The sequence below is a fragment of the Pecten maximus genome, chromosome 17 (genome assembly GCF_902652985.1).
Source record: "Pecten maximus chromosome 17, xPecMax1.1, whole genome shotgun sequence".
NCBI classification, from domain to species: Eukaryota; Metazoa; Mollusca; class Bivalvia; order Pectinida; family Pectinidae; genus Pecten; species Pecten maximus.
This window is the reverse complement of record NC_047031.1, coordinates 376,746-435,407: the sequence shown is the minus strand read 5'-3', so window position 1 is coordinate 435,407 and position 58,662 is coordinate 376,746. Positions and strand designations below refer to the sequence as shown.

The 58,662-nt window shown below is 37.3% G+C and overlaps 2 protein-coding genes across 2 annotated transcripts; both read right to left on the bottom strand.

Annotated features, from left to right (window-relative positions):
- Window positions 1-6,664: 6,664 nt before the first annotated feature.
- Window positions 6,665-9,280, bottom strand: LOC117315433. The gene is made up of 3 exons (XM_033869619.1): window positions 9,144-9,280; window positions 8,607-8,744; window positions 6,665-7,541 (listed from the first exon to the last, which is right to left on the bottom strand). Exons 1-3 carry the CDS (start codon window positions 9,223-9,225, stop codon window positions 7,177-7,179), a joined length of 585 nt encoding a protein of 194 aa, XP_033725510.1. The 5' UTR covers window positions 9,226-9,280; the 3' UTR covers window positions 6,665-7,176.
- Window positions 9,281-29,829: 20,549 nt separating this feature from the next.
- Window positions 29,830-32,202, bottom strand: LOC117315816 (cell wall protein DAN4-like). The gene is made up of 4 exons (XM_033870215.1): window positions 32,195-32,202; window positions 31,205-31,690; window positions 30,362-30,987; window positions 29,830-30,039 (listed from the first exon to the last, which is right to left on the bottom strand). The coding sequence occupies exons 1-4, from the start codon at window positions 32,200-32,202 to the stop codon at window positions 29,903-29,905; spliced, it is 1,257 nt and encodes a 418-aa protein (XP_033726106.1). The 3' UTR covers window positions 29,830-29,902.
- Between the last annotated feature and the right edge of the window lie 26,460 nt (window positions 32,203-58,662).

Here is a 58,662-nt window from a genome sequence, read left to right as displayed (position 1 = left end):
TCTATACAACTCTTAGATAAGGAAACATGGGTCTATACAACTCTTAGATAAGGAAACATGGGTCTATACAACTCTTAGATAAAGAAACATGGGTATATAAAACTCTTAGCTAAATAAACAAGTGTCTATAAAACTCTAAGATAAAGAAACATAGGTCTATACAACTCTTAGATAAGGAAACATAGGGCTATAAAACTCTTAGATAAGGAAACATGGGTCTATACAACTCTTAGATAAAGAAACATGGGTCTATAAAACTCTTAGATAAAGAAACATAGGTCTATAAAACTCTTAGATAAGAAACATAGATCTATAAAACTCTTAGATAAAGAAACATAGGTCTATAAAACTCTTAGATAAAGAAACATGGGTCTATAAAACGCTAAGATAAAGAAAAATGGGTCTATAAAACTCTTAGATAAAGAAACATAGGTCTATACAACTCTTAGATAAGGAAACATGGGTTATACAACTCTTAGATAAGGAAACATGGGTCTATAAAACTCTTAGATAAGGAAACATAGATCTTTAAAACACTTAGATAAAGAAACATGTGTCTATAAAACTCTAAGATAAAGAAACATGGGTCTATAAAACTCTTAGATAAAGAAACATAGGTCTATAAAACTGTTAGATAAAGAAACATGGGTCTATACAACTCTTAGATAAAGAAACATGGGTTTATAAAACTCTTAGATAAAGAAACATAGGTCTATAAAACTCTTAGATAAAGAAACATTGGTCTATAAAACTCTTAGATAAAGAAACATGGGTCTATAAAACTCTTAGATAAAGAAACAAAGGTCTATAAAACTCTTAGATAAAGAAACACGGGTCTATAAAACTCTTAGATAAAGAAAAACGGGTCTATAAAACTCTTAGATAAAGAAACATGGGTCTATAAAACTGTTAGATAAAGAAACAAAGGTCTATAAAACTGTTAGATAAAGAAACAAAGGTCTATAAAACTGTTAGATAAAGAAACATGGGTCTATAAAACTCTTAGATAAAGAAACATAGGTCTATAAAACTCTTAGATAAAGAAACATGGGTCTATACAACTCTTAGATAAGGAAACATGGGTCTATACAACTCTTAGATAAGGAAACATGGGTCTATACAACTCTTAGATAAGGAAACATGGGTCTATACAACTCTTAGATAAGGAAACATGCGTCTATAAAACTCTAAGATAAAGAAACATAGGTCTATACAACTCTTAGATAAGGAAACATAGGGCTATAAAACTCTTAGATAAGGAAACATGGGTCTATACAACTCTGAGATAAAGAAACATGGGTCTATAAAACTCTTAGATAAAGAAACATAGGTCTATAAAACTCTTAGATTAAGAAACATAGGTCTATAAAACTCTTAGATAAAGAAACATAGGTCTATACAACTCTTAGATAAAGAAACATAGGGCTATAAAACTCTTAGATAAAGAAACATAGGTCTATAAAACTCTTAGATAAGGAAACATGGGTCTATAAAACTCTTAGATAAAGAAACATAGGTCTATAAAACTCTTAGATAAAGAAACACGGGTCTGTAAAACACTTAGATAAAGAAACATGGGTCTATAAAACTCTTAGATAAGGAAACAAAGGTCTATAAAACTCTTAGATAAAGAAACATAGGTCTATAAAACTCTTAGATAAGGAAACATGGGTATATAAAACTCTTAGATAAAGAAACATAGGTCTATAAAACTCTTAGATAAAGAAACACGGGTCTGTAAAACACTTAGATAAAGAAACATGGGTCTATAAAACTCTTAGATAAAGAAACATGGGTCTATACAACTCTTAGATAAAGAAACATAGGTCTATACAACTCTTAGATAAGGAAACATGTGTCTATACAACTCTTAGATAAGGAAACATGGGTCTATACAACTCTTAGATAAGGAAACATGGGTATATAAAACTCTTAGCTAAATAAACAAGTGTCTATAAAACTCTAAGATAAAGAAACATAGGTCTATACAACTCTTAGATAAGGAAACATAGGGCTATAAAACTCTTAGATAAGGAAACATGGGTCTATACAACTCTTAGATAAAGAAACATGGGTCTATAAAACTCTTAGATAAAGAAACATAGGTCTATAAAACTCTTAGATAAGAAACATAGATCTATAAAACTCTTAGATAAAGAAACATAGGTCTATAAAACTCTTAGATCAAGAAACATGGGTCTATAAAACGCTAAGATAAAGAAAAATGGGTCTATAAAACTCTTAGATAAAGAAACATAGGTCTATACAACTCTTAGATAAGGAAACATGGGTTATACAACTCTTAGATAAGGAAACATGGGTCTATAAAACTCTTAGATAAGGAAACATAGATCTTTAAAACACTTAGATAAAGAAACATGTGTCTATAAACTCTAAGATAAAGAAACATGGGTCTATAAAACTCTTAGATAAGAAACATAGGTCTATAAAACTGTCAGATAAAGAAACATGGGTCTATAAAACTCTTAGATAAAGAAACATGGGTTTATAAAACTCTTAGATAAAGAAACATAGGTCTATAAAACTCTTAGATAAAGAAACATGGGTCTATAAAACTCTTAGATAAAGAAACATGGGTCTATAAAACTCTTAGATAAAGAAACATGGGTCTATAAAACTCTTAGATAAAGAAACACGGGTCTATAAACCTCTTAGATAAAGAAAAACGGGTCTATAAAACTCTTAGATAAAGAAACATGGGTCTATAAAACTGTTAGATAAAGAAACAAAGGTCTATAAAACTGTTAGATAAAGAAACAAAGGTCTATAAAACTGTTAGATAAAGAAACATGGGTCTATAAAACTCTTAGATAAAGAAACATAGGTCTATAAAACTCTTAGATAAAGAAACACGGGTCTATAAAACTGTTAGATAAAGAAACATGGGTCTATAAAACTCTTAGATAAAGAAACATGGGTCTATAAAACTCTTAGATAAAGAAACATGGGTCTATAAAACTCTTAGATAAAGAAACAAAGGTCTATAAAACTGTTAGATAAAGAAACACGGGTCTATAAAACTCTTAGATAAAGAAACACGGGTCTATAAAACTGTTAGATAAAGAAACATGGGTCTATACAACTGTTAGATAAAGAAACAAAGGCCTATAAAACTCTTAGATAAAGAAACACGGGTCTATAAAACTGTTAGATAAAGAAACATGGGTCTATAAAACTGTTAGATAAAGAAACAAAGGTCTATAAAACTCTTAGATAAAGAAACATTGGTCTATAAAACTCTTAGATAAAGAAACATGGGTCTATAAAACTCTTAGTTAAAGAAACATGGGTCTATAAAACTCTTAGATAAAGAAACAAAGGTCATCAAACTCTTAGATAAAGAAACAAAGGTCTATAAAACTCTTAGATAAAGAAACATTGGTCTATAAAACTCTTAGATAAAGAAACAAAGGTCTATAAAACTCTTAGATAAAGAAACATTGGTCTATAAAACTCTTAGATAAAGAAACATGGGTCTATACAACTCTTAGGTAAAGAAACATGGGTATATAAAACTCTTAGATAAAGAAACATAGGTCTATACAACTCTTAGATAAAGAAACAAAGGTCTATAAAACTCTTAGATAAAGAAACAAAGGTCTATAAAACTGTTAGATAAAGAAACAAGGGTCTATAAAACTCTTAGATAAAGAAACATGGGTCTATAAAACTCTTAGATAAAGAAACATAGGTCTATAAAACTGTTAGATAAAGAAACAAAGTCTATAAAACTGTTAGATAAAGAAACATGGGTCTATAAAACTGTTAGATAAAGAAACATGGGTCTATAAAACTCTTAGATAAAGAAACATGGGTCTATAAAACTCTTAGATAAAGAAACATAGGTCTATAAAACTGTTAGATAAAGAAACATGGGTATATAAAACTCTTAGATTAAGAAACAAAGGTCTATAAAACTCTTAGATAAAGAAACATGGGTCTATAAAACTGTTAGATAAAGAAACAAAGGTCTATAAAACTCTTAGATAAAGAAACATGGGTCTATAAAACTCTTAGATAAAGAAACATGGGTCTATAAAACTCTTAGATAAAGAAACATGGGTCTATAAAACTCTTAGATAAAGAAACATGGGTCTATAAAACTCTTAGATAAAGAAACATAGGTCTATAAAACTGTTAGCTAAGGAAACAAAGGTCTATAAAACTCTTAGATAAAGAAACAAAGGTCTATAAAACTCTTAGATAAAGAAACATGGGTATATAAAACTCTTAGGTAAAGAAACATAGGTCTATAAAACTCTTAGATAAAGAAACAAAGGTCTATAAAACTGTTAGATAAAGAAACATGGGTCTATAAAACTCTTAGATAAAGAAACATGGGTATATAAAACTCTTAGATAAGGAAACATAGGGCTATAAAACTCTTAGATAAAGAAACATGGGTATATAAAACTCTTAGTTAAAGAAACATGGGTCTATAAAACTCTTAGATAAAGAAACATGGGTATATAAAACTCTTAGATAAAGAAACATTGGTCTATAAAACTCTTAGATAAAGAAACAAAGGTCTATAAAACTGTTAGATAAAGAAACATGGGTGTATAAAACTCTTAGATAAAGAAACATGGGTATATAAAACTCTTAGATAAGGAAACATAGGGCTATAAAACTCTTAGATAAAGAAACATGGGTATATAAAACTCTTAGATAAGGAAACATAGGTCTATACAACTCTTAGATAAAGAAACAAAGGTCTATAAAACTGTTAGATAAAGAAACAAAGGTCTATAAAACTCTTAGATAAAGAAACATGGGTCTATAAAACTCTTAGATAAAGAAACATGGGTCTATAAAACTCTTAGATAAAGAAACATGGGTATATAAAACTCTTAGATAAGGAAACATAGGGCTATAAAACTCTTAGATAAAGAAACATGGGTATATAAAACTCTTAGATAAGGAAACATAGGTCTATACAACTCTTAGATAAAGAAACAAAGGTCTATAAAACTGTTAAATAAAGAAACAAAGGTCTATAAAACTCTTAGATAAAGAAACATGGGTCTATAAAACTCTTAGATAAAGAAACATGGGTCTATAAAACTCTTAGATAAAGAAACATGGGTCTATAAAACTCTTAGATAAAGAAACAAAGGTCTATAAAACTCTTAGATAAAGAAACAAAGGTCTATAAAACTCTTAGATAAAGAAACATAGGTCTATAAAACTGTTAGATAAAGAAACAAAGGTCTATAAAACTCTTAGATAAAGAAACATGGGTCTATAAAACTCTTAGATAAAGAAACATGGGTCTATAAAACTCTTAGATAAAGAAAGATAGGTCTATAAAACTCTTAGATAAAGAAACATGGGTCTATAAAACTCTTAGATAAAGAAACATGGGTCTATAAAACTCTTAGATAAAGAAACATGGGTATATAAAACTCTTAGATAAGGAAACATAGGGCCATAAAACTCTTAGATAAAGAAACATAGGTCTATAAAACTCTTAGATAAAGAAACATGGGTCTATAAAACTCTTAGATAAAGAAACATGGGTCTATAAAACTCTAAGATAAAGAAACATGGGTCTATAAAACTCTTAGATAAAGAAACAAAGGTCTATAAAACTCTTAGATAAAGAAACATAGGTCTATAAAACTCTTAGATAAAGAAACATAGGGTCTATAAAACTCTTAGATAAGGAAACATAGGTCTATAAAACTCTTACATAAAGAAACATACGTCTATAAAACTCTTAGATAAAGAAACATGGGTCTATAAAACTCTTAGATAAAGAAACATAGGTCTATAAAACTCTTAGATAAAGAAACATGGGTCTATAAAACTCTTAGATAAAGAAACATGGGTCTATAAAACTCTTAGATAAAGAAACATGGGTCTATAAAACTCTTAGATAAAGAAACATGGGTCTATAAAACTCTTAGATAAAGAAACATAGGTCTATAAAACTCTTAGATAAAGAAACATAGGTCTATAAAACTCTTAGATAAAGAAACATGGGTCTATAAAACTCTTAGATAAAGAAACATGGGTCTATAAAACTCTTAGATAAAGAAACATAGGTCTATAAAACTCTTAGATAAGGAAACATAGATCTTTAAAACTATTAGATAAAGAAACATGCGTCTTTAAAACTCTTACATGTAGATAAAGAAACATGTGTCTATAAAACTCTAAGATAAAGAAACATGGGTCTATACAACTCTTAGATAAAGAAACATAGGTCTATAAAACTCTTAGGTAAAGAAACAAAGGTCTATAAAACTCTTAGATAAAGAAACAAAGGTCTATACAACTCTTAGATAAGGAAACATGGGTCTATAAAACTCTTAGATAAAGAAACATAGGTCTATAAAACTCTTAGATAAAGAAACATGGGTCTATAAAATTCTTAGATAAAGAAACATGCGTCTATAAAACTCTTAGATAAAGAAACAAAGGTCTATAAAACTCTTAGATAAAGAAACAAAGGTCTATATAACTCTTAGATAAGGAAACATGGGTCTATAAAACTCTTAGATAAAGAAACATAGGTCTATAAAACTCTTAGATAAAGAAACATGGGTCTATAAAATTCTTAGATAAAGAAACAAAGGTCTATAAAACTCTTAGATAAAGAAACAAAGGTCTATAAAACTCTTAGATAAAGAAACATAGGTCTATACAACTCCTTTATAGATAGAGTTATTGGTTAAAGCATTTTACATAAATGAAATATGGGTGACATTTAACATTCATAAAACACCTTTTAAGAAATTTAATGTTGTGTAAAATCAAATGTAAAATTAAAAATTTCATCAGGTTTGTGTGTTTTCTTATTGCAATTTAACGTAAACGAATGATCCTAATTTGTGTTGGTGTTAAGGGAGGATTATATATTATAGCAGATCAGGGGAGACAGTGGTAATCAACAGTTTACTGGGAACCAAACATCTGTCAGATTATTGTTAGTGTCGAGGTCACTATCCACTTCTACACTTATAGTCCGATAGCCGTATGATAAATAACAGGTATAGTATATCGCTCGGCTGGAGAAATCGATCCCAAGTCGAGGCATTGACATAAATATATAACCATTTGACATTCTCAAACTGTTTCTCTGCAGCAACGTAGACAATGCAGAAATAGTTCGTGTTCATTATAAAACTTATCCAAAATGTAAGTCATAACTTAATCTTTAGCAGCGACTGAACCTTGAAAATCTGGTTGGAGATATGACATCATCATCGGTGCGAGTTTCCCTTGGTTGCCCGTGCCTATTGACCCTTGACCTATATTCCATTGTTGACTCATCCCCGTCATAGCATTAACGCCACCTATCCACTGTGACCGATTAACTGATGCACTTCCGGTACTCATCCAGTTTCTTCCTCCCATCATACCACCCATGCTGAATGGCCCCGCCTGATTTCCGGAAGCCGCCGATTTCCCATCATTCATTTGTCCATTGGTAAACTGACTTCCGGTTTGGTATATAAACTGGTAATCATGTTTTAGTCGATCAGGTGCTGATTTCAAAAATGACCTAAACGGTTCTGAAAAAAGGATATAATATTTTTCATTAAATCATTGGTTTTTAAAATTACAAAATTAACAGGGCACTTGACCAATAACAGAGCATGCATACGGACTGCACGAGACAAAATTACAATATCTATTAAAACATGAATGAGTAAACATACCTACATGGCATTCGAACAAGAAACAGTAATGATTTTATATCATACAAATATAGCATGGGTGTATATGCAATTGTCCAGAATATTTATCTCGGGGTACTGGAAATCGACCGATGTTCTATTGCACGAGGCTGAAGGCCGAGTACTAGTGTATATACACCGATGATATATTTGTTTTATTACATAATCACTAAAACATACTTAGAATCACTGAAATATCGACTATCCTGTATGCTTAGAAGTCACCATGACTTCTGGCCGTGTTAACATCTGAGTAACCTAGACGCTTGAAACGGTAGGGCTAATTACAAGTTCTGAAACGTCACAGGTGTTCAATAGTTCGCACGTGATCGTGCAATAGTCATTTTAGCCGTGCAATAGTATACAAATATATCATGGGTTTCTGTGCAATAGTCCAGAATATTGGACACGAGGAACGGTAATCGACCGATATTCTATTGCTCGAGGCCGAAGGCGGTGAAGATTGGTGAAGATTCAAGGATAATTTGAGGTGGTGAAGACCGGATGGTTATTTGAGTTGGTAAACATCAGCGAGTTATTTAATTGGGGTACATCCGAGTGTCGTTTAAGTTGATTAACACCAGAGGGTCATTTGAATTGGTAGATACCAGTAGGTCGTTTCCTAGGTGAATACCGAGGATTATTCCAGCTGGTGAATATCAAGAGTAATTTGAGTTTGTTAACACACAAAGGGTTTTTTGAGATGATGAAGATCAAAGGGTTATTTAAGTGATTGTAGACCAGAGGGTTATTTCAGTTCGATAAGACCATGTATATATAGCGAAGTGTGGTATATGTATGATGTCACAATAGCGTTCCCCCAGTAACAAGGCAAGGCTAAGGTTTTAATTGAACTGCCATATTGTATAAATATTTTCAGCATTAATAGATTAACCTTACCTCCACAATGACATACGAAACATTTCCCTTTACTCTTCAGACAGAAGGTCGGACACGTGTAAACTAGCGAACAGTCTGTTGTCCGGACTGACATCGACCCTCCAGATCCTGTCATATCAAACATCGACCCTCCAGATCCTGTCATATCACACAATGAAACACAGAACAAAGGAACGGTTTACACCTTTACCATAAAATAACAACACATATTGGTGAACACAAACTTTTAAATTCAAAGAAAGATTCAATAACATGGTAGAGATTCTTAAAAACGCTTGACTTTGAAAGTTTCTGAAATCAAGAATTAGCGACCGGAAGACCAAAGCAGGAATCAGTTGGAATACCGAGCCATGCAATGATTTATTTCCCAAAGTTTCCGTAGTGTTAAGTTATGTTCCATTGGAGTGATCATCAACACTATGAATATATTTTGTCCCACCGTGGAAACTAACAAGATTACACTTTAATAACGGCAATTCATTTCCTTTTATTATCTTTTTAACAAGATCTAGTCAGAAAAAAAACATGCTTACTTACCTTTCGCCTGGCTAAAAAAACTGAACACTGCTAAATACACGTACACTTGATCCATATTATCTTTGGATAAAAATCTAGACATAGAAATAAAGCCGAAAAATATCCATACGCATGCTAAAGTTAAAATCTTTCACTTGTCTGAGTTTCCCAACACTTTTACTTGCCTATTCTAAATTTAGTCATCAAGTGTCAATTGACACGCAGTCCAATCAAACCCGAGATAAGCCAATCTTGTTTACTGATGGATGTTTAAACTGACCAATGGGATTACAGATAAGGAATGTTGATGGTGATACATCCTTCACTGTAATCAAGTTTTGACACCTGCTGAGGATAAAATGGCGTCTTACGTGACTTATATTGAAAACGGTTTATCTGACTTCCTGCACGTGACTTGTATTGAAGACAGTTTATCTGACTTCCTGCACGTGACTTGTATTGAAGACGGTTTATCTGACTTCCTGCACGTTACTATTTTTTTTTTTACTTCACTGGTTATACCTTTATTATTTTAAACATGAAACTGACAGTAATTGTAAAAAAAACAAAAAAAAAAAACAAAACAAAACAAAAAAACATGTTAGTGAAAAATAAATACAATTACTATTTTCACACTTAACTCATTTTTCATTAACATTTCTATATATGAAAAAATGTCCGTCGAAAACCAGATTGTGGGACTTATGTAATATTATAACATCATGGGTCCGTGAAACTGTTGATACCATATAATTATTGGTAAAGTGTCATACAACAATCGTTATTCTGTGACAATATCGTCTGTTTACATGGACGAGAGATTCCCAAGTCGTCTGATCAGGTTTTATAGACATACCCAATGAATAGTATAAATGTTCACAAGACGTAACGTTACAAACAATAGCTTTGTATTTGATTTACCCCTTAAGCATGATTAAAGATGTTCAGCCTTAGGCGTTAAATGAATAAATCTATATAACAACATCGTTATAACCAACGTCTTATCAACATTTCCTACCAAACAAAGACTTTAAACAAACACCTTTAGGCGGCTTAAATACGTACATGTATTACCTCGATATTACCAAATGTCGTATGTTGTAATTTAACCTAATAGTCCTGTACCGCCAGGAAATCATCGGTTGTCTTCACAGATCCAATCACAAATTTTACTTCTCACTGATCCGTGACTTGTTTACTATTGTTGTAAATAAAAACAACAAAGAACGGCGACATTAAAACTAAAGCGTGATTCTAACTCAGAATCCTTAAAGTGTTATAAGATAGATATGTATGGAAACCATTAAGATGGTTCTGAGTTAATAAGACAGAGCGTTCCGGGAGGAGGGGCGTCTTCGGCTTCGACAGTCGCCATTTAATCAACCCTAGCTAGGGGTGGGGGGTTCCACTCCACAGCAAATATCGCCCACAAAACAGTCCTATTTACGGTTCAACAATCAACTGACTTTGACTTTGTCTCAGTGGACTGTAGGTATATAGTTCGCATATACCTTCAAAGGGAAATAACTCTGTTTTATTATCAAATATTATATTCTTCCTGAATCAAACACTCAAGTAGTTTTGTCTGCTCCAGAGAGATAAAAGTCGTCCATGACAGAACCGATCGACAGAAGTACTAATGTTATACAGTTAAACCTGCTAACTACCAATATAAGTACTAATGTTATACAGTTAAACCTGCTAACTACCAATATAAGTACTAATGTTATACAGTTAAACCTGCTAACTACCAATATAAGTACTAATGTTCTACAGTTATACATGTTAACTATCGACAGAAGTACTAATGTTATACAGTTAAACCTGCTAACTATCAATATAAGTACTAATGTTCTACAGTAACACATGTTAACTATCAATATAAGTACTAATGTTATACAGTTAAACCTGCTAACTACCAATATAAGTACTAATGTTATACAGTTAAACCTGCTAACTACCAATATAAGTACTAATGTTATACAGTTAAACCTGCTAACTACCAATATAAGTACTAATGTTATACAGTTAAACCTGCTAACTACCAATATAAGTACTAATATTATACAGTTAAACCTGCTAACTATCAATATAAGTACTAATGTTATACAGTAACACATGTTAACTATCAATATAAGTACTAATGTTCTACAGTTAAACCTGCTAACTATCAATATAAGTACTAATGTTATACAGTTAAACCTGCTAACTATCAATATAAGTACTAATGTTCTACAGTTATACATGTTAACTATCGACAGAAGTACTAATGTTATACAGTTAAACCTGCTAACTACCAATATAAGTACTAATGTTATACAGTTAAACCTGCTAACTATCAATATAAGTACTAATATTATACAGTTAAACCTGCTAACTATCAATATAAGTACTAATGTTCTACAGTAACACATGTTAACTATCAATATAAGTACTAATGTTCTACAGTTAAACCTGCTAACTATCGACAGAAGTACTAATGTTATACAGTTAAACCTGCTAACTACCAATATAAGTACTAATGTTATACAGTTAAACCTGCTAACTATCAATATAAGTACTAATATTATACAGTTAAACCTGCTAACTATCAATATAAGTACTAATGTTCTACAGTAACACATGTTAACTATCAATATAAGTACTAATGTTCTACAGTTAAACCTGCTAACTATCGACACAAGTACTAATGTTCTACAGTTATACATATGAACCAAGTTTACTGATTATTGTTTTAACTCGTTCAATTCGAAATATCATTTTGTTTGAAAACAACCAATCGTGTATCGCAATATTAAATCGATATCATGTAGTCGGTAGAGAATCTCTAATAATTATGTCGACGTGCAATACACAGTTGATAATGACATTATGTATACGATGTCACGTGGTACAGGTCTATATTAAGTGTCCCTTTGTTTACATAACGGAACCAAGATTCATGATATATATGTGATTACAAAACCATTTTCTCTCTGTTTACATATTAAATATTCAATGTCAGGACTACATCAGTGTCCATTTTTCAATTCGTCTGAAAATATACACAGAATTGAACGTAAAGATGATAAAATGTGCTATTATTACATGCTTCTAAAAGAGTTTGTTAGCCAAGTGATTGAAAGGTCGAAATAGCGGAGTTGGTTAGACGAGGATTGGAAGGTCGAAGTAGCGAAATTGGTTTGACGAGGATTGGAAGGTCGAAGTAGCGAAATTGGTTTGACGAGGATTGGAAGGTCGAAGTAGCGAAATTGGTTTGACGAGGATTGGTAATTCGAAAATTCAAATTAACGGAGTGTTAGTTGGACGAATTAATCGAATGTCGAAATAACTGGATCTGTTAGATCAGGATTGGAAGTTAGAAATAACTGAATTTGTTACACGAAGATTGGAAGTTTGAAATAACTGAATTTGTTACACGAAGATTGGAAGTTTGAAATAACTGAATTTGTTACACGAGGATTGGAAGTTTGAAATAACTGAATTTGTTACACGAAGATTGGAAGTTAGAAATAATTGAATTTGTTACACGAGGATTGGAAGTTTGAAATAACTGAATTTGTTACACGAAGATTGGAAGTTTGAAATAATTGAATTTGTTACACGAGGATTGGAAGTTTGAAATAATTGAATTTGTTACACGAGGATTGGAAGTTTGAAATAATTGAATTTGTTACACGAGGATTGGAAGTTTGAAATAAGTGAATTTTTACACGAGGATTGGAAGTTTGAAATAATTGAATTTGTTACACGAGGATTGGAAGTTTGAAATAAGTGAATTTTTACACGAGGATTGGATGTTTGAAATAACTGAATTTGTTACACGAGGATTGGAAGTTTGAAATAACTGAATCTATTAGACGAGGTTTAGAAGTCTGAAATAGCGGAGTTTTTTAAGACGAGGATCAGAATTTCGAAATAGCGGAGTGTTTGTTCGACAAAGGATTCGAAAGTCGAAGTAACGGAGTTGGTTAGACGAAGACGAGGGATTGGAGGGTGGAAATGACGCTCCTAAAGTACCTTTTTATCTTGTATCTCACAGAAGTGGGTAAGATTTTTATCTTTGTTATGTTTTTTTTCCGGTGTTATTTACATTTTAAGGTGGGTTTGCCTGGTGGTGGGGGTAGTTTAAAGAACAGATGTTTTTTAAATGTTAGTTGACACTGTTATTTGTGATGGGGTGTTGGTAAGTTTATTTTCGTTTAGGGAGTGGTTATGGTACCGGATATATTTCCACTTATATTTTTAAAAATTATTACGTTTGTCTAATGTAGTTCTGGGAAATGAATGATATGAATTTTATTAATTTTGTTTTAGAATTTGATATTATCGACATCATATTGCACTAGTTCGCAACAGCGGATTGTTTTCAAATTATAGATTTCAAATTCAACCTGAATAAGTTTCAATTTAATATAAATATTGGAATTTTATCTATTTCCAGCGATTCCATCTTGTAACTCCACTCCCGGTACCAATGACGTCACTATTATACCACGTGATGATAACTCCACTCCCGGTACCAATGACGTCACTATTATACCACGTGATGATAACTCCACTCCCGGTACCAATGACGTCACTATTATAACACGTGATGATAACTCCGGTACCAATGACGTCACTATTATAACACGTGATGATAACTCCGGTACCAATGACGTCACTTTATACACGTGATGATAACTCCACTCCCGGTACCAATGACGTCACTATTATACCACGTGATGATAACTCCCACTTCCCCGGATACCAATGACGTCACTATTATAACACGTGATGACTAACATCCACTCCCCTTTACCCCATGACCGTCACTATTATAACACGTGATGATAACTCCACCCCCGTACCAATGACGTCACTATATACCAACGTGATGAAACTCCACTCCCGGTACAATGACGTCACTATTATACCACGTGATGATAACTCCACCCCCGGTACCAATGACGTCACTATTATACCACGTGATGATAACTCCACTCCCGGTACCAATGACGTCACTATTATACCACGTGATGATAACTCCACTCCCGGTACCAATGACGTCACTATTATACCACGTGATGATAACTCCACCCCCGGTACCAATGACGTCACTATTATAACACGTGATGATAACTCCACTCCCGGTACCAATGACGTCACTATTATAACACGTGATGATAACTCCACTCCCGGTACCAATGACGTCACTATTATACCACGTGATGATAACTCCACTCCCGGTACCAATGACGTCACTATTATAACACGTGATGATAACTCCACTCCCGGTACCAATGACGTCACTATTATAACACGTGATGATAACTCCACTCCCGGTACCAATGACGTCACTATTATAACACGTGATGATAACTCCACTCCCGGTACCAATGACGTCACTATTATACCACGTGATGATAACTCCACTCCCGGTACCAATGACGTCACTATTATAACACGTGATGATAACTCCACTCCCGGTACCAATGACGTCACTATTATAACACGTGATGATAACTCCACTCCCGGTACCAATGACGTCACTATTATACCACGTGATGATAACTCCACCCCCGGTACCAATGACGTCACTATTATAACACGTGATGATAACTCCACTCCCGGTACCAATGACGTCACTATTATAACACGTGATGATAACTCCACCCCCGGTACCAATGACGTCACTATTATAACACGTGATGATAACTCCACTCCCGGTACCAATGACGTCACTATTATACCACGTGATGATAACTCCACTCCCGGTACCAATGACGTCACTATTATAACACGTGATGATAACTCCACTCCCGGTACCAATGACGTCACTATTATAACACGTGATGATAACTCCACTCCCGGTACCAATGACGTCACTATTATACCACGTGATGATAACTCCACTCCCGGTACCAATGACGTCACTATTATAACACGTGATGATAACTCCACTCCCGGTACCAATGACGTCACTATTATAACACGTGATGATAACTCCACTCCCGGTACCAATGACGTCACTATTATACCACGTGATGATAACTCCACTCCCGGTACCAATGACGTCACTATTATACCACGTGATGATAACTCCACTCCCGGTACCAATGACGTCACTATTATAACACGTGATGATAACTCCACTCCCGGTACCAATGACGTCACTATTATAACCACGTGATGATAACTCCACTCCCGGTACCAATGACGTCACTATTATAACACGTGATGATAACTCCACTCCCGGTACCAATGACGTCACTATTATACCACGTGATGATAACTCCACTCCCGTACCAATGACGTCACTATTATACCACGTGATGATAACTCCACTCCCGGTACCAATGACGTCACTATTATAACACGTGATGATAACTCCACCCCCGGTACCAATGACGTCACTATTATACCACGTGATGATAACTCCACCCCGGTACCAATGACGTCACTATTATAACACGTGATGATAACTCCACTCCCGGTACCAATGACGTCACTATTATACCACGTGATGATAACTCCACTCCCGGTACCAATGACGTCACTATTATACCACGTGATGATAACTCCACTCCCGGTACCAATGACGTCACTATTATACCACGTGATGATAACTCCGGTACCAATGACGTCACTATTATACCACGTGATGATAACTCCACTCCCGGTACCAATGACGTCACTATTATACCACGTGATGATAACTCCACTCCCGGTACCAATGACGTCACTATTATAACACGTGATGATAACTCCACTCCCGGTACCAATGACGTCACTATTATAACACGTGATGATAACTCCACTCCCGGTACCAATGACGTCACTATTATAACACGTGATGATAACTCCACCCCGGTACCAATGACGTCACTATTATAACACGTGATGATAACTCCACTCCCGGTACCAATGACGTCACTATTATAACACGTGATGATAACTCCACTCCCGGTACCAATGACGTCACTATTATAACACGTGATGATAACTCCACTCCCGGTACCAATGACGTCACTATTATAACACGTGATGATAACTCCACTCCCGGTACCAATGACGTCACTATTATAACACGTGATGATAACTCCACTCCCGGTACCAATGACGTCACTATTATAACCACGTGATGATAACTCCACTCCCGGTACCAATGACGTCACTATTATAACACGTGATGATAACTCCACCCCCGGTACCAATGACGTCACTATTATACCACGTGATGATAACTCCACTCCCGGTACCAATGACGTCACTATTATAACACGTGATGATAACTCCACTCCCGGTACCAATGACGTCACTATTATAACACGTGATGATAACTCCACTCCCGGTACCAATGACGTCACTATTATAACACGTGATGATAACTCCACTCCCGGTACCAATGACGTCACTATTATAACACGTGATGATAACTCCACTCCCGGTACCAATGACGTCACTATTATACCACGTGATGATAACTCCACTCCCGGTACCAATGACGTCACTATTATACCACGTGATGATAACTCCACTCCCGGTACCAATGACGTCACTATTATAACACGTGATGATAACTCCACTCCCGGTACCAATGACGTCACTATTATAACACGTGATGATAACTCCACCCCCGGTACCAATGACGTCACTATTATAACACGTGATGATAACTCCACTCCCGGTACCAATGACGTCACTATTATACCACGTGATGATAACTCCACTCCCGGTACCAATGACGTCACTATTATACCACGTGATGATAACTCCACTCCCGGTACCAATGACGTCACTATTATACCACGTGATGATAACTCCACTCCCGGTACCAATGACGTCACTATTATAACACGTGATGATAACTCCACCCCCGGTACCAATGACGTCACTATTATACCACGTGATGATAACTCCACTCCCGGTACCAATGACGTCACTATTATACACGTGATGATAACTCCACTCCCGGTACCAATGACGTCACTATTATACCACGTGATGATAACTCCACTCCCGGTACCAATGACGTCACTATTATAACACGTGATGATAACTCCACCCCCGGTACCAATGACGTCACTATTATAACCACGTGATGATAACTCCACTCCCGGTACCAATGACGTCACTATTATAACACGTGATGATAACTCCACTCCCGGTACCAATGACGTCACTATTATACCACGTGATGATAACTCCACTCCCGGTACCAATGACGTCACTATTATAACACGTGATGATAACTCCACTCCCGGTACCAATGACGTCACTATTATAACACGTGATGATAACTCCACTCCCGGTACCAATGACGTCACTATTATAACACGTGATGATAACTCCACTCCCGGTACCAATGACGATACTATTATAACACGTGATGATAACTCCACTCCCGGTACCAATGACGTCACTATTATACCACGTGATGATAACTCCACTCCCGGTACCAATGACGTCACTATTATAACACGTGATGATAACTCCACTCCCGGTACCAATGACGTCACTATTATAACACGTGATGATAACTCCACTCCCGGTACCAATGACGTCACTATTATAACACGTGATGATAACTCCACTCCCGGTACCAATGACGTCACTATTATAACACGTGATGATAACTCCACTCCCGGTACCAATGACGTCACTATTATACACGTGATGATAACTCCACTCCCGGTACCAATGACGTCACTATTATAACACGTGATGATAACTCCACTCCCGGTACCAATGACGTCACTATTATACCACGTGATGATAACTCCACTCCCGGTACCAATGACGTCACTATTATAACACGTGATGATAACTCCACCCCCGGTACCAATGACGTCACTATTATAACACGTGATGATAACTCCACTCCCGGTACCAATGACGTCACTATTATAACACGTGATGATAACTCCACTCCCGGTACCAATGACGTCACTATTATAACACGTGATGATAACTCCACTCCCGGTACCAATGACGTCACTATTATAACACGTGATGATAACTCCACTCCCGGTACCAATGACGTCACTATTATAACACGTGATGATAACTCCACTCCCGGTACCAATGACGTCACTATTATAACACGTGATGATAACACCACTCCCGGTACCAATGACGATACTATTATAACACGTGATGATAACTCCACTCCCGGTACCAATGACGTCATTATTATAACACGTGATGATAACTCCACTCCCGGTACCAATGACGTCACTATTATAACACGTGATGATAACTCCACTCCCGGTACCAATGACGTCACTATTATAACACGTGATGATAACTCCACTCCCGGTACCAATGACGTCACTATTATACCACGTGATGATAACTCCACTCCCGGTACCAATGACGTCACTATTATAACACGTGATGATAACTCCACCCCCGGTACCAATGACGATCACTATTATAACACGTGATGATAACTCCACTCCCGGTACCAATGACGTCACTATTATAACACGTGATGATAACTCCACTCCCGGTACCAATGACGTCACTATTATAACACGTGATGATAACTCCACTCCCGGTACCAATGACGTCACTATTATAACACGTGATGATAACTCCACTCCCGGTACCAATGACGTCACTATTATAACACGTGATGATAACTCCACTCCCGGTACCAATGACGTCACTATTATAACACGTGATGATAACTCCACTCCCGGTACCAATGACGTCACTATTATAACACGTGATGATAACTCCACTCCCGGTACCAATGACGATACTATTATAACACGTGATGATAACTCCACTCCCGGTACCAATGACGTCACTATTATAACACGTGATGATAACTCCACTCCCGGTACCAATGACGTCACTATTATAACACGTGATGATAACTCCACTCCCGGTACCAATGACGTCATTATTATAACACGTGATGATAACTCCGGTACCAATGACGTCACTATTATAGCACGTGATGATAACTCCACTCCCGGTACCAATGACGTCACTATTATAACACGTGATGATAACTCCACTCCCGGTACCAATGACGTCACTATTATAACACGTGATGATAACTCCACTCCCGGTACCAATGACGTCACTATTATAACACGTGATGATAACTCCACCCCCGGTACCAATGACGATACTATTATAACACGTGATGATAACTCCACTCCCGGTACCAATGACGTCATTATTATAACACGTGATGATAACTCCGGTACCAATGACGTCACTATTATAACACGTGATGATAACTCCACTCCCGGTACCAATGACGATACTATTATAACACGTGATGATAACTCCACTCCCGGTACCAATGACGTCACTATTATAACACGTGATGATAACTCCACTCCCGGTACCAATGACGTCACTATTATAACACGTGATGATAACTCCACTCCCGGTACCAATGACGTCACTATTATAACACGTGATGATAACTCCACTCCCGGTACCAATGACGTCACTATTATAACACGTGATGATAACTCCACTCCCGGTACCAATGACGTCACTATTATAACACGTGATGATAACTCCACTCCCGGTACCAATGACGATCACTATTATAACACGTGATGATAACTCCACCCCGGTACCAATGACGTCACTATTATAACACGTGATGATAACTCCACTCCCGGTACCAATGACGTCACTATTATAACACGTGATGATAACTCCACTCCCGGTACCAATGACGTCACTATTATAACACGTGATGATAACTCCACTCCCGGTACCAATGACGATACTATTATAACACGTGATGATAACTCCACCCCCGGTACCAATGACGTCACTATTATAACACGTGATGATAACTCCACTCCCGGTACCAATGACGTCACTATTATAACACGTGATGATAACTCCGGTACCAATGACGTCACTATTATAACACGTGATGATAACTCCACTCCCGGTACCAATGACGTCACTATTATAACACTTGATGATAACTCCACTCCCGGTACCAATGACGTCACTATTATAACACGTGATGATAACTCCACTCCCGGTACCAATGACGATACTATTATAACACGTGATGATAACTCCACTCCCGGTACCAATGACGTCACTATTATAACACGTGATGATAACTCCACTCCCGGTACCAATGACGTCACTATTATAACACGTGATGATAACTCCACTCCCGGTACCAATGACGTCACTATTATAACACGTGATGATAACTCCATCCCCGGTACCAATGACGTCACTATTATAACACGTGATGATAACTCCACTCCCGGTACCAATGACGTCACTATTATAACACGTGATGATAACTCCACTCCCGGTACCAATGACGATACTATTATAACACGTGATGATAACTCCACTCCCGGTACCAATGACGTCACTATTATAACACGTGATGATAACTCCACCCCCCGGTACCAATGACGATCACTATTATAACACGTGATGATAACTCCACCCCCGGTACCAATGACGTCACTATTATAACACGTGATGATAACTCCACTCCCGGTACCAATGACGTCACTATTATAACACGTGATGATAACTCCACTCCCGGTACCAATGACGATACTATTATACACGTGATGATAACTCCACTCCCGGTACCAATGACGTCACTATTATAACACGTGATGATAACTCCACTCCCCGGTACCAATGACGTCACTATTATAACACGTGATGATAACTCCACTCCCGGTACCAATGACGTACTATTATAACACGTGATGATAACTCCACTCCCGGTACCAATGACGTCACTATTATAACCACGTGATGATAACTCCACTCCCGGTACCAATGACGATCACTATTATAACACGTGATGATAACTCCACTCCGGTACCAATGACGATACTATTATAACACGTGATGATAACTCCACTCCCGGTACCAATGACGTAACTATTATAACCACGTGATGATAACTCCACTCCCGGTACCAATGACGATACTATTATAACACGTGATGATAACTCCACTCCCGGTACCAATGACGTCACTATTATACCACGTGATGATAACTCCACTCCCGGTACCAATGACGTCACTATTATACCACGTGATGATAACTCCACTCCCGGTACCAATGACGTCACTATTATAACACGTGATGATAACTCCACTCCCGGTACCAATGACGTCACTATTATAACACGTGATGATAACTCCACTCCCGGTACCAATGACGATACTATTATAACACGTGATGATAACTCCACTCCCGGTACCAATGACGATACTATTATAACACGTGATGATAACTCCACTCCCGGTACCAATGACGATACTATTATAACACGTGATGATAACTCCACTCCCGGTACCAATGACGTCACTATTATAACACGTGATGATAACTCCACTCCCGGTACCAATGACGTCACTATTATAACACGTGATGATAACTCCACTCCCGGTACCAATGACGATACTATTATAACACGTGATGATAACTCCACTCCCGGTACCAATGACGATACTATTATAACACGTGATGATAACTCCACTCCCGGTACCAATGACGTCACTATTATAACACGTGATGATAACTCCACTCCCGGTACCAATGACGTCACTATTATAACACGTGATGATAACTCCACTCCCGGTACCAATGACGTCACTATTATAACACGTGATGATAACTCCACTCCCGGTACCAATGACGTCACTATTATAACACGTGATGATAACTCCGGTACCAATGACGTCACTATTATAACACGTGATGATAACTCCACTCCCGGTACCAATGACGTCACTATTATAACACGTGATGATAACTCCACCCCCGGTACCAATGACGATACTATTATAACACGTGATGATAACTCCACTCCCGGTACCAATGACGTCACTATTATAACACGTGATGATAACTCCACTCCCGGTACCAATGACGTCACTATTATAACACGTGATGATAACTCCACTCCCCGGTACCAATGACGTCACTATTATAACACGTGATGATAACTCCACTCCCGGTACCAATGACGATACTATTATAACACGTGATGATAACTCCACTCCCGGTACCAATGACGTCACTATTATAACACGTGATGATAACTCCACTCCCGGTACCAATGACGTCACTATTATAACACGTGATGATAACTCCACTCCCGGTACCAATGACGATACTATTATAACACGTGATGATAACTCCACTCCCGGTACCAATGACGTCACTATTATAACACGTGATGATAACTCCACTCCCGGTACCAATGACGTCACTATTATAACACGTGATGATAACTCCACTCCCGGTACCAATGACGTCACTATTATAACACGTGATGATAACTCCACTCCCGGTACCAATGACGTCACTATTATAACACGTGATGATAACTCCACTCCCCGGTACCAATGACGTACTATTATAACACGTGATGATAACTCCACTCCCGGTACCAATGACGATCACTATTATAACACGTGATGATAACTCCACTCCCGGTACCAATGACGTCACTATTATAACACGTGATGATAACTCCACCCCCGGTACCAATGACGTCACTATTATAACACGTGATGATAACTCCACCCCCGGTACCAATGACGTCACTATTATAACACGTGATGATAACTCCACTCCCCGGTACCAATGACGTCACTATTATACACGTGATGATAACTCCACTCCCGGTACCAATGACGTCACTATTATAACACGTGATGATAACTCCACTCCCGGTACCAATGACGTCACTATTATAACACGTGATGATAACTCCACTCCCGGTACCAATGACGTCACTATTATAACACGTGATGATAACTCCACTCCCGGTACCAATGACGATACTATTATAACACGTGATGATAACTCCACTCCCGGTACCAATGACGTCACTATTATAACACGTGATGATAACTCCACTCCCGGTACCAATGACGATACTATTATAACACGTGATGATAACTCCACTCCCGGTACCAATGACGATCACTATTATAACACGTGATGATAACTCCACTCCCGGTACCAATGACGTCACTATTATAACACGTGATGATAACTCCACCCCCGGTACCAATGACGATATTATTATAACACGTGATGATAACTCCACCCCCGGTACCAATGACGTCACTATTATAACACGTGATGATAACTCCACTCCCGGTACCAATGACGATACTATTATAACACGTGATGATAACACCACTTCCGGTACCAATGACGTCACTATTATAACACGTGATGATAACTCCACCCCCGGTACCTATGACGTCACTATTATAACACGTGATGATATCTCCACCCTCGGTACCAATGACGATACTATTATAACACGTGATGATAACTCCACTCCCGGTACCAATGACGTCACTATTATAACACGTGATGATAACTCCACTCCCGGTACCAATGACGATATTATTATAACACGTGATGATAAGTCCACTCCCGGTACCAATGACGATACTATTATAACACATGATGGTAACTCCACCCCCGGTACCAATGACGATACTATTATAACACGTGACGATAACTCCACTCCCGGTACCAATGACGTCACTATTATAACACGTGATGATAACTCCACTCCCGGTACCAATGACGTCACTATTATAACACGTGATGATAACTCCACTCCCGGTACCAATGACGATACTATTATAACACGTGATGATAACTCCACTCCCGGTACCAATGACGTCACTATTATAACACGTGATGATAACTCCACTCCCGGTACCAATGACGTCACTATTATAACACGTGATGATAACTCCGGTACCAATGACGTCACTATTATAACACGTGATGATAACTCCACTCCCGGTACCAATGACGTCACTATTATAACACGTGATGATAACTCCACTCCCGGTACCAATGACGTCACTATTATAACACGTGATGATAACTCCACCCCCGGTACCAATGACGTCACTATTATAACACGTGATGATAACTCCACTCCCGGTACCAATGACGTCACTATTATAACACGTGATGATAACTCCACTCCCGGTACCAATGACGTCACTATTATAACACGTGATGATAACTCCACCCCCGGTACCAATGACGTCACTATTATAACACGTGGTGATAACTCCACTCCCGGTACCAATGACGATACTATTATAACACGTGATGATAACTCCACTCCCGGTACCAATGACGTCACTATTATAACACGTGATGATAATTCCACCCCCGGTACCAATGACGTCACTATTATAACACGTGATGATAACTCCACTCCCGGTACCAATGACGTCACTATTATAACACGTAATGATAACTCCACCCCCGGTACCAATGACGTCACTATTATAACACGTGATGATAACTCCACTCCCGGTACCAATGCCGTCACTATTATAACACGTGATGATAACTCCACTCCCGGTACCAATGACGTCACTATTATAACACGTGATGATAATTCCACCCCCGGTACCAATGACGTCACTATTATAACACGTGATGATAACTCCACTCCCGGTACCAATGACGTCACTATTATAACACGTAATGATAACTCCACCCCCGGTACCAATGACGTCACTATTATAACACGTGATGATAACTCCACTCCCGGTACCAATGCCGTCACTATTATAACACGTGATGATAACTCCACTCCCGGTACCAATGACGTCACTATTATAACACGTGATGATAACTCCACTCTCGGTACCAATGACGTCACTATTATAACACGTGATGATAACTCCACTCCCGGCACCAATGCCGTCACTATTATAACACGTGATGATAACTCCACTCTCGGTACCAATGACGTCACTATTATAACACGTGATGATAACTCCACTCCCGGTACCAATGACGTCACTATTATAACACGTGATGATAACTCCACTCCCGGTACCAATGACGTCACTATTATAACACGTGATGATAACTCCACTCCCGGTACCAATGACGTCACTATTATAACACGTGATGATAACTCCACTCCCGGTACCAATGACGTCATTATTATAACACGTGATGATAACTCCACCCCCGGTACCAATGACGTCACTATTATAACACGTGATGATAACTCCACTCCCGGTACCAATGACGTCACTATTATAACACGTGATGATAACTCCACTCCCGGTACCAATGACGTCACTATTATACCACGGGATAATAACATCACCACTACCAATTCTGTATTCACCAATCCTATCACAGCTGAAGACGAATCAATTAAACTACCCACAACTGATCACGATGATGTATTAACTCTAATGAACATAATTGATGACGTATCAAACAACTTTACCACAACTGATGACGTATCAAACAACTTTACCACAACTGATGACGTATCAACCAACTTTACCACAAGTGACGACGTATCAACCAACTTTACCACAACTGATGACGTATCAACCAAATTTACCACAACTGATGACGTATCAACCAACTTCATCACAACTGATGACGTATCAACCAACTTTACCACAGCTGATAACGTAACAGTTTCTGCCGATCACCTGTCAACGTATACTTTAACACCGATAAAAACGTATGGCGATTGTTTTTGTTCATGCAGTAATCATCTAAATAATTCTGATAATTCAACTGAAGCTGAATTCGATCTGGCGTTGAACAACATTAAATCAAATCTTGTGGTTAAGAAGAAAGATACCTTCAGGCGTGGATAAGAAGGCTGACCTGTGCTGATGACACACGACCAGTCGTCATGACTGTAGGACTAACTGGAACACTGGTTTTGTGTAGTTTTGTAATTATCATCTGTCTTTGTGATATACAATGCGAAGGTACCGCCAGGAAACAGCGTGTGGTGACAGTGTAATGATCACGTGATATAACAGTGTAATGATCACGCGATAGAAAAGTGTAATGATCACGTGATAGAACAGTGTAATGATCACGTGATATAACAGTGTAATGATCACGTGAAATAACAGTGTAATGATCACGTGATATAACAGTGCAATGATCACGTGATAGAACAGTGTAATGATCACGCGATAGAACAGTGTAATGATCACCTGATATAACAGTGTAATGATCACGTGATAGAACAGTGTAATAGTCACGTGGTGTAACAGTGTAATGATCACGTGATGTAACAGTGTAATGGTCACGTGATAGAACAGTGTAAAAATCACGTGATGGAACAGTGTAATGATCACCTGATGGAACAGTGTAAAAATCACCTGATGGAACAGTGTAATGATCATGTGATGTAAAAATGTAATGAAGTCATGATTATATAATATAAAGTCTACGTGACAGTGGTGGGATGATGGCACAATGGAACACATCAAGACCATAAGGATTGATTTAAACATATTACATTTGCTTCAAAAGCATAAAGGATTAGGCACAAGTTATTACAACATTTCTTAGGACTTATCCACAATACATTTATATATATAAACTGAGAACTATTCATTATAGAAATAATTCAAAAATATGTATGTCATATCATACCGTGTGTAATTAAACGTTTGGCTTGATCTTAAATAACTTTGCACACTTATAAAAAGTTACCACAATGATGATGAATTGATAGAATTATATGAAACTTGTTAACTGAGGTGAATAATTTCTAACAATTTAATGTTGATTTCCATGACTCTAGATATCGTGTTTTATAGTGGTTGGTGTAAATATGACTTCGCCTTCAACCCTTCTGACAAGTAAATTAATTTCTCCATCATGACGTCACAGCGTTTTTTCTCATGACGAAGTTATCTTTATCTAAATATATTTAAGCGTTAAACTGTCTTGATATGGCATCTCTGTTCGATATACATGACAGAGCTTTGCAGACAAATATGTCATAATGCAGTTTGTCTGCAAAGCTCTGTCATTTATATCGAACAGAGATGCCATATCAAGACAGTTTAATGCTTATATTTACGTTTGATGAATTGTTTTTATTTAAAAAATATGTTGGTTTCGACTTATAATTTAAATTTCCCGCCTTATCGTCAATCCCGAAATCACCGTTTCAAAACTGGAACAGCCTTTCTTCTCACGTGCAGATTGCTACACAAAATAGTGCATACAAAAACGACAAAAATAATGATATTGGTTTTCACAATGTTTTATTTATTATCATATTTTCTTTATTTGATGTGTTTTTGTCGATATCATACCATTTAGTTTAGTTGTTTCAAATTTCTTATGTTTGGTCACTCAGGAGTTCAGAGTTCGATTCACATTGGCCGCCATCTTTGTTTACATTGTACATGTATTCTTACGCACTGGAATCATGGCATGCTTTGGGTGTCAGTTATACTCTCATAGACAACACTTTGTTTTGGTTAGTTTATTTAGTGGCATTGCCAGGCAAATGTAAATATTGATACATGAACTCGTAAACGTATCTATATAACAGTTTATATCATAAAAATATCCCAGAGGATTATGTCAGAGACAAGTACAGGATAGCAGACTTGGTCCGTTAAAACTATGTGTTATATTTTCCACAGATTTAGGTTTTAGGGTTAAAATATAAGTGAAAAACACTTTTGATAATTTCACTCATTTCTACCAATCAGAGCACAGTAACCGATCATCTAGATCCCTCGTTCCAGCTACTCAGGAATCGTGCACAACCAAAACGAGGCCAAGTCTCTACAATAAAGAGTTTCTCTTCTAATAAGTTTACTAGAATTGTCCGGAAGTGGTTTTAACACATGCGCAGATAGTTGGCTGATTACCAGAGTTATTGCATGAAAACATATTTTCTATTGATAGTAACAGTAACCGTAACCTTTAACCGTTAGACCAGTAAAAAATCCATGCGAACACTTTTGGTATGGAAAAAAATGCATAAAGTTCGAGTTTGATCGGCCGAAGGAACTTGAGTTATCGGACGGAAACAAATTTTCTGTTTTTAGTAGCAGTGACCTTGAACTTTCACCTTCGGACATGAAAAGCAATTACATGCAAGCAGTTGTAGTAAGGAAGATCTGCATGAAGTTTGAGTATGAACCGCTGCAGGGGAACTTGATTAATCGCACGAAAAACCCTCCCGCCATATTGATACCTATAAATGTCAAATTATATCGAAAACTCTACCATGTTTGCTATGTAACGCCAGTTTTGATTGGTTTAAAACCATGTATTATTTTCCAATAACCCACACTCGTGCCAATAATACACGGACGTGAGTAACGGTTGTTACAATTTTAAATATCTAATATTCACCCGTTTCATAAAAGGTTACTGTAGCCGAGTGGGCTAATGGGTTAGTCTTTCAATATAGTTTTATCACGACGCGAGTTCGAATCCTACGGAGGCCACCCCCCTTTTTTTTCTTTTTTTTCTTTTTTTTTTATCCTTTTTTTTTTTTTAATTTTCAAAATCAATGCCATATGATAGATGCTCTTGATCGTAGTACTGTATTGCCTGTATATTTCATCAACAAATAATGCAATACTCAGGAAATTAATTACAAGGTTTTCTCGGGGTTTCTTTGCTGTTTTTCTATTAGAAAGAGGTCGATCTCAGAACTAAACAGTACATGGTAGAATAGAAATAATCAACTTTGACTCGTGTATTGTTGCAGGATATACAACTCGGACTCGGATATTTTGCAATTTTAATTAATAACTCAGGCCTGCGGCCTTCGTTATTAATTTAATTGCAAAATATCCTCGTCCTCGTTGTATATCCTGCAATAATACACGAATCATCTCTATTATCTCTATAATTATTTCTTAAATATAATTCGATATGCGTAGATACCAAGCCAGTTTTCAGAATTCACGTCAAATGAACACATATCCCGTTTAATGTCCGTTTCTAGTTAGAAAGCACATAAGGTCGTTTAAGCAGTGACTTAGAATTAATTAATCATGCGATCTGTTACATATATATATGCGATGAAAATGGTTCCCGTGTTTGGCTATTGGTTACACTTCCTCTACAAGACCAATACGTGGATGAAGTAATTAATGAGAGATAACCTATCCTTGGGTGGAATTTACCCATGGTTAGGTTATCTCTGTGGCGTTTTGCATATCCCCATCTTAGACTTGATGTAACAATGTATGTAAAATGTATATATACATTATTGATATCCTTACGTCGTTAATAAAACGGCCTTATTTCAATTCAATTTGGTGTTTGTTAATTTATTATGTGTTACAAGTCTAACAAGCTTGCCATGGGAATAGAGGAATCATCTATAACTGTTGTAACTGTAGTATACAAGTCAACACCACGTTACTGGTATAACTGTTGTAACTGTAGTATACAAGTCAGCACCACGTTACTGGTATAACTGTTGCCATGGGAATAGATGAATCATCTATAATAAGATTTATCTTACATGATAAAACAATTTAAAAATCCCCGATAAATACTTAGTATCGACGTTAACGTAAGCTATCAGTGGACAATTCCTGTAGAAGTGATCGTGGTGCCGGTGATTACTGCGGATATTATAACTAGAAAACTGGGAAATGAGGACAAACCATTAAATACGTTTTTATTGTGTGTTGTAGAGAGTTAGTTCGCCATGTTGTTTTACAATTAATCAGGAGGAGTCTCGAAACAAATAACAGAGAGTCATCAACCAAAGCAAAGCGCTCGGTTTGTGAATTTCCGTATGTACTGCCATACATCGAGTTTCAGGTTAACGTACATTGCGGAAGGATCTAGAGCTGTTGATCCCATGAAATTTGGGGTAAAACATATTAATGTTGATATGGAAAGATACGACAACAAACTAATATATACGGACTGAAATATCTAACACAATTTTAATGTTTTATTTTACAACTCGAAAACGCATTTACTCGATACTATACTAGGCACATTCACAGCGCTCACAGCCATTGGCGTCTTTGCGATACTTAGGAGGGTTTCCACAGGGAAGTATACAAAATATAGGAACACACGGTGTCTTAGTAGTCTGAAGAATGCTTAAAGGATCTGGCACTTTAACTGAAAATGAAAATTAAATATATATGATAATTATTTATATGAACGAACACCTGATATCTAGTCTCAGGTTTTAGTCTCCAAGGTTTACCGTAACGTGCGTGCTGCGTTTTAATTCATTTGAATATTTTCACGATGCAGAATGTACACATTGAGTTATTTTTAAATATAATATTGCAAACTGTAAACTACATTTGCTGAATAATGGATAAATCCACTTTTGTCCTTTTCACGAGGAATATTGTACATATCTAATTAGCCAGACCTCTTTAAAAGAGAACGGGGGAAAAATACTTATACCAGACGTGTGTAGACTAGTAATTACCCGTGGTGTCGACAGCCGATGTGGTGATATCCTTTGAAGTAGAGCTTGGTGACAAATCCGGTAAAGAAACAGGTGTTGTCAACTTTTCTGTCACGAATGACGTAAACGTGCTGGGTGAATTATGCATTGATGTATCGGGTGTCACAGCTGTCAAATTCGCTGGGATATTTGAAGATGGAAATGTCACAGAGGAGGCTGTTGTGGGAGTTGTTGTTTGAGTTGAAGTAGTTGTAATGGGAGTTGTAGTTGTCGGAGTTGTGGTTGTCGTAGTTGTCGGAGTTGTGGTTATCGTAGTTGTCGGAGTTGTGGTTGGAGTTGTAGTTGTCGGAGTTGTGGTTGTCGTAGTTGTCGGAGTTGTAGTTGTCGGAGTTGTAGTAGGAGTTGTAATTGTCGGAGTTCCAGTTGTCGGAGTTGTAGTTGTCGGAGTTGTAGTTGTCGGAGTTGTAGTTGTCGGAGTTGTAGTTGTCGGAGTTGTGGTTGTCGGAGTTGTAGTTGTCGGAGTTGTAATTGTCGGAGTTGTGGTTGTCGGAGTTGTGGTATTCGGAGTTGTAGTTGTCGGAGTTGTAGTTGGAGTTGTAGTTGTCGGAGTTGTAGTTGTCGGAGTTGTAGTTGTTGGAGTTGTAGTTGTCGGAGTTGTAGTTGTTGGAGTTGTAGTTGTCGGAGTTGTAGTTGTCGGAGTTGTAGTTGTCGGAGTTGTAGTTGTCGGAGTTGTAGTTGTTGGAGTTGTAGTTGTCGGAGTTGTAGTTGTCGGAGTTGTGGTTGTCGGAGTTGTGGTTGTCGGAGTTGTAATTGTCGGTGTTGTAATTGTCGGAGTTGTAGTTGTCGGAGTTGTAGTTGTCGGACTTGTAGTTGGAGTTGTAGTTGTCGGTGTTGTAGTTGTCGGAGTTGTAGTTGGAGTTGTAATTGTCGGAGTTCCAGTTGTCGGAGTTGTGGTTGTCGGAGTTGTGGTTGTCGGAGTTGTAGTTGGAGTTGTAATTGTCGGAGTTCCAGTTGTCGGAGTTGTGGTTGTCGGAGTTGTAGTTGTCGGAGTTGTGGTTGTCGGAGTTGTAGTTGTCGGAGTTGTGGTTGTCGGAGTTGTAATTGTCGGAGTTGTAGTTGTCGGAGTAGTGGTTGTCGGAGTTGTAGTTGTCGGAGTTGTAGTTGTCGGAATTGTGGTTATCGGAGTTGTGGTTGTCGGAGTTGTAGTTGTCGGAGTTGTGGTTGTCGGAGTTGTAGTTGTCGGAGTTGTGGTTGTCGGAGTTGTAATTGTCGGAGTTGTAGTTGTCGGAGTAGTGGTTGTCGGAGTTGTAGTTGTCGGAGTTGTTGTTGCCGGATTTGAAATTACCGGAGCTGTATGTGTATAAGTTGTTTTTGCAGGATCTGAAGTAGTTCTAGTTGTCCTTGTGATAGTTTGATCACTTTTGACTGGATTTGTTGTTCCCGTTGTCATTGAACCTACAATGAATTACACTGACCATATCTCATTAAATGATTTTTTTGCAAACAATCGATGTCATATGACCATCACTCATCTCCACATTTGAACCACACAAAGTCAGTTGTAAATTCTATAGCTGTTAATGTAGTATTGATGTCATATGCCATTCACCCGGTCCATATTTGCACCCCACAGGGCTAGTTATAAAATCTTTGTCAGTTTAGAAATGAGTTTGTGTTACTCTCAACCACCTCATCATTTATACCTCACACAGCCAGTTCTGAAGTATGTTACTGTGAGTTTAGTTATTGGTGAAGTATGACCATCCCCCATCTCCACATTTACACCTCACACAGCCAGTTATACAGTCTATAATGGTCGGTATAGTATTAATGGAGTATGACATCATAACTTACCTCCACATTTACACCTCACACAGCCAGTTATACAGTCTATAATGGTCGGTATAGTATTAATGGAGTATGACATCATAACTTACCTCCACATTTACACCTCACACAGCCAGTTATACAGTCTATAATGGTCGGTATAGTATTAATGGAGTATGACATCATAACTTACCTCCACATTTACACCTCACACAGCCAGTTATACAGTCTATACTGGTCGGTATAGTATTAATGGAGTATGACATCATAACTTACCTCCACATTTACACCTCACACAGCCAGTTATAAAGTCTATACTGGTCGGTATAGTATTAATGGAGTATGACATCATAACTTACCTCCACATTTACACCTCACACAGCCAGTTATACAGTCTATAATGGTCGGTATAGTATTAATGGAGTATGACATCATAACTTACCTCCACATTTACACCTCACACAGCCAGTTATACAGTCTATAATGGTCGGTATAGTATTAATGGAGTATGACATCATAACTTACCTCCACATTTACACCTCACACAGCCAGTTATACAGTCTATAATGGTCGGTATAGTATCAATGGAGTATGACATCATAACTTACCTCCACATTTACACCTCACACAGCCAGTTATACAGTCTATACTGGTCGGTATAGTATTAATGGAGTATGACATCATAACTTACCTCCACATTTACACCTCACACAGCCAGTTATACAGTCTATAATGGTCGGTATAGTATTAATGGAGTATGACATCATAACTTACCTCCACATTTACACCTCACACAGCCAGTTATACAGTCTATAATGGTCGGTATAGTATTAATGGAGTATGACATCATAACTTACCTCCACATTTACACCTCACACAGCCAGTTATACAGTCTATAATGGTCGGTATAGTATTAATGGAGTATGACATCATAACTTACCTCCACATTTACACCTCACACAGCCAGTTATACAGTCTATAATGGTCGGTATAGTATTAATGGAGTATGACATCATAACTTACCTCCACATTTACACCTCACACAGCCAGTTATAAAGTCTATAATGGTCGGTATAGTATTAATGGAGTATGACATCATAACTTACCTCCACATTTACACCTCACACAGCCAGTTATACAGTCTATAATGGTCGGTATAGTATTAATGGAGTATGACATCATAACTTACCTCCACATTTACACCTCACACAGCCAGTTATACAGTCTATAATGGTCGGTATAGTATTAATGGAGTATGACATCATAACTTACCTCCACATTTACACCTCACACAGCCAGTTATACAGTCTATAATGGTCGGGTATAGTATTAATGGAGTATGACATCATAACTTACCTCCACATTTACACCTCACACAGCCAGTTATACAGTCTATAATGGTCGGGTATAGTATTAATGGAGTATGACATCATAACTTACCTCCACATTTACACCTCACACAGCCAGTTATACAGTCTATAATGGTCGGTATAGTATTAATGGAGTATGACATCATAACTTACCTCCACATTTACACCTCACACAGCCAGTTATACAGTCTATAATGGTCGGTATAGTATTAATGGAGTATGACATCATAACTTACCTCCACATTTACACCTCACACAGCCAGTTATATAGTCTATACTGGTCGGTATAGTATTAATGGAGTATGATCATAACTTACCTCCACATTTACACCTCACACAGCCAGTTATACAGTCTATAATGGTCGGTATAGTATTAATGGAGTATGACATCATAACTTACCTCCACATTTACACCTCACACAGCCAGTTATACAGTCTATAATGGTCGGTATAGTATTAATGGAGTATGACATCATAACTTACCTCCACATTTACACCTCACACAGCCAGTTATACAGTCTATACTGGTCGGTATAGTATTAATGGAGTATGACATCATAACTTACCTCCACATTTACACCTCACACAGCCAGTTATACAGTCTATACTGGTCGGTATAGTATTAATGGAGTATGACATCATAACTTACCTCCACATTTACACCTCACACAGCCAGTTATACAGTCTATACTGGTCGGTATAGTATTAATGGAGTATGACATCATAACTTACCTCCACATTTACACCTCACACAGCCAGTTATACAGTCTATAATGGTCGGTATAGTATTAATGGAGTATGACATCATAACTTACCTCCACATTTACACCTCACACAGCCAGTTATACAGTCTATAATGGTCGGTATAGTATTAATGGAGTATGACATCATAACTTACCTCCACATTTACACCTCACACAGCCAGTTATACAGTCTATAATGGTCGGTATAGTATTAATGGAGTATGACATCATAACTTACCTCCACATTTACACCTCACACAGCCAGTTATACAGTCTATAATGGTCGGTATAGTATTAATGGAGTATGACTTCATAACTTACCTCCACATTTACACCTCACACAGCCAGTTATACAGTCTATACTGGTCGGTATAGTATTAATGGAGTATGACATCATAACTTACCTCCACATTTACACCTCACACAGCCAGTTATACAGTCTATACTGGTCGGTATAGTATTAATGGAGTATGACATCATAACTTACCTCCACATTTACACCTCACACAGCCAGTTATACAGTCTATAATGGTCGGTATAGTATTAATGGAGTATGACATCATAACTTACCTCCACATTTACACCTCACACAGCCAGTTATAAAGTCAATAAATCTACAGTTTATTGGACAGTTGGGATCGTACACCTCGCAGCCATTGGCTCCCTTGTTTGGCCCGCCTCCATTGATACCGCCTGTGTATATACCATAACATAACCGTGTAGATGTTTGTAATTCATAAACACATATAACAATGACTTGTGATTGTTGTGTTTATGTTTGTATATCAATTATCATTAGATTAACGATGTAATATTGATATATGACTAAGGAAATCACACAAATTGTCATCGATTTAACACAAATATAAAGCAAGGCATCGGGTTTATCAATATCATTTGTTGAAATACAGCAGCATAACACAATATTTGAAAACGTTCAGGTCCATATTACTACGTGATGTTATGACTAAAGTACTACCGTTTACCACTTTGTCAACAATCCATCAACAGACCAGCAAACCAAATAATTACAAGTAACATTGATTCTCTGACCTAATTCTTACCTGATCCTGGACTAAACTGACCCAGACTTCCTCCACTACAAATCGGGCAACCCTTGCTGTCACGCCTGATTTGCCACGGTAGACAATTTCCAGGAGCAGGACATCCTAATTCATAAACAACACTAAGTGATGTTAGTAATGTATTGTTACCTAATAACTAGTGTAAAGTATGATGTGTGCTCCAATATACATTATTAATTTGATTCATCTTGTCATTGATAACCAGGTCAACAAAATTTGAATACATGTTGAAAGTGGAGGTTTTTGTGAAAAGTGATTGACAATTAAGATCAGAATATCACCGTGTTATAGCTAGCATTTACTGTTTTACATATGGATTTAAATTTATAACAGGAACGAACACCTGGTCTGGACCCTCCACCGGAACCGGAAGACGATTGCTTTCCAGAGGAGAAAGAAGATGATGACGAACTGACAGAACCAGATTCGGGGATGTTATTTCCTCCGTAGTTTCCGCTTCCACCTAGTACGACAAAAATATTGCATTTACACATAAAGATATTATCACTGTCTGTAATGTCACGAAACTGGATACAATTATTGTTTAGACTGATGATGACTCTCCCTGACATTGACATCATTCCTTGTTTATACACCAGGGGAGATAACTCAACCTGACATGGACATTGATTGTATCACTTGTTTGTCTATCAGGGGAGATAACCCACACCTGACATGGACACTGATATCATCCCGTGTTTGTCTATCAGGGGAGGTAACCCACCCTGACATGGACACTGCTATCATCCCTTGTTTGTCTATCAGGGGAGGTAACCCACCCTGACATGGACACTGATATCATCCCTTGTTTGTCTATCAGGGGAGGTAACCCACCCTGACATGGACACTGATATCATCCCTTGTTTGTCTATCAGGGGAGATAACTCACTCTGATATGGACACTGACAGTATCCCTTGTTTGTCTAACAGGGTAGGTAACTCACTCTGACATGGACATTGACAGTATCCCTTGTTTGTCTATCAGGGGAGGTAACTCACCCTGACATGGATATTGGCAGTATCCCTTGTTTGTCTATCAGGGGAGGTAACTCACCCTGCCATGGACATTGGCAGTATCTCTTGTTTGTCTATCAGGGGAGGTAACTCAATCTGACATGGACATTGACAGTATCTCTTGTTTGTATATCAGGGGAGGTAACTCACCCTGACACGGACACTGGAAACATCCGTTCACGTATTGCAGACATGGACACATAAATCCAGTGAAACATCTCCTCTGACGAACAATGTAGGCTAAAACAATGTATACTAAAACAATGAAAACTAAAACAATGTAGGTTAAAACAATGAAGGCTAAAACAATGAAAACTAAACAATGAAGGCTAAAACAATGTAGGCTAAAACAATGCAGACTAAAACAATGAAAACTAAAACAATGTAGGCTAAAACAATGTAGGCTAAAACAATGTAGGCGAAAACAATGCAGACTAAAACAATGAAGGCTAAAACAATGTAGGCTAAAACAATGCAGACTAAAACAATGAAAACTAAAACAATGAAAACTAAAACAATGTAGGCTAAAACAATGTAGGCTAAAACAATGCAGACTAAAACAATGAAAACTAAAACAATGAAAACTAAAACAATGAAGGCTAAAACAATGTAGGCTAAAACAATGCAGACTAAAACAATGAAAGCTAAAACAATGAAAACTAAAACAATGTAGGCTAAAACAATGTAGGCTAAAACAATGCAGACTAAAACAATGAAAACTAAAACAATGTAGGTTAAAACAATGCAGACTAAAACAATCAAAACTAAAACAATGTAAAACTAAAACAATGTAGGCTAAAACAATGTAGGCTAAAACAATACAATGTAGGCTAAAACAATGTAGGCTAAAACAATGAAGGCTAAAACAATGTAGGCTAAAACAATGTAAGCTAAAACAATGTAGGCTAAAACAATGAAGGTTAAACAATGTAGACTAAAACAATGTAGGCTAAAACAATGTAGACTAAAACAATGTAGGCTAAAACAATGAAGGTTAAACAATGTAGGCTAAAACAATGTAGGCTAAAACAATGAAGGTTAAACAATGTAGGCTAAAACAATGTAGGCTAAAACAATGAAGGTTAAACAATGTAGACTAAAACAATGTAGGCTAAAAATTGTAGGCTAAGACAATGTAGGCTAAAACAATGTAGACTAAAACAATGTAGGCTAAAAATTGTAGGCTAAAACAATGAAGGTTAGCAATGTAGGCTAAAACAATGTAGGCTAAAACAATACAATGTAGGTTAAAACAATGTAGGCTAAAACAATGTAAGCTAAAACAATACAATGTAAGCTAAAACAATGTAGGCTAAAACAATACAATGTAAGCTAAAACAATGTAGGCTAAAACAATGTAAGCTAAAACAATGTAAGCTAAAACAATGTAGGCTAAAACAATGAAGACTAAAATAATGTAGGCTAAAACAATGAAGACTAAAACAATGAAAACTAAAACAATGAAGCTTAAACAATGTAGGCTAAAACAATGTAGGCTAAAACAATGCAGACAAAAAACAATGTAGGCTAAAACAATGTAGGCTACAACAATGAAGACAAAAACAATGAAGGTTAAACAATGAAGGCTAAAACAATGTAGGCTAAAACAATGTAGGCTAAAACTATGAAGGCTAAAACAATGTAGACTAAAACAATGTAGGCTAAAAAATGTAAGCTAAAACAATGTAGACTAAAACAATGTAGGCTAAAACAATGTAGGCTAAAACAATGACGACGAAAACAATATAGGCTAAAACAATGTAGGCTAAAATAATGTAGGCTAAAACAATGTAGGCTAAAACAATGAAGGTTAAACAATGTAGGCTAAAACAATGTAGGCTTAAACAATGTAAGCTAAAACAATGTAGACTAAAACAATGTTTGATTACTGGGTATGTTAAGGTGTACGAGTGAAATTCACATACTTTTAGTAATTTGCAAATTTTAAGCGTAAAACAATGTAGACTAAAACAATGTAGGCTAAAACAATGTAGGCTAAAACAATGACGACGAAAACAATATAGGCTAAAACAATGTAGGCTAAAATAATGTAGGCTAAAACAATGAAGGTTAAACAATGTAGGCTAAAACAATGTAGGCTTAAACAATGTAAGCTAAAACAATGAAGGCTAAAACAATGTAGACTAAAACAATGTAGGCTAAAAAATGTAAGCTAAAACAATGTAGACTAAAACAATGTAGGCTAAAACAATGTAGGCTAAAACAATGACGACGAAAACAATATAGGCTAAAACAATGTAGGCTAAAATAATGTAGGCTAAAACAATGAAGGTTAAACAATGTAGGCTACAACAATGTAGGCTACAACAATGAAGACAAAAACAATGTAGGCTTAAACAATGTAAGCTAAAACAATGTAGGCAAAAACAATGTAGACTAAAACAATGTTTGATTACTGGGTATGTTAAGGTGTACGAGTGAAATTCACATACTTTTAGTAATTTGCAAATTTTAAGCGTAAAACCTCTCTTTATATTAGAATATATAGCGTACAGAGATAAAATGTTATAAAATTAACAATAAGGATGATACGATGTGACAACATATACCGTACATATGATATAATGTGATAATATATACCGTACATATGATACAATGTGATAATATATACCCTACATATGATATAATGTGATAATATATACTGTACATATGATATAATGTGATAATATATACCCTACATACGATACAATGTGATAATATATACCGTACATATGATATAATATATACCCTACAGATGATATAATGTGATAATATATACCCTACATATGATAAAATGTGATAATATATACTGTACATATGATATAATGTGATAATATATACCCTACATATGATATAATGTGATAATATATACTGTACATATGATATAATGTGATAATATATACCGTACATATGATATAATGTGATAATATATACCGTACATATGATACAATGTGATAATATATACCGTACATATGATATAATCTGAAAATCAATATCATACTTTTTTACTCTAAATAAAAGATCTTTAAAACGTTTAAATCATTTAGACCGTTTGCACGTAGTAGTTGTTTCCGTGATGTAAAAAAAAAATGGGAATTTGAGTAAAATCGCAACAAAATCCACGACTGAGGAGTCAACGTGAGTTTGTAAGACAAAACATAAAGAGAGGTTAAACGTGGAAAAAGGTAAACAAACATATTCTGTTGATCGTCCGCGGATGTAACTCTGATCGCGCACGGTTGGTTCACTTTCTAATTTTAGATTTTTTATTATATACTCTTCAGTTTAAACAATATTTTTATTCAGTGGAAACATCAATAAAAATATACATATAATTCCAAATCAGATTCTTTATTTGCTTAAGTTTTACAACTTATCACAATAACACAAGACATGATACATTATATACAAAGGCAAACATAACAGCACAAGTATCTACCTGGCACACAACTTTCACCATACGCCTCTCGCCCATCCAATCTATTTGAAATTATATGTAATTAGTGTGTTTGATGGAAACTTAATTACACATAACTTAAATCAGATTATGCCCCTACTCAACATTCATAAAATCTCACATGTATCCCCTACCCCTCCCCAGTCACATACAAACCCAATATACACATATGAGATAGAGTGAGAGTACAAAAAATACACCTGGTCTTAAATCAAATTTGACTTTCTTCTTTCAAGGGCTAGACCGATATATTTCCCTAACTTACACAATTCTTTTGAATAGGGATTTGACAGCAAGCTTACAGCTTATGTAAGTCATCTCCCTTGGTTTGTGTTCAGTATACGTTTACATGAGTCAGTGGTATTTTAAACATTGCAACCGTGAATTATATTAATTAAACATACAATTAAACAAGTGAATGAATTGGTATGTAAACAATTGATAAACTTATTAAACTAAAAACAAAAACAAATGTTGCTCATGGATTAATTCAATATTAAGTATTGCAATAGTAATGATACAGGTATATTTCAATGATAACTTAATATTTAAAAACTGGAAGTCACTCGAAACGTTTACTATTAATAATATAGTTTTGAACTGCAATGATTTTTTTTTCATTTTGTTGGTTATTCAAAAACTAGTTTCCCCATAGGAGTGTGTCTAAATCAAAATCATAGTTCAGAGACCAAATATAACGAGTTCTTATTTCTGAGAATTTCTCGCATTGTAATAAATAGTGAAAACTGTCTTCAATATATCCACAGCTACAGGACGGGTCATCAATAATGTTTTTCTCGGAAAGATGAGATTTTAAGAAGCTACATTGTAATCGTATCCTACTGTGGTGTATTTGTGCTATACGATTTCCGACATTTCGGTACTGCGGGTGGAGATTTTGTTTTGGTTTTGTTAAGGTGATACTTTAATACAGAAAGGGATTGACTTTGTTTTACTTCATTTGGCAATTTGATCCATAAACTAACAGACGACGGAAGAAACGAATTTTTGAAAAATGTAGATCTGGTTATAATGTAGATCTGGTTATAATGTAGATCTGGTTATAATGTAGATCTGGTTATAATGTAGATCTGGTTATAATGTAGATCTGGTTATAATGTAGATCTGGTTATAATCATAGATATGTCATTTGATTGTCTAGTATTTCTAGTATGTATTTCAGAATGTTTTTGGGGGAACGATATTTGACAGGTAAGAGGGGGTTAAATGATGTATCATCTTATGAATTTGAATGATTTTATGTTTTTCACGACGATCAGAGAGAGTTTCCCAGCAAACATCTTTATACAACAAATCAATACTGACAAGTTTTGTAGCACCGGTAACAATTCTTGTGGATTCTTTCTGAATGTCTTCTATTCTGTATATCAATTACAATGGTAAATTATCCCAGATGACATCAGCATACTCTAATATTGGCCTAATAAAGGAAAAATAAAATTGCTCTAATGAATTGCGATCAAGAATAAATTTTAATTTGCGTAATACTGAGAGTCGCTTGAATGCTTTTGAAATAATAGAGTCTACATGATATATCCAACTAAGCTCTGAGTTCAGTGCACAGGGGCTTGGCACGATTTTCCAAATGATAGTCCATATATATATGTATATGGCTTGGCACGATTTTCCAAATGATAGTCCATATATATATGTATATACTATATACATATATATATGGACTATCATTTGGAAAATCGTGCCAAGCCCCTGTGGTTCAGTGTGACACAGAGATGCTTATGAGAGTTAAAAGTTTTAATGGCTATGTTATTCATCGACAAAGCAGGTATTTGACACTTGTTATGTTTTCTACTTACCAGTAGGGATTCGGTTTTACCGCATTAAAATTAACTAACCATTTTGTTGCACATTCCTGTATTTTAAGGAGATCGGAATTTATTATATTTGCCGATGTTATAGGGTTATCAACGACAAGATACAAAGTGTTATCATCGGCAAACAATTTTATAAGGCAATGTATATTAGATACAATGTCATTATATACACTAAAAATAGCAGCGGTCCGAGGAGAGAATCTTGAGGAACGCCTGTTTTAATATTTACATACTATGAAAATTCTCCATTTAAAACTACAAGTTGCTGTCTGTTTGATAGATATTTTTTTAAACCATCCCTGTAATGTTCATGAAATTCCTGCCAATTTTAATTTATGAATTCGCCCTTTGTGCCAGACGCGGTCAAAGGCCTTACTTATACATGTATCACAAAATATTACTTGCACCTCTTTCCCGTTATAAACTCTTCCTCATGACGTGACAGAGCAGCTTTTTCTTACTTTAATGAAGATAAACTAATAAAGGCTAATTATCAAATTTAACTTTATACAGTTTTATATTTATAAACATAAGCATGAGGAGGCTTTCATAGCACGCGAAATGATTTCATAACTTTAAATGATTATAATATTCAAATAATACGAAATTAAATTATACCATGTTTGCTATATAACGCCAGTTTTGATTGGTTTAAAACCATGTATTATTTTCTAATAACCCACGCTCGTGCCAATAATACACGGTAGTGAGTCAAGGCTGTTACAATTTTATATATCTAATATTCACACATTTTATAAAAGGTTACTATAGCCGAGTGGGCTAATGGGTTAGTCTTTCAATAAAGTATCACGATGTGAGTTCGAATCCTACGGAGCCGCCCCCCCCCCACCCCCCCACCCCCCACCCCCTTTTATTTTTTTTATTTTTTTATCCTTTTTTTTTTTCAAAATCAATGCCATATGATAGATGCTCTTGATCGTAGAACTGTATTGCCTGTATATTTCATCAACAAATAGTGCAATACTCCAGAAATAAATTACAAGGTTTTCTCGGGGTTTCTTTGCTTTTTTTTCTATTAGAAAGAGGTCGATCTCAGAACTAAACAGTACATGGTAGAATAGAAATAATCAACTTTGACTCATGTATTTTGCAGGATATACAACTCGGGCTCGGATAATTTGCAATTTTAATTAATAACTCAGGCATGCGGCCTTCGTTTTTAATTTAATTGCAAAATATCCTCGTCCTAGTTGTATATCCTGCAACAATACACGAATCATCGTTAATTATTTCTTAAATAAGATTTTTAAATAAGTACAGCCTAGAATTTCCTTTAGGAGTTTACATGCTTGTGGCATTACAATTGTGTGTCAATTGATTGGTTGTATCCCTCTTTGCCATATTTTGTATGCGGTTCGAGGCTATTTTTGTACGAAAACTATTTTCCTATGGCCGGGTTATACACACGTAACTCACATTACCGAGAACTATTTCCCTATGGCCGGGTTATACACACGTAACTCACAATTACGAGAACTATTTTCCTATGGCCGGGTTATACACACGTAACTCACATTACCGAGAACTATTTTCCTATGGCCGGGTTATACACACGTAACTCACATTACCGAGAACTATTTTCCTATGGCCAGGTTATACACACGTAACTCACATTACCGAGAACTATTTTCCTATGGCCGGGTTATACACACGTAACTCACAATTACGAGAACTATTTTCCTATGGCCGGGTTATACACACGTAACTCACATTACCGAGAACTACTTTCCTATGGCCGGGTTATACACACGTAACTCACATTACCGAGAACTATTTTCCTATGGCCGGGTTATACACACGTAACTCACATTACCGAGAACTATTTTCCTATGGCCGGGTTATACACACGTAACTCACATTACCGAGAACTATTTTCCTATGGCCGGGTTATACACACGTAACTCACATTACCGAGAACTATTTTCCTATGGCCGGGTTATACACACGTAACTCACAATTACGAGAACTATTTTCCTATGGCCGGGTTATACACACGTAACTCACATTACCGAGAACTATTTTCCTATGGCCAGGTTATACACACGTAACTCACAATTACGAGAACTATTTTCCTATGGCCGGGTTATACACACGTAATTCACATTACCGAGAACTATTTTCCTATGGCCGGGTTATACACACGTAACTCACATTACCGAGAACTATTTTCCTATGGCCGGGTTATACACACGTAACTCACATTACCGAGAACTATTTTCCTATGGCCGGGTTATACACACGTAACTCACATTACCGAGAACTATTTTCCTATGGCCGGGTTATACACACGTAACTCACATTACCGAGAACTATTTTCCTATGGCCGGGTTATACACACGTAACTCACATTACCGAGAACTATTTTCCTATGGCCGGGTTATACACACGTAACTCACATTACCGAGAACTATTTTCCTATGGCCGGGTTATACACACGTAACTCACATTACCGATAACTATTTTCCTATGGCCGGGTTATACACACGTAACTCACATTACCGAGAACTATTTTCCTATGGCCGGGTTATACACACGTAACTCACATTACCGAGAACTATTTTCCTATGGCCGGGTTATACACACGTAACTCACATTACCGAGAACTATTTTCCTATGGCCGGGTTATACACACGTAACTCACATTACCGAGACGTATCTAGTTTACACTGACCATCTATCCACCTTTAACACCATTTATAGCTGATCCCAATAATAACTCGATCATATAAATTGTAAGGACACGACCACGTATACTTACCGTCTATATAGCCGACATTGAAAGCAGCCACCAGGACGAAAATAGCTAAATTCTTCATAGTAAATGTCCTTTAACTAAATACCGGGGCATTTATTAGATAGGTATCAAGATTGTCCTACAGGTGAGACATCCATTCATGGTCAAGGCATGTGTGTCTTTAATTATCAACAGGTGAGTTCAGAACAGCATGCTGTCACGAGGTCACGAGATTCCACCTGTTCTGATAACACGTGATGGTAAATATGTTAAGAATATCGAGAAATTGTTCGCTCTGAAAACTAGTTGTAACATAGTCTAACAAATAATTTCGACTAAATCTTCATGCCGCGCAATTTTCACGGTTTGATGATCAAACGACAAAAATTCTATAGTGTAGTCAACTGTTTCTCGTCCCTATCGACCATTTATCCCAGGTCCCAATCGGTCAACTGTCCTAAGTCCAATCGGTCAACTGTCCCCGGTCCCTTTTGGTTAACTGTCCTCGTCCCTAACGATCATGTATCCCAGTCCAATCCGCGAACTGTCCCTGTCCCTATGTGTAAACTCTCTCCCGTTCCCCGTTGGTGTCCCTTGTCCCTATGTGTCCCTATGTGTAAACTCTCTCCCGTTCCCCATTGGTGTCCCTGTCCCTATGTGTAAACTCTCTCCCGTCCCTGTCCCTATGTGTAAACTCTCTCCCGTTCCCCGTTGGTGCCCCTGTCCCTATGTGTAACCTCTCTCCCGTTCCCCGTTGATGTCCCTGTCCCTATGTGTAACCTCTCTCCCGTTCCCCGTTGGTGTCCCTGTCCCTATGTGTAAACTCTCTCCCGTTCCCCATTGGTGTCCCTGTCCCTATGTGTAAACTCTCTCCCGTCCCTGTCCCTATGTGTAAACTCTCTCCCGTTCCCCGTTGGTGCCCCTGTCCCTATGTGTAACCTCTCTCCCGTTCCCCGTTGATGTCCCTGTCCCTATGTGTAACCTCTCTCCCGTTCCCCGTTGGTGTCCCTGTCCCTATGTGTAAACTCTCTCCCGTCCCCCGTTGGTGTCCCTGTCCCTATGTGTAAACTCTCTCCCGTTCCCCGTTGGTGTCCCTGTCCCTATGTGTAAACTCTCTCCCGTTCCCCGTTGGTGTCCCTGTCCCTATGTGTAAACTCTCTCCCGTTCCCCGTTGGTATCCCTGTCCCTACGTGTAAACTCTCTCCCGTTCCCCGTTGGTGCCCCTGTCCCTATGTGTAACCTCTCTCCCGTTCCCCGTTGATGTCCCTGTCCCTATGTGTAACCTCTCTCCCGTTCCCCGTTGGTGTCCCTGTCCCTATGTGTAAACTCTCTCCCGTTCCCCGTTGGTGTCCCTGTCCCTACGTGTAAACTCTCTCCCGTCCCCCGTTGGTGTCCCTGTCCCTATGTGTAAACTCGCTCCCGTCCCTGTCGCTATGTGTAAACTCTCTCCCGTCCCTCGTTGGTGTCCCTGTCCCTATGTGTAAACTCTCTCCCGTTCCCCGTTGGTGTCCCTGTCCCTATGTGTAACCTCTCTCCCGTTCCCCGTTGATGTCCCTGTCCCTATGTGTAAACTCTCTCCCGTTCCCCGTTGGTGTCCCTGTCCCTATGTGTAAACTCTCTCCCGTTCCCCGTTGGTGTCCCTGTCCCTACGTGTAAACTTTCTCCCGTTCCCCGTTGGTATCCCTGTCCCTATGTGTAACCTCTCTCCCGTTCCCCGTTGGTGTCCCTGTCCCTATGTGTAAACTCTCTCCCGTTCCCCGTTGGTGTCCCTGTCCCTATGTGTAACCTCTCTCCCGTTCCCCGTTGGTGTCCCTGTCCCTATGTGTAAACTCTCTCCCGTTCCCCGTTTTTGTCCCTGTCCCTATGTGTAACCTCTCTCCCGTTCCCCGTTGGTGTCCCTGTCCCTATGTGTAAACTCTCTTCCCGTTCCCCGTTGGTGTCCCTGTCCCTATGTGTAAACTCTCTCCCGTTCCCCGTTGATGTCCCTGTCCCTATGTGTAAACTCTCTCCCGTTCCCCGTTGGTGCCCCTGTCCCTATGTGTAACCTCTCTCCCGTTCCCGTTGATGTCCCTGTCCCTATGTGTAACCTCTCTCCCGTTCCCCGTTGGTGTCCCTGTCCCTATGTGTAAACTCTCTCCCGTTCCCCGTTGGTGTCCCTGTCCCTATGTGTAAACTCTCTCCCGTTCCCCGTTGGTGTCCCTGTCCCTATGTGTAAACTCTCTCCCGTTCTCCGTTGGTGTCCCTGTCCCTATGTGTAAACTCTCTCCCGTTCCCGTTGGTATCCCTGTCCCTATGTGTTAACTCTCTCCCGTTCCCCGTTGGTGTCCCTGTCCCTACGTGTAAACTCTCTCCCGTTCCCCGTTGGTGTCCCTGTCCCTACCTGTAAACTCTCTCCCGTTCCCCGTTGGTGTCCCTGTCCCTATGTGTAAACTCTCTCCCGTTCCCCGTTGGTGTCCCTGTCCCTATGTGTAAACTCTCTCCCGTTCCCCGTTGGTGTCCCTGTCCCTACGTGTAAACTTTCTCCCGTTCCCCGTTGGTGTCCCTGTCCCTATGTGTAAACTCTCTCCCGTTCCCCGTTGGTGTCCCTGTCCCTATGTAAAAACTCTCTCCCGTTCCCCGTTGATGTCCCTGTCCCTATGTGTAAACTCGCTCCCGTCCCCCGTTAGTGTCCCTTGTCCATATGTGTCCCTATGTGTAAACTCTCTCCCGTTCTCCGTTGGTGTCCCTGTCCCTATGTGTAAACTCTCTCCCGTTCCCCGTTGGTGTCCCTGTCCCTATGTGTAAACTCTCTCCCGTTCCCCGTTGGTGTCCCTGTCCCTATGTGTAAACTCTCTCCCGTTCCCCGTTGGTGTCCCTGTCCCTATGTGTAAACTCGCTCCCGTCCCCCGTTGGTGTCCCTTGTCCCTATGTGTAAACTCTCTCCCGTTCCCCGTTGGTGTCCCTGTCCCTATGTGTAAACTCTCTCCCGTTCCCCGTTGGTGTCCCTGTCCCTATGTGTAAACTCTCTCCCGTTCCCCGTTGGTGTCCCTGTCCCTATGTGTAACCTCTCTCCCGTTCCCCGTTGGTGTCCCTGTCCCTATGTGTAAACTCTCTCCCGTTCCCCGTTGGTGTCCCTGTCCCTATGTGTAAACTCTCTCCCGTTCCCCGTTGATGTCCCTGTTCCTATGTGTAAACTCTCTCCCGTTCCCCGTTGGTGCCCCTGTCCCTATGTGTAACCTCTCTCCCGTTCCCCGTTGATGTCCCTGTCCCTATGTGTAACCTCTCTCCCGTTCCCCGTTGGTGTCCCTGTCCCTATGTGTAAACTCTCTCCCGTTCCCCGTTGGTGTCCCTGTCCCTATGTGTAAACTCTCTCCCGTTCCCCGTTGGTGTCCCTGTCCCTATGTGTAAACTCTCTCCCGTCCCTCGTTGGTGTCCCTGTCCCTATGTGTAAACTCTCTCCCGTTCCCCGTTGGTATCCCTGTCCCTATGTGTTAACTCTCTCCCGTTCCCCGTTGGTGTCCCTGTCCCTATGTGTAAACTCTCTCCCGTTTCCCGTTGGTGTCCCTGTCCCTATGTGTAAACTCGCTCCCGTCCCCCGTTGGTGTCCCTTGTCCCTATGTGTCCCTATGTGTAAACTCGCTCCCGTCCCCCGTTGGTGTCCCTTGTCCCTATGTGTCCCTATGTGTAAACTCTCTCCCGTTCTCCGTTGGTGTCCCTGTCCCTATGTGTAAACTCTCTCCCGTTCCCCGTTGGTGTCCCTGTCCCTATGTGTAAACTCGCTCCCGTCCCCCGTTGGTGTCCCTTGTCCCTATGTGTCCCTATGTGTAAACTCTCTCCCGTTCTCCGTTGGTGTCCCTGTCCCTATGTGTAAACTCTCTCCCGTTCCCCGTTGGTGTCCCTGTCCCTATGTGTAAACTCGCTCCCGTCCCCCGTTGGTGTCCCTTGTCCCTATGTGTCCCTATGTGTAAACTCGCTCCCGTCCCCCGTTGGTGTCCCTTGTCCCTATGTGTCCCTATGTGTAAACTCTCTCCCGTTCTCCGTTGGTGTCCCTGTCCCTATGTGTAAACTCTCTCCCGTTCCCCGTTGGTGTCCCTGTCCCTATGTGTAAACTCTCTCCCGTTCCCCGTTGGTGTCCCTGTCCCTATGTGTACACTCTCTCCCGTTCCCCGTTGGTGTCCCCGTCCCTATGTGTGAACTCTCTCCCGTTCCCCGTTGGTGTCCCTGTCCCTATGTGTGAACTCTCTCCCGTTCCCCGTTGGTGTCCCTGTCCCTATTGGGAAAGTGTTTTCCAATATAGCTTTTCTGACGCGTGGTCCAAATTCAATTAAAGCTGCGTGTTTTCAGCATATTTAAAAAAAAAGTGCATCCGGGGTACTCTTGCACAATAGGTGCTGGTAAATTATTGCAAATCGAACATCGGAACTGCACAGATCGGTTTCACAACATTTCTTGCGATTGTGCAGCGAAATGCCGCAATCGAGTGAAGTCCCAACGTCATGTAGCCCAGTAATATGAGATTAATAGAATCTTTCACCCCTTTTAGGGTAAGATAGGGGGATCTCAACCAGAGGAAGAAAATTGTTAAATTCCCAAACACGAGGCTTGCCGAGTCAAACACGAGGCTTGCCCAGTCAAACACGAGGCTTACCGAGTCAAACACGAGGCTTGCCGAGTGTATTGGAACTTAACACTCTCCCCCGAGGGCTGAGATCCTCCTATCTCATCCCAAAAAGGGGTAATGATACTTTTTCCCTTACCCTGTTTTCCAAACGTATGTAAACAGCAACACGCGAACGGCGGATAACTGTTGTGATAAGGCTACAGCAGACGTTCTACACCCTACGAAGTTGATTTTATATAAAATACAGTCCCGATTAGCTTGTCAAAAAGAACACCCAGTTAACTCTGATAATTAATACTTATTTTAAATTCTTTTGTGAATAATATTGATAATTAGCATTGAAACGTTCCAGGTCAGGTCATAGTGACGTCACCCTATCGAGAACAAGAGCACGTTCAAAGAGCACGTGTAGCTTGTCTTTTCCCCTAGGGTGAGATAAGAAAATCTCACATTGGTAAAACTGCGGATATCCCTGTCCAGGGTAAGAGAAAATAATAATATCCGGTTTACTTAGGCATCTCAGAGCCACAGGGAGATAGTGCATTACGTCGCGACATCAACAATGAGGCATACGACCATTTACCATGAAATAACCCTATACAATGTAGCTGATCAATAAGAGCTGAAACAGCAGAAAGTCCCTGATTCACTGACATAGCCTCTTCATTGATTGGCCTAATATAGGAATCTTTCACAAGAATGTTGCTGAATTTATTGTCACCTCTTGGTGGTATTGCTGAAATCACTATATGTATTTGTTGGATTAATTTTCCAGACATTTTCTACAAGAGTTTGGTACTTTGAAAGAACTTCTTCATCAGTTTCCCTTTTAGCCAATTCAACATAACCCAAGTGGAGGACCAAAATTTTGTAATTTGTTACAAAGTTCTTCAACTGATTCAAAGCATTTTCAAATGTTAATCCACTTTTGGAAATAACATGCATGTCACATTCATACAGCTAAAATCCCGTTCAGGTCCACTCGATCACATTCAGGTCCGCCGTGTTTGTCGGTTCGATTAGCGACCCATTTATCGAGCTTTAAAAAACATCATTATGATTTGTTTTTTTTTTTTCAAATGAAAATGGTGTTTCGACATGTAATAACACCCATTCTTGCATAAAACACTGAGAAATAACACATTTATAAACAATAAACACATTTAAAACCCATTCAGGTCCAGATTCAGGTCCTTTCATGTCCATTCATGTCTTTAGGAGGACCCCGATTAGAAAACCCTTGCCGACGTCTCATTTAAGGTCACGATGTCCCTATGTTAGTCCACCACTTACGCAAAGATCAATGTGAAATTTATTCTGGGTTTAATATCTTTATAATTACGTAAATCATTATCTTTGATGTGACCTATACGTCCCTATTTAACTTAAGATTGAGAAAAAAAAAATAAAAAAAAATAAATAAATAAAAAAAAAACATACTTCGGGTAAATAGTTTGTTATGTAATTGTGTGATGACGGACACAATCAGTCTGTAAATCATGAAATAATCTTGTTGTCGATTTTGTTGTTTCCGGTTACGTGTTTATGTAAAACCTTATCAAGTATATGTTACACAGTAGCTGGATATGTTCTTTGGAGGAAATATCAAAATGCCGTTTGACAGAGTTATCGCCCTTTTTGTCAAAGTTTTTAGAATTACCGTGGAATACTTTATCAATAACTTAGTAAACAGGAGCACGCATGGAAATATCGGCGAAAGAAATTATCGATGTGCGCTTGGTTCAAAGACTTTACATTTGGAACAGTTTTGTAGTATAAAATAACACAATTAACATCTAGGAACATATTGTATTAATGAAGGATGTGCTGAACTTCAAACAAATCAAATGTGAAACAGCATTTTAATTGGACGGAAATTGCCAGACAAATTTTCTTCAGCTGTTGAAGAAATATTCATTGTCCTTGTTTCTAAAATAAATGGTGAACGGACATGTATACAAGCTGGTACATTTGTATAGTATCAATCATTATGTAATGATATAATGACACTGAGCTGGTATTGTATCAGTCGTTATGTAATGATATAATGACACTGAGCTGGTATAGTATCAATCGTTATGTAATGATATAATGACACTGAGCTGGTATAGTATCAGTCGTTATGTGATGGTATAATGACACTGAGCTGGTATAGTATCAGTCGTTATGTAATGATATAATGACACTGAGCTGGTATTGTATCAGTCGTTATATAATGATATAATGACACTGAGCTGGTATAGTATCAGTCGTTATATAATGATATAATGACACTGAGCTGGTATAGTATCAGTCGTTATGTAATGGTATAATGATATAATGACACTGAGCTGGTATAGTATCAATCGTTATATAATGATATAATGATATAATGACACTGAGCTGGTATAGTATCAATCGTTATGTAATGATATAATGACACTGAGCTGGTATAGTATCAATCGTTATATAATGATATAATGATATAATGACACTGAGCTGGTATAGTATCAATCGTTATGTAATGATATAATGACACTGAGCTGGTATTGTATCAATCGTTATGTAATGATATAATGACACCGAGCTGGTATAGTATCAATCGTTATATAATGATATAATGACACTGAGCTGGTATAGTATCAATCGTTATGTAATGGTATAATGACACTGAGCTGGTATAGTATCAGTCGTTATGTAATGATATAATGACACTGAGCTGGTATAGTATCAGTCGTTATGTAATGATATAATGGTATAATGACACTGAGCTGGTATAGTATCAATCGTTATGTAATGATATAATGTCACTGAGCTGGTATAGTATCAGTCGTTATGTAATGATATAATGATATAATGACACTGAGCTGGTATAGTATCAATCGTTATGTAATGATATAATGATATAATGACACTGAGCTGGTATAGTATCAGTCGTTATGTAATGATATAATGACACTGAGCTGGTATAGTATCAATCGTTATGTAATGATATAATGGTATAATGACACTGAGCTGGTATAGTATCAATCGTTATGTAATGATATAATGACACTGAGCTGGTATAGTATCAGTCGTTATGTAATGATATAATGACACTGAGCTGGTATAGTATCAGTCGTTATATAATGATATAATGATATAATGACACTGAGCTGGTATAGTATCAGTCGTTATGTAATGATATAATGACACTGAGCTGGTATAGTATCAATCCTTATGTAATGATATAATGACACTGAGCTGGTATAGTATCAGTCGTTATGTAATGATATAATGGTATAATGACACTGAGCTGGTATAGTATCAATCGTTATGTAATGGTATAATGACACTGAGCTGGTATAGTATCAATCCTTATGTAATGATATAATGACACCGAGCTGGTATAGTATCAATCGTTATGTAATGGTATAATGACACTGAGCTGGTATAGTATCAGTTGTTATATAATGATATAATGACACTGAGCTGGTATAGTATCAATCGTTATGTAATGGTATAATGATATAATGATATAATGACACTGAGCTGGTATAGTATCAATCGTTATGTAATGATATAATGACACTGAGCTGGTATAGTATCAATCGTTATATAATGATATAATGACACTGAGCTGGTATAGTATCAGTCGTTATGTAATGATATAATGACACTGAGCTGGTATAGTATCAATCGTTATGTAATGATATAATGATATAATGACACTGAGCTGGTATAGTATCAATCGTTATGTAATGGTATAATGATATAATGATATAATGACACTGAGCTGGTATAGTATCAATCGTTATGTAATGATATAATGACACTGAGCTGGTATAGTATCAATCGTTATATAATGATATAATGACACTGAGCTGGTATAGTATCAGTCGTTATGTAATGATATAATGACACTGAGCTGGTATAGTATCAGTCGTTATGTAATGATATAATGACACTGAGCTGGTATTGTATCAATCGTTATGTAATGATATAATGATATAATGACACTGAGCTGGTATAGTATCAATCGTTATGTAATGATATAATGACACTGAGCTGGTATAGTATCAGTCGTTATGTAATGATATAATGACACTGAGCTGGTATAGTATCAGTCGTTATGTAATGATATAATGATATAATGACACTGAGCTGGTATAGCATCAATCGTTATGTAATGATATAATGACACTGAGCTTGTTGATAGTCACGTGATTTCCTGATATGGCAATACTAGATACAAGCTGCAAAAACTAGTTCATATAGATGAACAAGATACACATATGATCTTTAAAAGATAATAAGTGCAAACTTAAGTTATTTGTCATGACGACAACTTAAACTTAATACTATTAATAAAATTAAGTAACAGAAACTATAAATATCATTATTTATATTCACCAATCAGGACTATCAAGTGATTTCACAATTTAGTTGTGTCAGCATCTTTTTAAGCAAAATCTTGCATTTCGTCATATTGTCTAGATGTTGGTTTCCATGGTAACGATTTCAGTTAAATGATGGAATATATGTACACATAAACTGAGCATGTCTTATTTTTTCATTGTGAAACAAATTGACAGTTGACTTAAATGTTTATACATGCACGAACATTGGAACTATGACAACAACCACAAATAAACACATTTTGTTTTATTGATGAATTTATTTATTTATTTATTTATTTATTATTTGTTTTCATCCGCTTACATCATGTATTGATTAAGAAACAAACTAATATCGTATGCATACTTACATGTGGCGTTGACATGTAGATCATACAGAATAGGGAAGCAGGTGAGGCTGGTCACTGATGTGAATATAACCACCGTGACGGTTATAATAATGTATTATACAGCTGTAGTCAATGTGATTCATTGTTATTTGTGAACTGTATCAGGCAGGAATCAAAAACATCCCATGTCACCGATCTACCGGTGTTACCTGTAGTAAGTCAATAAGTACACAGGAGTATTCACTCATTGGGCTGGTATAGGTAATTATAATAACTGGACAGCTCAGGTAACGTTAACTATTAAACAGCTACAGGTAACTTTAATTATGGACAGCTACATGTAAATTTAATTACTGGACAACTGTCCCAAACATGGAGGTGACCACGACGAAGTCGATCCTGATGAAACCTGTGTTAAAAATGTATAGTATGCCGCGGAGGGAGTCCACATAGACTGTAATAATAAAAAAACAATTTAAAATCCTGAGTATTAATGTCAATGGTCTTGTTGGTAAGCTTAAGTGTCCCGATTTTATTGAGTATCTTTCCAGCTATGACTTAATATGTCTTACCGAAACTGAAACTGATAATGCTGACCCCATTGATATAAATGGTTATACAGCGTTTTGTAAACACAGAAAATGTTTGTCCACTGTGAAATCTGGTTGACGATAACAATGATTTCATCGACTCTATAGTAGATGATATATGCAATCTTTTTATAGATGGTGCCAAACATGCATTTGGAACTATATACACTAAACCAAACTCTGTAAATAAACATGCATTTAAATTTAAAAAACCGTGGTTTAACAGAGAGTGTCAGTCTGCTAGACAAAACTACAGAAAAGCAAAGCGATTGTATAAAAAGTTTGGTAATGATTACCTCAGAGAGGAAATGTATGTAAAAGAAAAGTCATATAAAAAGACAATAAATCGATGTGTAAATAATCATAAGGTATATATTAAAAATAAACTCCGATCACTGAGATCAAGAAATCCTAAGGAGTACTGGAAAATAATCAATAATGGCTGCTTCAAAAAAGTAGTTGTAAAGCTGATATTGAAGATCTTTTCAATTTTTTTAAGACATGTTTTAACAAAAATTTTGAAGATGAAGATAATCACGTGTTGACTATCAATGAGCTCACTGAGCTCTCTACACTTGAAGGTAATGGTTTTATCAATGAACCAATACTACCGAATGAAATAATGAATTGTGTCAAAATGCTTAAAAATAATAAGGCTGTTGGTGACGATATGCTATGTAACGAGTATATCAAATCAACTATTGATTTAATGATGCCATTATATGTAGAATCATTCAATTACATCTTGAATACTGGTCATGTGCCCGAATCCTGGCTTATGGGAAATATTATCCCTGTTTTTAAAAATAATGGTAGTTTGTATAATCCCCATAATTTTGATTAGTTGCCTGGGCAAATTGTTTATAGCTATAGTAAACGAACGTTTAATTTTTTTTTAAATAATTATGCTGATAATGTTGAACTCATTCTCGAAAATCAGGCAGGGTTTCGAAGAAACCACTCCACAACTGACCATATTTCACGCTCTATACATTAATTGAGTTATCTAAACATTTAAAAAAAACAATTCATTTTGTGCCTTTATAGATTTTGAAAAGGCATTTGATAGTGTATGGCGAATTGGTCTTTGGAATAAACTTTTGATAAATAATATAGATGGTAAATGCTTTCGGATTATTAAAAATATGTACAATGGTATCAAGGCCAGAGTAAGTAAAGATGGTGTATTCTGAAATGTATTTTTGTGTACATTCGGTGTCCGGCAAGGCGATAACCTATCCCCGTTTTTATTTTCACTATTTCTTAACGATTTAGAAGATTTTATTAAGTCACATGATTGTAAAGGTTTGTCTTATATAAGTGACAAATTAGAAAAAGAATTGAATATATATTTGAAATTGTATGTAATGTTATATGCTGATGACACTATTTTACTATCAGAAAATGCTGATGACTTGCAAAAGCAGCTAACTATATTTTTGAAATATTCTAAACTTTGGCATCTTCAAGTTAATACCAGTAAAACCAAAGTATTGATTTTTGGAAGGAAAAGAATTCCTACCGATCTGAATTTTACATACGGTGAATATAATCTAGAAATAACCAAAAAATTTAAGTATCTTGGGGTTTATTTTACCCAAACTGGTTTAACACAATTCAATATCAAGCAGCTTTATAAAAAGGGGATTAAAGCAATGTATGGTGCTATTGCTAAATATAGAGATCATAATTTGTCTATAGATTGTCAACTTGATATATTTGATAAAGCTATCAAACCTATTGTTTGATATGGATGTGAAGTTTGGGGTTTCTGTAACTATAAACTTATTGAACGTTTGCACCTAAATTTTTGTAAACATATTCTTAATGTTAAAACATCTACGCCCAATTTTATGATATATGGAGAACTTGGTCGGTTCCCACTTGATATTAATGTTAAAGTCAGAATGATTGGATTTTGGGCTAAATTGACAAAAAATAAACAGAATAAGTTGAGCAACAAACTCTTAACGATTATGTCATATTATAACTCGTCTTAGTTGAGACATGTGAAAAATATATTTGTAGAATGTAGATTATTAGATATATTTAACAGCCAAGAGTTTTCAAGTATAAATTGGCTGAAGAGTACAATATTTTATAAACTTAAGGTAATTTTTTTTAGCAAACTGGAGAAATGAAATTTTAACTTCCACGAAAGGTATCAATTATAGAATTTACAAGACTGAACTTTGTTTACAGAATTATTTACTAGAACTCCCTCCCAAATTAGCCAAAGCTTACTGTAGATTTAGAGTAGGTAATACAAAAATACCAATTGAAAGTGGTATATGGTCTAATATACCACATGGACATAGAATATGTACTTTATGTAATTTAAGAGAAATAGGCGACCAATTCCATTATTTATTTAACTGTGATCAGCAATTTATAATCAATAGTAGACGGAAATATATGTCTAGATATTATTATGAAAGACCAAATACATTTAAATTTCATACATTATTCAATTACGTAACTAAAAATGAACTTATTTCATTGGCTAAATTTATTATTGATATAATTATAATTAATTCACAATCCTGATGTCCATCCTGTTTTACCATGTTTTATTATTATCCATTTCTCTGTATTATTATTCTCTACACTGTACTGTTTACGAGAATAAACAAATTGTCATTGTCATTGACAGCTACAGGTAACTTTACTTATGGACAGCTACAGGTAACTTTAATTATTGGACAGCTACAGGTAACCTTACTTATGGACAGCTACAGGTAACTTTACTTATTGGACAGCTACAAGTAACTTTAATTATGGACAGCTACAGGTAACTTTAATTATGGACAGCTACAGGTAACTTTAATTATTCGACAGCGACAGGTAGCTTTAATTATGGACAGCTACAGGTAACTTTAGTTATTGGACAGCTACAGGTAACTTTAATTATTGGACAGCTACAGGTAACTTTACTTATTGGACAGCTACAGGTAACTTTACTTATGGACAGCTACAGGTAACTTTAATTATGGACAGCTACAGGTAACTTTACTTATTGGACAGCTACAGGTAACTTTACTTATTGGACAGCTACAGGTAACTTTAATTATGGACAGCTACAGGTAACTTTACTTATTGGACAGCTACAGGTAACTTTACTTATGGACAGATACAGGTAACTTTAATTATTGGACAGCGACAGGTAACTTTAATTATGGACAGCTACAGGTAACTTTAATTATTGGACAGCTACAGGTAACTTTACTTATTGGACAGCTACAGGTAACTTTAATTGTTGGACAGCTACAGGTAACTTTTATTATGGACAGCTGCAGGTAACTTTAGTTATTGGACAGCTACAGGTAACTTTACTTATGGACAGATACAGGTAACTTTAATTATTGGACAGCGACAGGTAACTTTAATTATTGGACAGCTACAGGTAACTAGTTATTGGACAGCTACAGGTAACTTTAGTTATTGGACAGCTACAGGTAACTTTAGTTATTGGACAGCTACAGGTAACTTTAGTTATTGGACAGCTACAGGTAACTTTAATTGTTGGACAGCTACAGGTAACTTTAATTATGGACAGCTACAGATAACTTTACTTATTGGACAGCTACAGGTAACTTTACTTATTGGACAGCTACAGATAACTTTACTTATTGGACAGCTACAGGTAACTTTACTTATTGGACAGCTACAGGTAACTTTACTTATTGGACAGCTACAGGTGACTTTACTTATTGGACAGCTACAGGTAACTTTAATTATGGACAGCTACAGGTAACTTTACTTATTGGACAGCTACAGGTGACTTTACTTATTGGACAGCTACAGGTGATATGTTGAAGGAACACATAATATGGTAGACGATAAAGGGGGAAGAAATTTTATCAGAAGTTTTGAACAAAGACAAACTGAAAGATACATTCCACTATAACTTTACTGTCAGACGATATATCAAATTAGACTAAATTCCTTTCAGTCATAGTCCACATATCTGTACTACCTGTGTATACCATTCTAATTGTCACGGCTCTCCTTCGTTGTACTATTATATTCCCAAATGTACTATTATATTCCAAGATGTACTATTATATTCCAAGATGTACTATTATATTCCCAAATGTACTATTATATTCCAAGATGTACTATTATATTCCAAGATGTACTATTATATTCCCAAATGTACTATTATATTCCAATATGTACTATTATATTCCCAGAAGTACTATTATATTCCCAAATGTTCTATTATATTACCAAATGTTCTATTATATTCCAAGATGTACTATTATATTCCCAGATGTACTATTATATTCCCAGATGTACTATTATATTCCCAGATGTACTATT

Excerpts from the sequence above, each read along its gene's own strand:
- LOC117315816 (XM_033870215.1), bottom strand. Across the intron at positions 30,988-31,204 it reads AACTACAACTCCAACTACAA|AACTACAACTCCAACAACTA; the intron begins GTCCGACAACTA and ends TACAACTCCGAC. Across the intron at positions 30,040-30,361 it reads ATCGGCTGTCGACACCACGG|TTAAAGTGCCAGATCCTTTA; the intron begins GTAATTACTAGT and ends TTTCATTTTCAG.
- LOC117315433 (XM_033869619.1), bottom strand. The coding sequence starts at position 9,225 with ATGTCTAGATTTTTATCCAAAGATAATATGGATCAAGTGTACGTGTAT. Across the intron at positions 8,745-9,143 it reads TTTTTTTAGCCAGGCGAAAG|GATCTGGAGGGTCGATGTTT; the intron begins GTAAGTAAGCAT and ends GTGATATGACAG. Across the intron at positions 7,542-8,606 it reads TTTCGTATGTCATTGTGGAG|AACCGTTTAGGTCATTTTTG; the intron begins GTAAGGTTAATC and ends TCCTTTTTTCAG.